Source organism: Sorex araneus, chromosome 5 (genome assembly GCF_027595985.1).
Source record: "Sorex araneus isolate mSorAra2 chromosome 5, mSorAra2.pri, whole genome shotgun sequence".
Taxonomy (NCBI): Eukaryota; Metazoa; Chordata; class Mammalia; order Eulipotyphla; family Soricidae; genus Sorex; species Sorex araneus.
The window spans coordinates 197,999,812-198,071,900 of record NC_073306.1 but is presented as its reverse complement, the minus strand read 5'-3'; the positions used below and the strand labels follow the sequence as shown (position 1 = coordinate 198,071,900).

General features: G+C 38.9%; 1 protein-coding gene across 1 annotated transcript; it reads left to right on the top strand.

Annotated features, from left to right (window-relative positions):
• The first annotated feature begins 17,468 nt into the window (after window positions 1–17,468).
• On the top strand, window positions 17,469–71,384 carry BTC (betacellulin). The gene is made up of 6 exons (XM_055140443.1): window positions 17,469–17,708; window positions 44,106–44,204; window positions 59,293–59,413; window positions 67,018–67,164; window positions 69,876–69,986; window positions 71,260–71,384. Exons 1-5 carry the CDS (start codon window positions 17,645–17,647, stop codon window positions 69,982–69,984), a joined length of 540 nt encoding a protein of 179 aa, XP_054996418.1. The 5' UTR covers window positions 17,469–17,644; the 3' UTR covers window positions 69,985–69,986; window positions 71,260–71,384.
• The last annotated feature ends 705 nt before the right edge of the window (window positions 71,385–72,089 follow it).

Here is a 72,089-nt window from a genome sequence, read left to right as displayed (position 1 = left end):
AATATTTTACAGGTATCTAGGGTAGCATTTAGGAACAGGTAACTCTTCTATGAATGCTTTAGGGCATATGTCTGAGCTCAAATCTGGGCTCAGCCCCTTTTTAAAAAAATCGTTTTATTTATCAATTTTTTAGTTTGGGGGCCACACCAAAAGCACTCAGGGATTACTCCTGGCTCTGTGCTCTGGGATCGTATTGCTGTGGCTCAGAGGACCATATGTGGTACTAGGGACTGAGCTCAGGTCAGCTGCTTGCAAAGGCAGGTGCTCTACCTGCTGTACTATTGCTCCAGCCACCGGTGCTTTATAAAATAATTAAACAAATCAGTTATTCTTTCTGTACTTCACTTATATCACTGAAAAATAGAGAGTAATTATAGGGTCTTTGAGTTATTACATAATGAATTAAAGTCCTCAATTAACATGTGGAAAATAATGTGTGTGGCATGTTGTAAAAATTTAATATTTTTATTGCTATTAATTTTAACAATTATTTTGTGATTATTGTTCTATTTACAAAATATCCTTTACAAAAGTCAGTCATTTCCTCCTCTGCTCTTTAATTATATTGTACTGTATAGTCTCAGGGCAGAGATGAGTTTTAGTTGCTATGACAGACTTACAATGTTCCTGTCATATCATGTGTACTTTCCCCCTAATTATTAAACAAATTATTAGAATGGTTATGTGAAGGAAACATCCTAGGTAGAACAGGCAAAAGATTCTTTATTCCTTATGCTGAAGAGTTTGCTGGAAATTTATGGTAAAAGAAACAGTTGAGCCCAAAGTGTGCTAAAATTATGCCAACAGATGCTGGAGCAAGAGTATAGTGGGTAGGACAGTTACCTCAAAATTCTCCATCAAGCTTGGAGAATCAAGGCCTACCAGGAGTGATCCCTATGTGCAGAGATAGGAGTATGCCTTGAGCACCACCAAGTGTGGCCCCCCAAACAAAACAAAATTAAGATAAAATTATGCCAACAGACAAACTGAAGACACAAATAGATCACATTGTGGAGAAAAAAAATGCTGCAATAACACTCATTTTTTTTCTAGTCTCTTTGCCCACAATTTTAAGTTTAATTGACTTTCTTGCAGAAAATCCTAGTCATGAATTAAACTCATCTTTGAATAGAAGGTGATAAAAGTAATACTATGTATCAAAAAAGTGAGGGAATTAATAAAGTAATTAACCTTAGCATGTTATGTGACCCTAGTCCTTAAGACCGGATGAAAAAAATAGCAAAAACTGTCCAAACCAAGTAGAGAAGGGGTTTATGATTGAGGAGGAAAGAAAAGCTACTTTAAAACCATACTAAAAGTACAGCAATAAAGAAAGGCTTATAGGACTAGTACTAAGGGACTGTCTCCATAGAAAAGATGCAGGCAAATGATGACCAGGACATTGAAAACATGATCCAAGGACAGAGGGCGGAAAATGACAGAAGACAAACACAAAGACAGGAGAGAGAGGGTGAGTGTGGGAGGGAGGGAGAGAGAGAGAGAGAGATAGAGATAGAGAGAGAGAGAGAGAGAAGGAAGAAGAAGAAAAGGAGAAGGAGGAATAGGAATGCCATAACTGAACTTAAAATTCAAATGCTGGGGGAGAAGGTATTTGGAATAAAGAAAGCACCGCTAAGTCAATTATGGTTGGAGGATTCACTTGGGATGGAAGATGTGTGTTATAAGTTGACAAAGGACCAAACATGATGGCCTCTCAGTATCTGTATTGTAAACCGTAATGCTCCAATGTAGAGAGAGAAAGAAACTGTCTGCTAGAGTTAGGGATGGGGTGGAGTAAGGGTGACAGGATCGATACTAGGGACATTGGTGGTAGGAAAGCTACACTTGTGGAGGAATGGGTATTCAATCATTGTATGAAAGCATAGTGACTGTACCTCATGGTAATTCAATTAGGAGAAAATAATAGTTTTTGGAAACAACAACAACAAAACTCAGTGGGATCATATTAAACTACAGAACTGAACTACGTTGTGGGATCAAGAACAGAAGCTATTGCATTAATTAGTTAATAGATGATGTTGACTTGAACCAGAATGGTAACAGCAGAATAGAAGAGAAATACTGAATTCTGGATATACAGATTCTCACTGTAGAACCATCAGTCTGCAGTGTAGAGGATAAAATTTTACATATATTGGACACTTAGTGAGCTCTTACTATTCAGATACCAGTCTAAATTTTTTGTGTTCATTCACTCATTTATTTCTCCCAATAATCATTATTATTCTATACTTTACATATAAAGAAATGAAGTCAGATAAGTTATATTGGGGTCAGGGAAATCAATTTGAAGACGTTCCAGGCATGAGATGATAAAGACTCAAATTAATGTAGTAACCGTGGAAATGAAGCAGGAGATCAGGCTGTGAAGTGGTAGGGGATAGAAAATAGTGCTTTCCATCCTGAGTTATTTTATTTCCTTCTTTCAGAGAAGGACAATACATAAATGCCCATTAAGATGGCGCAGGCAGATTGAATCTCTTCTACAGGCAGAATTGCTTAGTAATATTTTATCTGTAAATTCAGGAGAAACATGCATTTCTTTCAGAACTATCACTATGATTCATAAGGGGATTTTAGATGATAATAAAAGATATAGTTGGAAATAAATGCAATGTAAATATATCTCCAAACGAAGAGAAATTGTGAGACCATAAAAAAACTGAGAGTATTGAGGAAGTGATCTCATAATAAATGTTTTAGTTTATTTAACATACTATCTTCTGCTCAATAAATTTCTAAAGGAGAAACATAACTTCTTTTCATCCCTGGGGTAGTAGTCAATGATAATGTGCAAGTCTGAATTGACGTGAGGTTTATTAATGAAATTGTCAGCACTATAGTGTGTTAGACTGTGTATTGGACTCAGTATTAAAAGAACTTGATTCAGGGCTGGAGCTATAGCACAGTGGGTAGGGTGTTTGCCTTGCACTCGGCCGAATTGGGTTTGATTCCTAGCAACCCATATGGTCCCCTGAGCACCGCCAGGGGTAATTCCTGAGTGCATGAGCCAGGAGCTACCCCTGTGCATCACCGGGTGTGCTCTAAAAAGGAAAAAAAAAGAACATGATTCTATAGAGCACCAAGAGGAGTAATATCTGAACACGGCCAAGTGTAGCCTAAACTACACCCTCCCAAAATATATTTAAAACCTGGTTCCAGTTTTCATTCTGAGATGGATCATAAAAACTGTTTTGTATATTATTTATAAATTAAGACAATATGAGACTCAAACATCAGTGGGAATGAATTCTTCTAGTTCTTTTCAAGGATGAAGAAAGTACTGAATAAATAAAAACCATATAATGAGAAACTAATTATGAACATATAAAAAGAGAGAGTTAAGGTTATTTACTCACTCTAGGGAATTTTTTATTGGATTTATCATTTTGACAGTTTGCATAATGAAAGGGGTACAGCATTTAGAAGTTATTCAGATTTACAAACATCATTTTTCACCACAGTTGGGAGTCTCAATAATGACTTTTCAGTCTAGACTAATTTTTAATTCTCACCCCTTGTATTTTTAGGGCATTTACTCTAGTTAAAAAGAGTTCTTCCTTTAGATTGCTTTGTTTATGGCAATCTTTTACTATGGTTAATGCTAATTTTGCAAAGCCCAGAATAGAGTGTAGGAAGGAAAGTCTTTTCAACAAACAGTTTTAAGAAAACTGATTAGCTACATGCAAATGAATAACTCTAGGCCACTACCTCACACCAGACCTAGAAGTTAATTTAAAATGATTAAAGACCTTTACCATGAGGTATCAGCACATCATTGCAAGTGTGATAGCTAGAAATCTCAGAAAAGCTAGAAATAAAGTGTTGCTAGGGAGGTTGTGGTGAGCAGGGAGTAATCCTGATTTATCATTAGTGGAGATGTAACCTAGCCTTTTGGAAAACTTTCTGAAGATTTCTTAAAAAGTTAGAAATGGAACTACCATATGCTCTAGTAATTCCATTCAGTATATCTAGCCCCACCCTTCATCCAGACACAAAAATGTTACTTCAAAAAGACATGTGTGTACCTATGTTCATTGCATTAACCTTTCACCATAGCCAATGGGCAAAGATGTGAGCCAGTGGTAGAGCAATTGCCTTATGTGTGAGAGGCCATGGATTGAAACACTGGTATTGCAATAAATTAAATAAAATGAAACACAGTAGCTTAGATGTGGAAGCAAATCAGATATCTAACAGCTGAATAATGCCTAAAGAAAATGCAGTATATCTGTAATATGGAATACAATTCAACCTCATAAAAGAAGGAAATTCTTCATTTACCCTGGGTTTGGATATCTCTTCAGATCTAGTTTCCCCTCACTCTCATTCTCCTTTGTAGAAGAAGTTAAATCGTAATAAAAGTTAAAAATTTAATGTATATGTTTATATGTATTTGAGAGATATATATGTATTTGAGAAGTCTACTGTATTACTGACACAATACAATCTGCCATGCCCTTTGAACATAATTAGGGCAAGTAACTTTCACATACTTGTAACCTACCATTTTGATAGATTTGTGATAGTTATTTTTATTGTACTTACATATATTACTACTCATTCAGTTGACTAGGAATTGGTTGACACCATTTTTCCCTGGGTATCACTTATATCACTTGTCATCCCATTGATCTTTGATTTCCTCGAGTGGGTGCCAATAACGTCTCCATTTGTTCCTATCTTGTGCTAATGTAGCTCAATGATATCTGCTCACTCCAGGAACAGGAAGAGCCTCAAACCATTCATTCAGGGTTTTGACGAAGAAGTCTGACCATCTCATAGGTGGGCGGCCATGTGGTCTTTTGATGTCTCTTGGAATCCAGTCGGTAACAGCTCTAGTCCAGCAGTTGTCTCTAAGTCACATTATATGTCCGGCCCATCTGATTTTTGATGTCTTGGCAAAGGAGACAGCATCCCTGATTCTTGACCATCAATGGAGGTTGGAACTCCAGATTCCTTCTCTCACTTGAGTGAAACATGATACTCCAAGCATAGCTCTTTCAATTACTCTTTGGGATACCTGAATAGCGTTCTCATCCTGTTTTCATAGGGCCTCGGTCTCTGAGGCATATGTTAGTGCAGGAGGAATGGTGGAGTCAAAAAGATGTGCCCATAGACGGAGGTTCTTCATCCTCTTAATCGCTTCCTCAATGATCTTGAAGGTGTTCCACACTACTCTCTTCCTCCTGTGCAGTTCTGACTCCAAGTCATTCCTTGGTATGATATTAAATTTTTAATTGAAGAAACATCATTTATAACACTGTCACTGTCATCCCCTTGCTCATTGATTTGCTCGAGCGGGCACCAGTAACGTCTCCATTGTGAGACTTATTGTTAGTATTTTTGGCATATCGAATATGCCATGGGTAGCTTGCCAGACTCTGCTGTGTGGGCAAGATACTCTCAGTAGCTTGCCGGGCTCTCCAAGAGAGGCGTAGGAACTGAACCCAGGTCAGCTGCATGCAAGGTGAATGCCCTTGAGCTATCACTCCAGCCATTTATAACAGGATTATAACTGATGCTCCAAGCATACAGCACCGTAACTTAAAGTATATTTCTTCTTCTTGTAGAGAAATAATGTGGAATTTGAAAGGAATGGAATAATGTAATTACTAGATTTCTTGCAAATTTCTCAGAAATTTTGATCCATGAAAGAATTAGTCATTGGAATTATTCCTGAATTATCCTCTGGATTTCAGTTACTCAGAATTAGAGCATCTCAAACGCAGACTACCCAGCTATACAGAGTCCTGTCTTACTTGCTTTGGTGTAAAAATTGGTCTTAGATTCCTAAGGAGGTTAAATACCTTCCTACTATGGGTTAGTGGTAAGTTGTCACCCATGTTAAGGATCAGAGGAGGAGAGAAGTGTACTGGAGGCGTAGAGGATTCCATTGTCAGGACATGTCTCATCACCCTCAGTGCAGAGGGGTAATTGCATGTCTGAAATTACCTGTATTATAACCTCTATTGTTTATTTTACTTCTGTAACTTGACAATTCAAAAGAAATGACTAGTCTTATGTTAGAAAAATCTGAAATTATAAATTTAGACTCTGAGTCCTATAGATTGGCATCTATCAATTCCTATGCTCCCTGTGTGTACTCATTCAAATAGCTATTTACATGTACATAGAGGGAGCTTTATAAATTACTACTTCTACTAAACTATTCGCTATTATTATTATTACTATTAGTGCTTTTAAAATACTCATTTACATAACTTAAATTTACTAGCATGAGTATGAGGCAAAGGAAAAAGGCCTGCTTTGTCTTAGTTTAGCTCCCAGGAAGAGCATCCAGTGGCCTACCTTTGCATTTTCAATGAAATTCTCTGTTACTATTTCTGGGGTGTGGGGGGGTGGGGGTGGAGGGAGCGCAGAAAACATACTGCAGGTCAAAGTGGGCCATAAGCAAGATGGAAGAGAAGCAAGGCTTTTCCTCTGTTGTTCTTGGATAGAACCCTTCTACTCCTGTCTTGGCAAGTAGGCACACCTAGTCTGAGCCTGACATCCCAGCGTCTTTCGTGACGCTTTATGTAGCAATCAGACCACTGACACAGGGAACAATGTGACTGCCTACCTTTGACCTCAATTTTTTTTTTTTATCTCTACTAAGATGTCAAAGGCGATTACTAGCTTAACATGTTCATTCTCTCAGATAACAACTTGGCATTCTCTATAAGTACCTAAGGAAATTTACTCAAAGGAGAAAAGAATTTCAGTGAATGAAAAGTTTAACAAAACACAGAAGTGAATTTCTGATTATGTTTGGGGCTGCTGAAAGCACACAGCTGAAGCACTAAAGCTGGCCCCTGATGAGAGAATATTGAGGAATTAATAATTTGAAGCTTAAAATATAGTATAATATTGAATAAAAAATGTCATTTAAAAGGTTTTCTCATTATTTAATGAAAACTAAGAAAGATCTTAAATTTTTAAAAAACTAACCAAAGTTTTTTATTACCTAGAAATTTCATTTTAGCTCCATTGCAAAGAAATAGCTTAGAGTTATTTGGAATACACATGTTGGGCATATGCTGTATATAAATTATGCATTTTTTATTTGCATATTTTATTTGTTCTGATATACATGCCTGTATGCATAAATGAATAATAGGCAAAATAAATTGGATAATATATTTCTAAAAGTTTTAGACATTTCACACGTCAGCTTTGAAGCACTTGTATTCTTGTACTTATGATACTTGCTATCATAGCTTAAAAAGTACTGTGATATTGCATGACTTGAAGAGTTCTACTTTGGTGTCATCCTACACTTTGGGATCAGTGTGATAGCACAGAGGGTCAGACACTTGTCTTGCATGCGGCTGACCTGGATTCAATCCCCGACATCCTATATGTTCACCAGAACTCTGCCAGGGGTGATTCCTGAGTGCAGAACCAAGAATAAGTCATGAACACAACCCAAGTGTGCCACAAAACAAAACAATAAAGAGCTCACTTTGTCTACTGGGCTTTATTCTGAGCACTTGAAATATGCAAAAGCAATGGCAACTTCATTAGAACTGCAAACTGACAAGAATAGAAAGGTGGGTCCTGATGTAAAAGATGCCAAAATATCAAAAATACATTTGGCAATAGATATATTGAGAATTTGTGATGACATTTTTTATTAAATATCTGCATACTAAAATACCTATCTTTAAATTTAAATGTCCGGGATGAAGTGGTAGCACAGCTGGTAGAGCAATAGCCTTGCATGTGGCCAACTGGATTCTATTCTTTGCACTATATATGGACCCAAAGCACCATCAGGAGTAATTCTTGAGTGCAGAATCAGGAATTACTCTTGAGCACTGTAGGACAAGATTCCCAAACCATAGAATAAATAAATAAAGTTAAATATCTATCTAAATAAATATCTACACATCTTCAACTTGTGTTTTCTCAAGGCATGACATTAAACTGAGGAATAATCATAGCATTTCACACTTGTATAGAATATTGTTGTTATCAGAACATTTTTATGTATATTGCCTCGTTAAAATGTCAGTTTAGAACCATGATTAGGAAGAGCATTTTTTCCCTCAGGTATGGAATATTTCTTAAATAAGTATATGGATATTATTTCTCTATAAATATATTCACATCACTGTATCACTGTCACCTCGTTGATCATCAAATTGCTTGAGCGGGTGCCAGTAACATCTCCATTTGTCCTAGCCCTGAGATTTTAGCAGCCACTCTTTACTCATCTTCCCAGTGATGCCACAGTGGAGGCTCTTTCAGGGTAAGGGGAATGAGACCCACCATTGTTACAGTATTTGGCATATCAAATATGCCACGGAGAGCTTGCCAGGCTTTGCCGTGAGGGCATATTCACATATTTTTAAAATATTTATTTAACAGCCATGACAGAGACTCTATGACCACCCAATTCCATTGTTTTTTTTTTTTTGTTCCCCTATTGGGATTACAGGTGATGGGGTTGTCAGCATCTCTTTGTCACCTGTGGCAGAAGATCTGAGCTTCATTCTTGTCCTGGGCACTTTAAGCCACATATCTTTGTTTCCTTCCCTTCCTCCACCCCTTCTCTTTTTCTTGAGCAAAAAATTCTCAAGACAAAATTTAGACAAAGATGTTTGCTTTATTTTTAATTTTTAATGGCTTGAACTCCTTCACATTTCTGGGTCACATATCCTTGAATTTCAAACAGAATGATTTATATAGCTAATCATTCCATAAGGACTGGAGTGATAGTACAGCGGTAGGGCATTCGCCTTTCACATGGCTGACCCATGTTTGATTCCTCCGCCACTCTCAGAGAGCCTGGCAAGATACCGAGAGTATCGTGCCCGCACAGCAGAACCTGACAAGCTACCTGTGGCATATTGGATATGCCAAAACCAGTAACAAATAAGTCTCATAATGAGAGACATTACTGGTGCCCGCTCAAACAAATCGATGAGCAATGGGATGACAGTGAGAGTGACAATCTTTAGTGGTAAACTCAGTTTCTCACTCTTTTCTTTCCATTCTAGGCCGTGGATCCCAATGTAGAGTTATTCGGGCAACCTTCTCGATCCTATCTTGGCATTAAAATCACTGACAATGACCTTGTAAAAGGTGTGGCCTTCTTTATAGAACTTCTCCAGCTCCAAGTAGATCTTCTCAATTTCTTCTTCGTTGTAGTTGGATGTTGGCGCATAGACGACAAAGATAGAAACTGCCAGCAATAAGCCACATCTATTCAAATGTAAGCCTCCGATTTGGGTTGTTAGGCATTTGAACGAATCAATGCTCATGGCCAAGTTTGTGTTGAAGAGGACACCGACACCACTGATGCCTCTATTGTTGCATGTTCTGAGGAACAGTTCTTCTCCAGTGTCAGAAATGGCATGATGTAATCGATGCCTTCTCGTCACGGTCAGTCCAACGACATCGTACTTGATCTTCTGCCTTGTACGATCAGGTCCTCAATGGATGCTTCTGATGCCAGCACGCGTGTGTTAAAAGTGCAGACAGTCATTTTAGTCCTTCTTCATTTTGGCAGCCTAGTTCAGCCCTGAGATTTTATCAGCCTCTCCTTGCTTGTCCTTCCCAACACTGCCATATTGGGGGCTCTTTCAGGGTCAGGGGAATGAGGTCCATTACTGTTACTGTTTTGGGCATATGGAATATGACATGGGTAGCTTGCCAGGCTCTTCATGCAGGCAGGATACCCTCAGTAGCTTGCCAGGCTCTCAGAGAGGGTCAGAGGCTTAGTCTACCGAATGCAAGCTTTGGGTCGACTGGCATGTCTGCACACTGACAAACATGCAGCTGCCTATGTCTCTGGTCAGCAACACAGTTCCAGAAGGCCGAATCTGAACGTTGGACATGGGAGTCTCCTGGTGGACAGTTCCACAATAAAATTGACCACATCATATTCAATCAACGGTTTTGCCTGACTATTGTTGCTGTTGTCACAAAATTCCAAACGGGATCATACTGCTGTCTCCTTCATGCTAAATTCTACATGAAGGAGTGAGGAGAAAGGTCTGAAAAGTTTAAGAAGAGAACTCCCAGAATTCCTACCAACTGGGAGCTCTTTGGCACTACTGTGGCAATATGGGAAGATACCATCATTGACAACATCGACGAGAAATAGGATGGACTGGTTCAGCACCTCCATGACAGTGTGAGGAATGCCGAGAGTGGGATAGTCACAAAAAGACACTTATCTTTGGAAACTCTCGAGCTCATTCACCAACGTGGTCTGGCATGAGCCTCAGGCAATCATAAGCTTATGTTCAAGCTCGAAAAGCTGTACAGAGAAGCAATAAAGGAAAACCTCAAAGAGAGAAGAGCAGCAGTGATGGCTGATGCGGCAGAAGTTGGGAAAAGTATTTGCAACACCCGCCTGTCTTTTGCCAACTACAAGACCAAGATGACTACCCTCCGACATCCTGATGGATCTATCACATCTCCCAGAGGGGCAATGGAGAGTATTACCCATGACTTCTACTCGGATCTCTTTGATAGCCATATCCACCTGCCCACATACCAAATTCTGCAGGATGGATATGTCGTTCCCAGTGTTCTCCTTTCTGAAATCCGACATGCCATTTCGTCGATAAAAATAATCGTAAAGCACCCAGTCCAGACAAGGTCAGACCCGAACACCTGAAGAATCTGCCACCAATACTCATCACTACACTGACTTGGCTCTTCACACACTACCTGTCTGAATGCAAGGTTCCATCCCAATGAAAAAACAGCAGGACCGTCCTGTTGTACAATAAGGGAGACATCCACGGCATTGGCAACTATCACCTGATCTGTCTGTTGCCTGTCGTCTATAAGTTATTCACTCATCCTGAACAGGGTTGGCAGAACACTAGGCAAAGGACAACCATTCGAGCAAGCCAGGTTCCGAAAAGGATTCAGCATGGTTGACCACATCCACAGGGTGACAAAACCCATTAAGGTTTTGCTAGAGTTCAAGATGCTGCTCTGTCTAATGTTCATCGATTTAAAGAAGGCCTTTGATTCTGTTGAGACTGAAGCGGTCATCAAAGCCCTAGCCAAACAGGGCATTCAAACTCAGTACTTTAAGATTCTCCATGAGCTGTATTACAGATTCATCACCAGGATCTCACTATTCTACAAAGAAGTGATCATCAATGTAAAGAGAGAGGTACGGCAGGGCAACACCATTTCACCAAAGCTCTTCAGTGCCACCCTTGAGAACATCATGCGATGACTGGGATGGGAAGGAATGGGAGTGAAGATAGACAGTCGGCAACTACACCATCTCTGCTTTGCTAATGACATTGTTCTAATAACACTAAATATTAGTCAAGTGGCATGAATGCTGGCCAACTTAGACCATGAGTGTGGAAAGGTCATACTGCAGCTGAATCTCACGAAGACAATGTTCATGAGAAATGGACTAGTTCCTGATGTTCTATTTGCCTTCAATGGAATGAACACCTTCGAATGCAGCAGCATGTGTACATAGTTTGAGAACTCAACATGATGAATGACCTGGCACCTGAGCTGCACAGGAGGAAGAGAGCAGCGTGGAACACTTACAAGAGCATCAAAGAAGTGGTTAAGAGGACGAAGAAACTCTGGCTCCGGACACATCTTTTTGACACCACCATTCTTCCTGCCCTAACATATGCCTCAGAGACCTGGGCCCAAATGAAAATAGGATGAAAATGCTATTCGGGTATCCCAAAGAGGAATTGAAAGAGCTATGCTTGGAATATCATGTTTCACTCAAGTAAGAGAAGGAATCTGGAGTTCGACCGCCATCGAGGATCAAGAATCAGGGATGCTGTCTTGTTTGCCAAGGTGTCTAAAATCATATGCGCCGGACACGTAATGCGATTTAGAGATGACTGTTGGACTAGAGCTGTTACCGTCTGGATTCCACGGGATGTCAAAGGACTGCATTTCCGCCCACGTATGAGTTGATCAGACTTCTTCGTCAAGACCCTAAATGTACGGTTTGAGGCTCTTCATGTTTCTGGAGCGAGCAGACGCCACTGGGCTACACTAGCAAGAGACAGGGACAAATGGAGACGTTACTGGTGCCCACTAGAGCAGATCGATAAACTATGGGATGACAAGTGATACAAGTGATACTTGGCCATATGCATGATCAAATACATATTTTTCTTATAAATCCCAATATTACAGGTAATTAGTGAAAGAAGCCAATTCCTGCTATTTCTCTCTACTATGCACCCTACAAATAGATTTAATGACTAATATAACAACTAATATACATTGAATAATTTCTGAGGTCACATTTTTGCCTTAGGTATATTCTTTTGAATCATAAAATCTGTACATGTCATTACCATCATTTAGTTCATGATGAAATGGGTATAGAGAGAAAAGTAATTTGTTTTCTTTTTTTGGGGGGGGTGGGTTATACCTGGAGATGCTCAGGGTTTATTCCCTGCTCTGTACTCAGGGGACCATATGAAATACTGGGGACCTGAACTGGCAGTGTTCAGGGGACCATATGAAATACTGGGGATCAAACCTAGGTTAGCTGCTTGCAAGCAGGTACCCTATCAGCTCTGCAATCTCTCTGGCCCCTTGGTGAGTAATTTGTTATACAATACAGGCCTTAAATGACACAGTCCAATTTGAATTAACTGACTCTACTTCAAAGCCAGTTGCATATAATATTCCAACACTTTGGGCACACCCAGTGGGTCTACACTGCAGGAATTGAGGGACTGAGGCAAAGGGGATGAAGTAATTGTGGTAGGCATGTTAGGAAGGATGTTTAGGGTCTGGTCAAATCATCTACTTCAAATTATGTCACCTAGATGCTCATCTACTGAGTCTATAGCTAGGACCACTAAAAAAGCTCAGTTTTTTTATCTTTTCAATCGGAAGTTTCTTTTGGAGTGTTCATGAATTTGGTTCAAATTCATAATAATAGTGAGCTGAAAGTAATAGGTAAAACACTACAGAGAAGCATTTGGGATTCATTCTGGGACTTACTGAATTTATAGTCACTTTACATTTTTAAAAGACATCTTGAGAGAAGTCAAACAGATTGAGGCATACGTATAAATATATGGATCCCTGGCAAGGAGTGTACAATAAAATATATTTTAAAAATAATAAAACCTTTATGTCAAAAAACTTGTGTGTAAAACAAAATGACCCGAATATAGCATTTGAACAGTTCTTTTTTTTCCCCATTGATGATCCATAAAGACAAATACAATAGGGTCTAATAGAATTTCTTTTCGTTCATTAGTGATCCAGATTGTGGGACTGTCAGGATCACCTGGGCTCATGGGTGGCCTGGAGGATTAAGCTCAGGTTCTCACCCTTGTAGTGGGCACTAAACCACCGTGCCATCCTCCAGACGCATTCTCACTGGGGACTGTAAGAGCAGGGTTGCTGCATAGCCTCAATGCTGGAGGGCACGGGCAGCAACAGGGCTGAGAGCTTGTACTTAGCGTGTGCTGTGGACATTCATCCATCTCCTGGGCCTCAAATAGTATGAAGTCTATCTGAATATTCAAGTATTTGATTTTTAAATATTTGAAAGCACTCTGGAGCGATAGCACAGAGGGTAGGGCGTTTGCCTTGTACATGGCCAACCGGGGTTCGATTCCTCCACCCCTCTCGGAGAGCCCAGCAAGCTAACGAGAGTATCCTGCTCGCACAGAAGAGCCTGGTAAGTTCCCGTGGTGTATTGGATACGCCAAAAACAGAAACAACAAGTCTCACAATGGAGACGTTATTGGTGCCTGCTCGAGAAAACCGATGAACAATGGGACGACAGTGCTACAGTGCTAGACACAATGTGCTTCTAACTTGTCATAACCTGAAATATAGGACATAATAGTTATCAATATTATAAACATATTAATTATTTCTAAAAGTTATTATTCACCATATTTCTTTTCATTCGCCATGTTTTAATTTGGTTAAATCATGTAATGACCACTAGGACATATGCTATGATTCTAAATGCTTTAAAGCAATACGTTGTAAAATTATAATAAATACATTATAAAATCTCCCTTCATCTCACCACCTACCTTTGTGTTTACATGTGGTAACCCCAGCTTACTTTGTCCTTTCCAGAAGCAGGGCTGGAGTGAGACCACTAGGATTGCTCTGAATGAGAAGATGAAGATTGATGTTTAAAGATCTCAAATGAATCCATTTCAATCTCACACCATGTTTGATGGGGCTGCTGATAGCCACCAAAGGCTGGCACAGAAAAGATACCATTTGCAATCCTTTCCATAGGGAGACTGGGAATACAAGTTCTGCCTTGCAGCTCTGATGTAGATGGAACCCATACTTCTCTTAGCAATAGTTCAGCTTACTGTTTAAAGTACCAGGTTACAATTCATTTATAATGGGATACCAGCGAGATAAAGTTTTTCTTACCTCTTACTCTTACCAACTTAGTGGGTGCAGAGTTGGTGTGGCAGAGGAGAGAGGAGAGAGAGAGAGAGAGAGAGAGAGAGACAGAGAGAGAGAGAGAGAGAGAGAGGAGGGGAAAGAGGAAGGAAGGAAGGAAGGAAGGAAGGAAGGAAGGAAGGAAGGAAGGAAGGAAGGAAGGAAGGAAGGAAGGAAGGAAGGAAGGAAGGAAGGGAGGGAGGAAGGGAGGGAGGGAGGGAGGGAGGACAAGGAAAGATGCTTAAGATGCTTGGCCTTGAAACTGAATCTCTGGTACAAGAAATATTGAAGGCATATTCTCTGGAATACTTATTTTATTTCTGACAGCAAAGAAAGCCTTTAGGTAAAATTATTAATTTATCTCACCTATTTAGTATATTAAATTACACTATTTCATACTCTAGTGGCTTGAAGAAGTTAATTTGTCATTTGAATGGCATGAATGATGAATATTTACACCAAGTCCTGGCACTTTAAAGTACTCAGCACGTATTTAGTAGTTCTTGCTGGGGTATGCTTTATTTTTTTATTAACATCTATGGCAAAGAAAACTACAACAGCAGAGTTGTGTTGGGGATTTGGGGAGAGCAGGGCAGCTGCAGGTGAGGGTGTTATCTGTGAGGGAAAGACACTTCCACACAGGGCTCTGAGAATGAGTGGAGTTAAAATCAGAAAGAAGGGGAGGGTAGAGGTGCCAAAATGAGGAAGAGGAAGCCAAATCCCCTTATGAGGGGTGCCGGGGAGGGGAGGGGCCACTAGAAATCTTAGCACCTTGGATTTCATTTGTTTTCTTCTTTTTAAAATTTTATTTTTGATTTTTATTTATTTATTTTAAATGAAACATTGTGAGATATAGTTACAGACTTACAAACTTTCATGATTATATTTCAGACATACAAAGATCCAGTCCCCATAGCACCTTGGATTTCTCTGACCCCACACCTGCCCTCTCTGTCCATGCCTTGTGAGTGGTTGAGTGAGATTCTGAATATTAACAGCATGTGTGTGTGTGTGTGTGTGTGTGTCTAGATCACTGTCACTGTCACTGTCATCCCATTGCTCATCAATTTGCTCGAGCGGGCACCAGTAATGTCTCCATTCTGAGACTTGTTTGTTACTTTTTTTTTAGCATGTTGAATACGCCACGGGTAGCTTGCCAGGCTCTGCCATGCGGGCAAGATACTCTCGGTAGCTTGCCGGGCTCTCCGAGAGGGGCGGAGGAATCAAACTTGAGTCAGCCTCGTGCAAGGCAAACGTCCTACCGCTGTGCTATTGCTCCAGCCCATGTCTCTAGATATAGATGAATATATATATAGGTTCTATCTATATTCATCTATATATAAAGACAATGAATATATATTTGTTTATATGTTCATATATTCATATATATTTGTCCATACATATATATATACATAGTCATTTGTCTACATATATATATTCATTGTCTGGGACAGTAAAATAATGTGTACTGACTGAAATGAAATATCACTTGTGAAAGATAAGTGCATAATTGATTTAATTTCAGCAACGGGGAGAAGGGCTCTGACATCTGGATTGTACTTCATATCCACATTTATATACATATATATACATATACATACACATATATGTATATTTGACTAAAATGCTATTGAGAGCAGCTTTGGTCCTGAAGGTCATTAGTTACATTGACCTTACAAAAGGAATATCTTCTTCATTAAAATAGCTTTAATTACTTTGGAGGCGAATAAGTCCCTCTCTGAGAGCCCGGCAAGCTACCGACAGTATCCCGCCTGCACAGCAGAGCCTGGCAAGCTACCCATGGGGTATTTGATATGCCAAAAACAGTAACAACAATGGAGACATTACTGGTGCCTGCTTGCTCTAGCAAATCAGTGAACAATGGGACAATAGTGCTACAGTGCTACAGGTGAAGTTAGGCTATTCTTTATCTTTGAAGTTGTGAGAATGCATCTGTGTCCAGAAAACGTTTGGTGCAGAACCAATAGATTCAACCGCTCCATCTAGAGAGAGTAGGTGTCATGAACTGGAGATAATTCTCGGCAAGTCACAGGCAAATAACAAAATCAAAGGGAAGAACCACACAATTCTCCTTATAGTTGCAATATTTAAAATAAAGAGAATAATAGAGGAAATGCACCAACAAGTAAACAAAAGCATGATGAATAAAGGAGTGGGTGAATAAAACTACACGTGAAATTTCTTAAGCAGAAATTTCTAACGTAGTAGTCCACACTTCCAAATACTCGCAAATACCACCATCAACCCCGCCTTCCCCCCCTCCCCCCCCCCCACGCTCTGCCACCCCAGGACAGCCAGAAAGATACAGCAGCGGGTATGGCACTTGCCTTGCGCGCACGCACCCATCTGGGTTTGACCCGGACATTCGGTTCCCTGAGCCCCGCCAGGAGTGATTGATTCCTGAATGCAGCAGAGCGAGGAATAAACCAGAGCATCACCGGGTGTGCCCCCCACGCCCACCCCCAAACAAACAAACACACACAAACCAACAACAGGCACTGAAAAGGAACACAGTACTTCTAAGATTATTTAAATGAATGGCTCTTGATACTGCCTGGAAACAGGACTTGTAAATTGCCACGTCCTGGGGTTAACCGGCGTGAAAGACCCCAGCTGTTGGCTGAACTCAGGGAAATAAGAATTCCCAAGCACTTGAAAACTCTGACCCTGTTGCCTTGGGTTCTAGAGGCTTAGCTTGGGGCCCGCTCTGCACCCCTGATCTCCTCCCAGGCCCCGCAGCCTTACACCTTGCGCTGGACCTTGTTTACTCCCCTGGGGAGGGGGGTAGTGGAGGGGGTGGAGGGGTGGGGGTGGCAGGGAACTGAAGCGCCAGGTGCGACCCAGCAGGGGGAGTGCTGAGCTGGCCCGTGGACAGGCGGGGTCCGTCCCGGGGTGTGGGTGTGGGTGTGGGGTAATTGGGGTGGGAGCAGCGTGGAGGCTCGCACGACGGCGTCCTGGTGGGGTGTGTGCTCCCCGCCGGGATAAATAGGCTCCCTCCTCCCGAGCCGCACTCCGGAGCCCGCCCCGGCCCTCTGCCAGCCCCGGAGCCAAAGGGTGCCAGCCTGAAAAGTAGTTTCGCTTCCTCCTGGCTCGGGGATCAGTTTCCTGGCACCCCAGCCGAGTCCCGAGCGCTCGGGAAGGAGGCGGCAGGAGGAGGCGGGGGACTCGTCGAGGGGCTTCCCGGCCCTGCAGCGCGGGGTGGATGGACCGGGTCGCCCCAGGCTGCGGCGCCAACTCCCTGCCACAGCTCCTGGCCTTCGCCCTGGGTAAGTGGCCGCTCGGGGCACCCGGAGACCCAGCGAGAGAAGGCTGGGCAGGAGTCGCAGGGAGGCTGCACCCCGATATGCCCTGGCATCTAGACTCGAGGGCTGCACCGAGGCCGGCAGGGCCTGGGCCGGGGGAGACGTTAAAGCAGGGAGGGCCCGAGGTTCGGGATCCAGCAGCTGGGCACGTGAGCTGCACCTGTCGGCGGGCGGAGAAGCGGCGGCCTCGGGGGCGGAAGGGATCCCGGGATCCTGCTGCGGCCGGAGCTGCCCACGCTGGCGCTCACGGCGCTGCGACGCGCGGTCCGGGCGCAGGGGGGCGCTGTCCCTGTGAGCGAGGGTTGCGGGGCGGGAAATCCACCTGGGCAGGAGCCCCGGACACCCGACCAGGGGACCACAGACAGACCCATCCTCCCAGAGGCAGAGGTAAGGGGAGTCCCGCGCCGCAGGCTGGAACTGGTTGAGGAGCCCGGTGGAGAGCCATGTGCCAAGTTGGGTGGGAGGCTTCGGAAGGGTAAGAAATCGAGGCAGCTGAGTCCTGGAAGTTTCTGGCATGCATTAATTAATTCACCTATTTCTTGCTGGGTCAGTCGGGGGGAGCTGGGGGAGAAAAGGAGACTCAGTTCTGAGATCCAAATCTCCAGTGGCTGAGAGGGGAAAGAGCAAATGTCATATTTAATGAGGACACTACTGATGCCAGATGCTGTACATGGATGTTTTTAACTTGGAATCTTTTTTTTTGGGGGGGGGGGTTGACACCCGGGGATGAACAGGGGTTACTCCTGGCTCCGCACTCAGGAATTACTCCTGGCGGTGCTGGGTCGGGGGCGGGGGGAACCATATAAGATGCTGGGAATCGAACCCAGGTCAGCCCTGTGCAAGGCAAATGCCCTACCCGCTGTGCTATCACTCGTCTCTTTATTTGGAATCTTGCGTGACTAAATTGAAGATGTTTCAGGAGAGAAAACTTAATTTGGGTGTGTGGTTAAGGGACCCTGTGTGCGGGGTGATCCAGAGTGAGGAAAGAGTGACCAAAGGGAGGAGGGGGTTGTTGTCTGGGTCCACAGAAGACCTATAGGCTCTTGCCTCTACGGAAGTCAGGGCTGGCAGGGGGAACTTAGCTGAAACTAGGAAAAGCTTTCACAGCAAGATCAGTCTCTCTTGGAAAGAAGAAATTTAGGTGGAGAAGTTCTACTACTGCAAGAAATTCAAAATGATCAATCTGCGGGTGTGAGAGGTGTGAAGTAAAAGGAATATTGGGTCGCATTTTATTTGTGTTTGTAGCTGGGGTGATCAGCAGGAATACCAAGGCTTAATCTAGGAGGGTGGTCTATGGGGTATAAAGAAATGGGATTTACATGGAAACTTCTGTTTGTCGCTGACCCTGGAGTAAGAGAGATAGCTACAGAGCAGTTGTAATGCTGGTTGGAAGTACATCAGATTTAGGACCGTGATTAAAGAGACAAAAGAGACTGATCTAGTGAGACCAACAGAAGAACGAGTAGCAATTTAGGTAGGTGAAGTGGAAGCAGAGCTGATGTTGCTGTCAGCAATACTCGGTTGAAGCTGGGTTTCTCTTCTTCCACCTGTGTGGACTGCCCAAGAGTCCAAATATTACTGAGAATCGTCTAATGTATGGGAGTTGGGGTGGAGAGCGGGCTCAAGAAATTCCTAAGGTATGACTCCTTCCTTGAAAGATGTTATTTACATTTACATTTGGGGATGCAAGACTAACCTGGCCTATTATTGCTTCAAGATTATTGTATTTGGAAGCAAGAAAAGGAAATTTACAAAACTAGATAGGCCCATGTTTAACAGTGAGAGATGGGGCTGTGAGGAGAAGCTCATTGGAGCACATGAGCAGAAGTTTACGCAGGATTTGAAATAGTAGAAGTAGATAGGCATGATGGAAGGAGGAAAACATTTAATAAAAGGTTGATGATGGGAATGAGGATGTTTTTCTGGAGACATGGATAACCAACCTGCCAGAGAGTAGAATTTATGATGAGGTAGCGAGATAGATTCTGAAAAGCCAAAACCCACTTTAAAATATTTGAATGTAAGTCAATACACATCATCATAGGTCTCTGCGATATGTGAGTGATATATTGCAAACAATGACTTAAGGAGATAAATGTGGCAGTAGGGTGTAGTGTGGGAGCGCGGAAGGGGCCAAGACTCAAAGAACTGGATCATCTCATAGGTAAAATCCAGGCATTAGCTAATTCAGGCCTAGATTAGGGTGATGTGCCAGGGAAAATGTTGTCAAAATGCTCATTCCAGACTGATGGTTATTCATCCTGTTTCTATCATACATAGATTTTTCCCCCCTCAAAACTTGTCAAAGTAAAAATGAAAAAAGTAAACGCACAAAAAACTCCAGTCTAAAGCCAGTGAGCACTCTGGGTTAAACAAGTGTAGAACTGTCTTGTTGAGTGTTTAGTTTAGGATGTGAACAATCTCTGATCCCCTGAAGATTTACTTACTCCTTGCAGATTGCTAATGATTGCAGTTTATAGCATCATTGTTTCCATAACGTGATCATCTTTCATATACACTTTGCTTCAATGACTTAGTCCTAATTTACACCACATGTAATGTTATTTACTTTTTGAAAAGATTATGAGCAATGAGCTGTATGAATTGCTTGTGTGTGTGTGTGTGTGTGTGTGTGTGTGCGCGCGCGCGCGCGCGCGTGCGTGCGTTTGGACATGCCTATGAGTCTCATTGGAAAGTTTTCTTGGAAGTGGTTTTAGAAGACCTGAAATCTGGTTCCAAATCTGCAGTGCTAGGGATTTGAGGTATATATACATTACAGCTTTTAAGGCATGAGGTTTCTCATTTGTGAGATGAAGGGGTTGCTTTAGATGAGGCTAAGTTCCTTAACAACTTGCCATTCCACTGATCTTCAACCAGTCTTCTTACTGGGAAATTTAAGAGGGAATAGTACTAAACTTGCATTTACTTTCTTTTTCTTTTTGCATTTTGGGCCACATCTGGCAGCCTGGGTGTAACTCCCGGCTCTGCGCACAGGGATCACTCCTGACATGCTTGGGGGGCCATGTAGGGTTCTGGGAACGGAACCCCAGTCAACCCCATGCAAGGCAAATGCCCTACGTGCTGTACTATCACTCTGGTCCATCCATTTATTTTCTACTGGAATCTTTCATGCTAACTTGATCATAACAGAGATGCTTATTTCTTTGGGAACTATGGTAAAAGGGCAATAATGGAATTTAAAGAGTTTTTTTTTAATTCTTAGAGAAATTGAATTATTCCATTTTAATTGTGTTTTTTGAAAGATATCTTCTGGGGCCGGGAGCAAGAGTACAGAGGGTAGGACATTTGCCTTGTATGGCGCTGACCCTGGTTCAATTCCCGGCATCCCATATGGTCCCCCAAGCACTTCCAGGAGTAATTCCTGAGTGCAGAGCCAGGAGTAACCCCTGTGCATTGTCTGGGTATGACCCAAAAAGCAAAAAAATAACTTGTCTCACTTCATCGGACATAAAAGTGAAGCCAAAATCATTATCACTGAAAAGGTAAATTTTTAATGAATGGCTTATAAGATTTAAATATTTTCCTTTCTTATTAAAATATAAAAATTTTAAGGTTAGCTTAACTTCTCCTTGAGAATCCAAATGTATCCATGATGCGATATTAATATAAAATAGCAACAAATAAAATGTTCATTGTATAAATGGAATAAGCCTGCAACTCTCTATGATTCTAGAACATTTTTCTAGAAGTTTCTTAATTTTTTAGGGTGCTCTTTATATGCATTATTTTTAAGTTAGAGAGGCATGACTTTTTTCTTTCTAAAGATCCTAAGTGTTGTGGCAACACTTGTATGTTAACAACTGTAACTTTTTCTATCACTGCATTGTGTGGGGATTCCGAAATAACTTGGAAGACTCCAGTATTTCATGCATGTTTTGTTGTGCTTATGCATTTGTGCCTTCCAATGTCTGTGCTGAACTCAAAAGTACGCAGAGGAGAGAACTGTCTGTCTCAGAGACCAGTCTGCTGTCACCTTGTCTACTACTGATATTGCTCAGGCCAGGACCGGAGAGACCAGTGGGAAAAGCCCATTTTATTTTCTCATTGATGGTGTTAGCTCCTGCCAGAACACAGGTATAATTCTACTGAAAGATTAAGTCAGGTCATAATCAGAGACAAACACCAAATAGTCCCTGAAATTTCTTCTCTGTCCAGGAACTATGATCATGAATGTCTCCATTACAGTTTATCTTTCCAGGAGAGTATAGGTAAGCAATTATGGGATCTGTACTATTCAGTCTTAGCTAGGATTCTTATAAATTTCCAAAATTGCAATGACAAACCCCTCTGTCCACCAAGAATACATAGACCAGTTGAGCAAAGATGGTCTAAAGTAACTTTTAAAAGGAAATAAATCTGGCAAAAATGGTTCAGACATATCTGTGTCTTAAGAAAGGAAACTTAGTAACTCAAATGAATTTTTAATTGCCAGAATGTGAAGCAGCAATGAGATGCTTTTCTTAAGATAGTTGGAGAAAGATGGGATTTTTAATCTTAATTTACATCAATTGGGCTATACTACCTTGTGTATAAACAAAGTCAAGTTAAATAACTATGACATTCTTTCATTCACTCTTGACTTTTTAAAAGATATTAGCCTATTATTGACCTAATCTGTAGACTAGACACATTGATTTTTAAAACAGTAAAAAAGTACAATATTTGTGTTCATCATCTGATTTCAAAATTCCTTCATTGGTTGTATAACAAGATGAGTTACTAATACACTATTTCCCATATGCAGAAAATCTTGAATTTGTTTACTCATTCACCGTTATTATTTTTAAGGTATACTAAAAGTGCCTGCCATATAGTCATCATCACCATCATCATCCCGTTGATAGTTGATTTTCTCAAGTGGTCTCAGTGACATCTCCACTCATCCTAGACCTGAGATTTTAGAAACCTCTCTTTACTCGTCCTTCCCAACGGTGCCACATTGGAGGCTCTTTCAGGGTCAGGAGAATGAGACCCATCATTGTTACTGGTTTTGGCATTTGAATATGCCATGGGGAGTTTGCCAGGCTCTCCCATGACCTGCCATATAGTAATAACTCAAAATATAAATTAATGAATGAATATAAGCTACTTTTAGTGACAATAATCATTTAAAGAAAAACACTAGATTTGGTATAGAAAACAATGCTATTATTGGCAAATACCTAGAATCCAGAGAGGTGGAGGGGTGTTTCTTCATCATGTACATGATACTTGATTCTGCAGTGTTAGGACTGTTGCAAATGGTAAATCTATTTTTTCCTGTTTTGTTTCTCTTAATGTCCTGCATTTGGAATTCAGAACTACTTCATATTATTCAGCTAATTGCTAGCAGCGCACAGCATAGGGTTTTAAAATACATAATTTGAAGGGATTAGAAACGGGTATTGGACTGTCCAGTGCTTCATTAAAAATATGATCTTGGATTCTGTGACATGCCGGTGATTTACTCCCTTATTTGAATAGAACTTTTTAAACACAAATATATTTAATTGGTTTGGAGAGACCAAATTATTGTGTGCCTGGATATCAGTTTAGTATTAAATGGAGCCAAATGTCTGGTGGTGCCTTTAGAGGCTGAGTTAGATTTGCTGCGGAAGCATCATATAATCTTGTGCTCTGGCAGGGTGTAAATTCCTAACTGATGTATTAGTACTTCATAGCCATTGGAGGGTTAGATTTCCAGTTGTTTAGATTTAAGCACTTGCCTCTTGACCTGTATCTGCCATGCTTTGTGGTACACCACATGGTTTAAACCTTCCAGAGAAGATGTTTCTTTAGTACACTGGCATGGACAGTATACTTTACTTGGATCCCAAGCTCAGGACATCTTAGTTTGCCTGAGCACTTGGTATTTGTCAGACTGGGAGTTGAACTTGGTCTGTATCTGCAGTCACTTAGTTGACTTATACTGTCTCCGTCCGTAATAAAGTTGCATTTGTTCGATGTTCTTGCACTTTCCTGGTCTCTTGACTACATTCTGATACTTGGCAACATGCTTTGGGGTAGATGGAGGGGAACATCATTGTTTCATATTTCCCTAGATTGTACCTTGAGGTCTATTACTGACAGGATTAAGAAGAGTTTATCCTGAGGCGTTGTGATGTTATGATCCAGTGAGTCTGAGCCAGAGCAATTAGGCATGAGTCTCCTGGCGCTGTGACTTCCAACTCCTTCATGTTGGGGAACTCTTAAACGCATTGGACCTCAGTTTCTTCAATATGTAAAAGCTGATAATGTGAATTAAATCACTTACTGCATAAAGCACTTAAACTATTCCTGAGACATAGTTCTGGGAAGACATGAATTATTATAACAGTTGGAAAGTACAGAGATCATTGTGATAGTAACATTAAAAATCTATAGTTTAATTCTGGGTACTTCTGAGTTTCAGCAATGCCTGCTAATTGATTTTGCCCTTATTTCTTGAATTCCTGCGTCTGCTAGTTCTATAATGCTCTATTTTAAAGGTTTTATTGGCCTTGTTAAATGTCTATGTAAAAAAAAAAGATTCTGTAAAAGCAAAATTTATATTTTCTAAAACAAAATTCCCTCCAGAGATTCTTCTGCTTCTATTTGGATCCTATGTATGTAATGAAAAGTTTTATAGCATTTGTCTGGATGGATCCCAAGACTCAGAATATTAAGTTAAATCAGATAAATGTCAGACTGCATTAGCAGAGAAAAAGAAAATATTTAGAAGAAAATTTTGCTGTTTTAGTTAAGCTCATTTAAATATGCAGCCTCATTTATTTTGCTTATATAGTTTCCTTAAAATGAAGAGAATCTCTTGTTCAAAGAATGAAAAAATACTAAGTCAAAATTCATGTCTAAATTTCAGAAAAAAAATATTTCAGGGAAGCTTTCTTATGCAAAATGTTTTTCAAAATCTTAAGAGCACATAGTCATGCATAAACATTAAATCATTCCATAAAAACTGCTTAGGACACTGAGAAAGTTAAATAGATGCATAGTACTTTATTCTGTCATCTATGAAATAAGACCACCTTTCATCAAGGGACACAGGATTGATTTAAGGTCATAATAAAATAATGCCAGAAAAATTTGACAGAATTATTAGATAATAGTATTCAATATATCACTAAAATGTTCAACTTTATGAATATGCAGATAATTTTGGGAATATTTTGTGAATATTGTCATAAAAGAAGAAATAACATCACTGTGTTCATTGAACTAATTGGAGTGTTAGTATTTGTTCTCTGATCAAAGAGAATTGCTGCAACATTCACTACTAGAAGCAAGAAAAGAAAAAAACAAACAAGACTGTAATGTGTTTTGAATAGTTTGCCTGTAAGTTCCATGATAAAGACATGCTATCTTTTTATTCGCAGCTATGTTCTCAGTGTCTCTCACATTGACTGCACTTAATTGGTGCTCAGAAAATATTTGTTCAGTGGACTAAGTGCACATAGACCAGGATTAAGTGGGCTAAATGCTCTTAGATCGTTGCTTCTCTCAGTGTATCAAAAGGTATTGATGAAAACTATTTAGTTTAAGTGCATAGACTTGTACATACACGTGCAAATACATACTGCACACATACATAGATAAATGAAAGCGCACACTTTCCTAGCTTATATTATAAAAACAAGAGCACCTTACTTTCTCCAGAAGCTTTTTGGGGGTATTCTATTTGCAGTATCCTGAGGTTTACAAAAAGTGAAATATTAAGTATAGTTCCTCTTGGAGAGCCCGGCAAACTACCGAGAGTATCCTGCCCCCAATGCAGAGCCTGGCAAGCTACCTATGGTGTATTCAATATGCCCAAAACAGTAACAACAAGTCTCACAATGGACACGTTACTGGTGCCCGCTCTGGCAAATCGATGAACAATGGGGACGACAGTGCTACAGTGCTACAGTTCCTGGTTGAAATGGCAGCCATGACCAGTTTTGCTGAATAGATTGACCAGATAGAACAAGATTTGCTCATAAAATTACTATGCTGTTCACTATCAGTAAAATATAAACTTATCCAAAAGTATAACTCTCTTTCCCATGGCACAGTACTATACATAGTTCTTTGGAAAGTTCTTTGTTTCTGAAATACATAAAAACCAAGAAAACACTTAAGTATTTAGCTGTTTCATTTTCTTAAGTGATTTGTGGCCCTCCCAAGCCACAAATGAGTGATGCTTGACTGATTCATTGGCCAGGTTCATTATTCAGATCTGGTAATGCAGTGCTGCTCAGGCCCAGCAATGCTTGGGGACACCAGGGTTGTCCCAGGGTTGCTCTGTTTAGGGACCACCAGAGCTCCACCAGCAGTGGTGCTTGGGACCCCCGTGCTATCAGGGATCAAACGTGGGTGTTTGTCTGCTCCAACTCCTTTTTTTTTCTGGAACACATTATTCTTTATTCTCTTTTTCTTTTTCTGTCTTTCTTCTTCTTCTTTTTTTTTTAATAATATAGGAGTACTGCTATTTATTCAGCCATTAATTAAGCTAATTGAATTTGCTCCAACTCTTTGAAACTATCTCCCTGACTCCTTTTTGCAGTCTTAAATTGTGACTAGCAGCCTAAGAGACAGTCCAGAGGTTAAAGTGCAGGTCTTGAATGTGGCCAATCAGGTTTCAATTCCTGGCATGGAAGCATAGCTGGGTGCAACCCTCGAGACCCTTGAGCACTAACAGGGTGGGTCCAGGTAATCCCCAGACCTACAGAATCCGAGTGAAACTACATGCTCAGGTTTACACAGATGACTGGGAATTATTGGGGTCCCTCAACAAGGAAATAACCCCCCAAAATAAAAACAAGTATGACTAATTGACTAATAACAAAGTGTGTAAGGGAGTTGTGTTTTGCATTCAGGACAGTTGTCTACACACATGTCTATTGTCTTTCCAGGAAGAGTATATTGACAAAAAGTCTGTATCACAAATGAAACAGTATATAGATAGTTTAATATTCAAAGAGGTTTAAATTACACACTATAGGCCAGATAGAATCTCTGGGAAGATTGTGAAAAAATCTCCAAAGCAGTAATCACAGAATTTATTTGTCTATGACCATAGTGAAGAAAAATGACAGGATGATTAGTAGGTGTACATATTAATAATTTACATTTTTGTGTACAGAGAGTAAAAAAGACCTAATTTTTTTTTTTTTTTGCTTTTTGGGTCACACCCAGCGATGCTCAGAGGTTACTCCTGGTTCTGCACTCAGGAATTACTCCTGACAGTGCTTGGGGGACCATATGGGATGCCGGGGATTGAACCCAGGTCGGCCGCGTGCAAGGCAAATGCCCTACCCGCTGTGCTATCGCTCCGGCCCCTAAAAGACCTAATTTTTGTCTGTTTTTTGAGCTACTCTCTGCAGTGCTCAAGTCTGACTCCTGGCTCTGGACTCAGGGATGACTCCTGGCAGCATTCAGGGGACCATTTGGGGTATCAGGGATCCAACTCGGGTTGACTGAGTGGCCAGGCAAGTACCCTCCCTGGTGTATTATTGCTCCAACACCTAAATTCTTATAATGAGGTTATTCTGTGTAGCCCTGTGGAAAACACTGACTGGTAGAGAGACTCATTTTCTGTATGAGAACATATTTCAGAATTCTGAATTTTTGGTGCAATGTCATCTTGCAGAATTTCCTAGGAATGGGAGTGGGGGTATGAGTAGAGGAGGCTGGGGGTGTAATTTTAAAAAATGATGCTTTTAATTATATGTTGAATTCTAGTTTAAAACCTGCATAGTTTTGCACTAGGAGAACTTATCTAAACAGTGTGGAAATAGCTGTGGTCCACGAGCCATACGGATGACAAAAAAGTGCTTCATCTCTCTGAAACATTTTTGCTGCCTTGGTGATCAAATATTCTAACAAGGAAGCAGCAATCTCTCACCAACATTCTTCGAATTAAATAATACCTTCTCAAAATATCAGGCTGTTCTATTATTAGGATTTTTGATTGCTACTTGGTTCCTGGTTATTTTAAATTTAAATAACTATTTAGACTTTTCATTTTATAGTATTACACTTGACAACTAATACACAGAATACTGTTAATAAATAATGTTTTTGTTAAAGTTCTACTATAATGATCCCAAAATAATTCTCCTGTTTTCATTTATTACTTCAAATAAATGAAAACCACTGCTTTATAGTTGGATGAAGAGCTGGTCTTATTCTTGCTAAAGTTCAGATTAGTGAGTGGTTTACCTGAAAAGTTTGCTTTATACTTGTTTTTCTGTGACTCCTAATCATGTACTTCTAGGTGTATAGGGCTTTGGTTGGATCATAGTCTAGAGATAGTTTCCACCCATCAGGGATAACAATGGCATCTGGAGAAAAAGACTCTCCCAAGAACACAAACTCAAGAGTACTGACTCATCATCATACAAAACTTAGGACAAATTTTCAAAAGATGACTTGTTACTCTCATTGAAAACATTACTTTGGTGCATGACATTTCTATTTTTAATATTAAGAACACCATTTTGTTCCTAACTAATGTCAGAGGGAGTGATTTGTGAAAGAAATTGTTGTGGAAAATGGGTAGCTCTTGTGGTGTGTGCTGTAGGAACTGCGATGATTTTAACTTTATTTTTGATGTGTGAAACCAACTGTAAGAAGAGAGAATAAGGAAAGAGGCAAGTAAGGAGAAAGTTGCTGTGACTATCCCAGAAAGTCTGGACTAGGCAAAGTAGAGAAAGGAATAAATCCATTAATGTTTCTCAGTGAAAGCTATAGAATAAAATGGCAAATAATGGGCAGAGAGGGAAAAGAAATAAAGTTGCCCCACCCCCCAGATTTCTTGCTAGAGAAAAATATTCAGTTCCATATTTGAATTGCAGATGCTTTTAATAGAGATACTTGAACTATTTTATAGTTACTCAGATGTCTCTGACTATTTGGCAATATGGAATTGTACTTAAAATTAGAGTAGAGGAATTCGAATTTGACTGTTCTTCCAAGGACTATAAAAATTAATGATTAGCAGGCCTCTCTCCCTACCAAATAAATTCTGGTTGATATATTCTTAAGAATTAAATTTTATGACTTGCCAAGAGAAGAAATAATTATTTTCCAACAGAATAATTGCAAATTACATATGTTAATGGTTCTTTCTTCAGTAGGTGGAGTTATCCACTTTTAGTTAGCGTAGACACAGGTGACTTACTTGCAAAGAATTGAGTATAGTAGGAAAAAAAGTCACTGTACAGTGCATCTGACAAACACTAACTTGGCCAGGTGGTCCGGGTTAATATCACAATGATGTCATTTGTGTATATATCATGTAATCATAAGATGTAATGAGAATATTTCTTTGTGGTGTCATTTTCAAAAATTTGTAACCTTTGTCAAATCATTATAGAAACTAATTAAACTCAAAATTGAAGAGCCTGCTACAAACTAGCTGATCAGAACTTACCAGTTTGTCAACAAAATCATTAAAATATGAGACATGAAGAACTGTCACCGATTAGAAGAAGCTAGAATAATGACACAGAAAAAGAAGACTGATTGAAATTGTTGAAATCAGAATTAAGTCTTCAGTTCAGTCAATCATCGGATGCCCATATTGGTTTATAGTTTGATCAGTGATATTATAGTAATATGAGGAAAGAGGAAGTGAATGAGAGGTTTATAGGAATGCTCTCTGCTTTGCAACTTTTCTTTAAATCCCAAATTATCATAAAACTAAAAGTTTATTTCAAAAAATCTTACAGAAGATCAAAATAGTTAGTTTTCTAACTTTAGATTAAAAATTAAGTAAAAATTTAATTTATTGATTTACTGTAAGATTCACTGTTACAAAGTTGTTCATGATTGGGTTTCAGTCTTAAAATGTTCCAACTCCTATGTCTTCACTGATGTATGTCCTCAGTTCTCCCCTGCCTCCCCCACCCCTACTCCCAGCCTGTCTCTATTGCAGACATTTTTCTTTAGATAATAGTGTTTCTAAAGAGTACAGCTGAAAGCATAAATGAGTAGCTGATTATAACTTTCAGATCTAGCACAGTGAGTGCCTGACTCAATGGGAATTATTTGAGTCCATGGGTATTTTGTGATTGACTTATATAAAATAGAAGAATAAGACAAAATTCAACCAATGCAGAAAATTAGGATGGCAGTTGCCATGGGCAGGAGAGGAGGTAATAGGATTATTATTTCTGGCACAGAGTTTTCATTTTGCAAGATACAAATAATTTGGGGGAAAGATGCTAGCTATGATTGAAAAATAATATGAGTATACTTAATACCACCCCACTGAACATTTTTAAATAATTATGGTATTAAATATCATGTGTACTTTATTGAAATACAAAATTGGAAAAAGAGGACTGAGTATAGAGTGTTGGTGACACACATATTCATGGTTGGGAGTCAGTGCAATAACTGGAAATTCTAAAAAAAATTAAAAAAGGAAAAATAATAACTGGGAATCCTTCCTTCCTTCCTTCCTTCCTTCCTTCCTTCCTTCCTTCCTTCCTTCCTTCCTTCCTTCCTTCCTTCCTTCCTTCCTTCCCTTCTTTCCCTATATGATTCTTTCCTTTTCTTTCTTTACTTTCTTTCTTTCCCTATATGATACCTTGAGTGCTACCAGGAATGATCCCTGAGTACAGTAAGCCCTGAACATCTCTGGGTGTAGTCTAAAAACAAACAAACAAAATAGATCAATCATATAAAAAACTTATGAGTTGGTGTATTCTAAGACTGTTGAGTGAGCCATTCATAAATCACTGGTCTCTTAAAAAAATCCCATATTGATCATAAGTGAGGAGGCCAGATGTGCACATGCAAAGACTGATAAGATAGAAGTTGGGTTGGCAGGTGGGTAGTTAAAAGGGCACAACTTAGATAAATTACTAAAATTCTGGAAAGATAAACCTCACCTTAATTTTCTTACATGTAAATAACTAAAAAAATGGAATCCATTACGTTGTGGTGAGCCTCCCAAACCTAAATTTGCTTTCAGGGAGTTGCAGAAGGTAATTACTAGACAGGAAGTAAGCCAAGTGTTCACCCAAGTTATGTCCCAAGTTATGTGTGTCTCAGTGAACAAAAGACAATCTGAACTCACTTTGGTAATGTTTTGGAGATTAGAAGGTAGAGTTTGAAACTAAGAAAATGTTAAAACACTTTTCGAGGAAGAGTATTCTGGAAAGAAACCAATGACAAGAAGTTTGAAAAACAAAATTGCTTGAGTTTCTAGTCCCCAATCCCACCCCAAACTATATTCAGTAACCATGACTTCTCAAGATCCTTAAAGTCCTAGCACTCTTTGTGGTTCATCTTCTCTGAGCATAGTCGTGATCGACTTGGATCTCATTGTGAAGAAGAAAGCAATGGCATAAATGTAATGATTAAATTATACTGATGAGGGGCTGGAGCGATAGCACAGTGGGTAGGTAGGGCGTTTGCCTTGCATGTGGCCGACCCGGGTTCGATTTCCAGCATCCCATATGGTCCCCTGAGCACCGCCAGGAGTAACTCCTGAGTACAGGGGCCAGGAGTAACCCCTGTGTATTACCGGGTGTGACCCAAAAAAAGAAAGAAAAAATATATTGATGATTGTTTCAAATATTGTTATAGGAAGCACATTGCTATCCTATGTTAGAATACTCAATTCAAATTCTACCTTATAATCTCTAAAACATTACCACGTGAGTCCAGATCTTTTGTTCATTGACACACAGATAACTTGAGTGAATTTTGGTTTACTTTATGTCTAGTAATCACCTCTCTGCAACACCCTTTAAGTGCCATTGAGACCACAAGCAAATTTGAGTATGGGATAATGTCAGATAAATGACAATTATTGGATAATGTCAGTAAGAAGAGTGATTGGTAGGTACCACATTTAAATGCATATTAAGGCACTTTCTAGACAGATTCTTTCCTGGAAATCTGTCTTTCAGGATGTGGTGAGCAAGCTTTGCAGTGATTCAACTGGTAATATGTAGTGTGACTATTTTTCAGTGAGTCTTATTTTTATAGGTCACTCAAAAGAAATCAATTGAATTGTTTCATAGTTTTATCACACCCCACTCACATAAAGAAGGCCCTTGTTCCATAATGCTTCTCTGTCTAATTCTTCACTCCCACTGGACAGCTTTACTCACTGTCTCCCATGCAAACCAACGACACTCATTTCAGTGTCATTGCTTTTGGTCAAGTTCAGTTTCCATTGTCACTGAAGTGTTTTCCAATGATTTACTCAGCCTCTTTTTTTGCCTCCTTTTTTGTAATTTCAGCATAAGTTATGTTCTATATACATCTTACTTAATATTTATTGCTTGATATTCATTTATTTACTTCTATTTCTGATTTCTGTAAGTAGTTTTATCAATAAAGATAATAGGGACTAATCTTAACCGGGTTGGCTTACCCTAACTTATTTTATTTTATTTTTATAAAGTTGTTCCAACACCAATCCCATCACCGTTACACCTTCCCACCACCATATTTCAAATGCTTCTGTTCTGACGCCCAAGCCCTGCCTCAAAAGCAGGACCTAAATAATTTATTTTGTATTGTATTTTACAAGCTCAAATCCTGGGACTTTTCCAGGTTGAGTAACCATTGATGACTCTGAAATGCTTACATTGCTTTTCTTGTTTTTGTTTGTTTGAAGACTGCTTTCTTATGGGTCAGAGTCTGGACTGTATCTGGATCCACAGGCCAGTTCTACTATTTCTACTTCCTCTGCACTCAGATAATCCTCCCTGAGAACAAGATTTCTTTCACTTGTGTTAGCTTCTTATTTGGAGCTGTTAAGAAAATTCAGTGAGCCCATAGGCTTGCAGTTAAAGTATAATGTCCGACTGTCTGATCTCATCTTATCACTTAGGAATGAGAATCAAAAGTCAAATTTTGACAATGGATGAGTTCTAAGAAAATAACTCTAGGCTATGATAGAATTTCCGTTCTCGTCACAGATTTAATTATGGTTGTGGTGAATTTTTAAAGGTCGCTTTACTGGCAAAGGCATTATTTTGGTGTTAATAGCTTTTAGATCATGAGTTGGTTTATGTATGGCACTTCAATTATGCCCCTCTCTAGACTTTAAAAATCCAAGATTGTGGAATGCTTTTATGAGTGTTTTTAAAAAGTGTTGTCCATCATAATAAAACTTCTTTTAAATACAATATATTCTATTATTTGGAATAGAATTTTGCATTGGAGGAAGAAAGCATTCATATTTTCTTTCCTGACTTTGAATGAACACAAACTGTCCCCTGGCACTGCAACCCCCCCACCTCCCCCCCCCACACACGTGCACACACATTCACATACACACACTCAAGAGAACAATAGAGTCAAATTTCTCTAAGTGCTGTGATTTAAGAGACCTTGAAATAATCCCTCCTTTTTTCTGGAATAATGCTCCTCCATCCCTATGATATGTTCTAAATTCTCACTATCTTGAGGTCAAGTATGAAACTCGTCTTAAGATTCCTCCAAGTACTTCCTTTGTCTTTTATACAGCCACGGACTATAGCAGATTGTCCTTCTGTTTTGGGCTCAGAACCAGCACCATGTCCCAGGGCATGAGCTCTGATCTCTCACTTAATGCAAAGTGATAAATTGGTACAGTTAGAACCCAGGGAGGAGAATTTTGTCTAATGTGAATTGATGATGCAAGTAATTTGACAGAATTCCTCTTCACTTTTCCCTCCATCAACTACAACTTCAAGACAGAGCTCATTTTTGCATACTTTATGATCCCATGTGTTAGTGGACATATGCTCTGGACAAATTTCTGTATTTTTGTGGATCTCTCTGAAACTCTGCTGCACAGATGGCTTTTTTTTTGTTTTTTTTCGTTTTCAAAAATATTTCTCATAGAACAAAATTTGTCTCTCACATAGAACCTGCTAACCTTTGAATCTCTCTCAGAATTTGCTCTCTAGAAGACACAGATTGAAATACTTCATTCTAGACTCTTTATGTGAAGCTAAACAATATCCCTACTCATCTTCCACAAAAGCAAATAAATTGAGATAGGGGAGTATGTAAGAACTATGCTTTGTTTGGGGCTTATGAAGGAACTTATTGATAGGAGAGCAAAAAACCAGCAATAAAACTAAAGCATTACCGAAAAAGAGAGAAGACAAATGTCAGACTTTCCCTATTTTATAATTTTTATGTTTGTAAACCAAAAGCTCATTATTATTAGTTAGGTTTTTTTTTGGCCAGACCTGGCAATGCTCAGGGGTTACTCCTGGTTCTGTATTCAGAAATCACTCCTGGGAGTACTGAGGGAACCACATGATATGCTGGGTCAACTGCACACAAGGCAGGTGCCTTACCCACTGTAGTATCTCTTCCCCCAAAGCCCATTATTAAGTATCCTTTTCTCAATTTTTTCAACTCCATGCTAGTCATGTCCTTCTTTAAAACTTTACAAGCTCTCTGTATAGAACATGCATGCAATTAATATTCTGTCTTTCTTCTTGGCAGGGAAGATACAGTGGGAAAACTCCCTTTATGCTTAGAGGTGTTACTTCTAATGTTGCTTTAGGGGCTGAAGCGATAGCACAGCGGGTAGGGCGTTTGCCTTGCATGCGGCCAACCTGGGATTCCCAGCATCCCATATGGTCCCCTGAACACCGCCAGGAGTAATTCCTGAGTGCAGAGCCAGGAGTAATCCTTGTGCATTGTCGGGTATGACCCCAAAAGCCAAAAAACCTCCAGCTTTAGTGCCAGAGAGAAAGTCTGGAGTTTACGACAGTCCTTAGTATAAAGTCAGCTCCAGTTCAATCCCAGGTACCAAACTTTCCCCCAACTGTTATCAGGCATGGTATTCTCAGCTTCTCAGATTGAACCACAAAATCACTGAGAGTCAGTCCCTCTACTTCCTGGGAAAGAACCCGAAACCTCTTGCTTTATTCTCCAGAAATTTGAGATATGATTTATAACACTCTGAGTTGTTGGTGTCTGTTAAACGCTGACTTTCTTTGCTATTTTTGTATCACTGAATCACTTAACCATCCAATTGAATCATTAATCCCATCTGACATAAATAGTATGCTCAGTCACTGGCAGAACTCTGCTGAGAATACAAAGAACCAAACATGTAGAAGATGTCATGTTTCTATTAATTATTTGAGGCCTATCTTCATATTTTTCTGAAAACACTGAAAAAAGCAGCATGTAGAAAGACCACCTTACAGTCCCAACTCACTAAATATATACATATAAGAATACTCAAGAAAAATAGTATGCATATATATGAGTATTTCCTTTGTGCTCTATTTTGCATATTTTATGCACAAGTCAAAACATGACCCACCAAAACACATTTTTCAAGATCCATCTATGTGCATGAGAATAAATTTTTTAACCAAAATAATTAATTTTTTCCTTTAGTCTCTCTTAGCTATTACTTTATTGAATTACACTGTTAATAATTCATAATTTATTTTTCTTCTTTCTCTAAGAGCACACCTAAATATTTGCTCTGTAAATTGTGTATTATGGTTCTAGTTTATAGGTGATCAACTGTAAAGCTCAAGAATTGAGCAACTTAATCATAATCACCAAACTGGTTTATTATAATTTGAACATTCATCATTCGAATCTAGCTCCATGTGATTCCAAACCTGTTATTTACTCATTGATCTATATCACTTTTAATATATATTAAATTTCTACTCATATTCATAGATTGATAAAGTTTTTTATGGTTTACAATTGGAATGCTGCTGGAAAATTATGATTTAGATCCTAAATTGAGATGATAACTTCAGAAATGAGTGGAATTAGTAGACAGAGACAGAGGTTCGGATCACTAAGGTGTCCTAAATCATTAAATTAGAGTTGAATGGACATTTTGTGATAATACTCTACTTATCCTTAAAATATGAAAGGCAGTTGGCTCAACAAATGGAAAGTTGAGCTCAGAAATGAGGCACGTGCAGTGTACATCACTGTTTAAGTTGGTCACATTAGATATTTTTAAATAGTTGATCCAGCTGGTGTGTGACTTACCTCAGCGTTAGCCTGACTCTAAGACAGTGGTTTGTAGGATAACATTGGTTCACCCTTCTTGTTAGGCTGCTCCCCGTTGAATGCTTGTATTGTTCCCAGTGACTTCATAGCCTGTGCTGACTGACAGGAATCATACTTTGCGTGTATTCTGTAATCTTTAATTCCAGAATCTCTGAGCGTGTAAAAGTAACTGGAGATTTTACTCATCGAAGTAATCAGAAAAACTCAGTGAATTTCTTTTGATTTTTGTGTTTAAAAACTAACTCCAGAAACTGTTCAATTTTTTGTTTCTCAGCAAATGAGACCAATCTAACATTATTTTGTGTTCCTCTTATTATAACACATCAGAGAAGTTCTGTAGGACATGTGAGGTGGGGAGGAATTTTGAGTAAGTGGTTGAATAAGAGAAGAAACGGTGAAATTATTGAATCATTTTACAAATGTAGATCATGTGATTTGGTGAAAAGTTAAATTATACAAAACAGAATCTTAACAAGAGGACACCTATGAACACACTGCTTCTCAAACAGGTGCTTTACTTCATGGTTAGTAGAATAAAATGCTGGTAATATATAAGATAACCCCCGAAAGGCTGATATTCTATGGGGTTGTATTCCAGAAATATGAATACATGGAGTCTGAGAATCCAAATCTATTTTGTCAGACCACAAGAAACAGCACTATGTGTGGTCTGAATTTGGGGCATCATGACAAAGCTTGGAGGAATCTTGATGAAACCTCGATGTTTAACCTGGAAAAGAGGAATTATTTTAGGAAGACTTGATAGCTGGCATCAAGTCTGTGAAGATCTATCAGGGAAAAGGAAGATTGGGCTTAATTTAGGTGGTTCCAGTGAGCAGAGTAAAATCACAAAATGTCAAATGCCAGTATAATATAATGTAGCATTTATAGTTTTAGAAACCAGTTCTTAACAATCTTTTAAAAGAATGAATGTCTATGATTCCAAGGGAAGACGGGGAGATGGGCGTTCAGTGAGTGTGTCACATTGCTGATTGGTTTACAATGCACAGCTTTCCACAACAGTTTTTCAGTCTGGATTGTCAGTAATGCAAAAGTGGAGAAACCTTTTAGATGTTTCCATTCATTTTAATTCAGATCATGGATATCCTGGAACTGTGAAGTAAAATGCAAGGACTATAAACTATCCATAAGCATTGGTTTCTAAAAATGTTGCATTCATTCAGAATAAAATTATATTCTCAAGATGTGTTACATTCTGCCTTTCATTTTTTTGCCCTATTGTAGTCCTTCCTGTGCTTCTTTCCCCTATAACTTTTGCTTCTTCCAATTACTTCTCACATTTAAAACAAAACGGCCATTTTCCTATGTACAATGCTAATCTTATTCCTTTCTTTCAAAGTTTAGTATCTTTGAAGAGTAACATACAATGATTTGCACACATTTTATGTCATGAATATAATATTCTCAAGGAAGATCTTACTGGTGTTTTCTAAAATCCAATGTTTATGTTTCTTATCTTTAATTTTCCAATAATTTAATTTTTACTATTGATCAGTTTTTTTAAATTTTCCTAAAATATTATTTCCTTTTGGTCGTAGAAATAATAGAGTGATTAAGATGCTCATTAGGTTTGATCCCAGGCACCTCATATGGTCCCCCAAGCTCCACCAAGAATGATCCCTAGGCACAGAGTTAAGAGTAAGCCCTGAGCACTACAGGATGTGACTCCAAAACAAAAACCTAAAAAACTCTTAACTCAATGTGGCTTCTCCTTCCCAGATCCCCAAAGAATCTTCTTTTTCTATCCTTTTATCATGTTAATACTTTTCAGAATTCTGTCTCTATCTTGTTTCTTTTTTATCAGTATGCTTACTAAGAAATTCATTTGCATTCATGAAATGCCATTTTACTTTTCCTGGGTTCCAAATTTAGAACCTCTTTATTATTTCCCTACAGGATTCCAGACCTAAGATCCATCTATGATCTCCTAAACATGTCACAGTCATTTTGGATTCAGAGTGTCCATTTCTGTCTTTCTTGTTCAGACAGCTATAACAAAATACCAGACTGGGTAACTACAACAAACGTTTATTTCTCTTAGTACCACAGGATGGGAAGCCCAAGATGATGGCTCCAGCAGATTCCATGTCTGGTGAAAATCCACATTCTGGTTCTTAGATGCTCATTCCCGTTAAGCTCTAACATGGTGGAATGTATAAAAGAGTTTTGAGATGTCTCTTTCATAAGATCACTGCACACCTTCAAAGGACCCACCTCCAAATATTATCATATTGGGGATAGATTCTATCTTAGAATTTGATCTCTAACACTCCTCAGTCTAGTTGTCTTCTTGTATATGTTATGTCTATGATTGGTCTCATGGTATATATAGCTTGTCACCAGTCACAAACTGGTCACTAGCTCTGAGGTTATTCTAGGATACCTTTGTTTCTCAGTTCCCACCCTATACCATTAGTTGTATAGTCTCTTATAGTTTACTTTGACATATATCTCTCAAATTCTTTCTTTATATCTAGAGCCACAACTTTAGTTAATTTGTGTCTGAATCACCTGTGGTGATAGAGTTGACCTTTCAAACTTAAAAAAGAAAGGACTATGTTACTTTTTATGTAACATTATCAAAGCCCTTGTTTTTGCTGTAAAACAGAAAATAAAGCAACTAAATATCTTCAGTCATGTGTTTCATACCTGTTCTCTATTACTACCTGGGTTATCTGCCTTCCAAGAAACTAGATAATCTGTAGTATTCCTGCTATGCATTTTTGCAACTTGTCCCTTTTGTTCAGAAATCCTGATTAACTTTAACTTTATCTTTATTAAAAAAGCACTTTTATTTTAATAGAATAATATATGTATGTATGTATTTTAAAAGTCAAATAGTACTAAGAAGCTTATAGCAACAAAACTTATTTGCAGTCCTTTTCATCTTTCTACCTCTTAAGAACAACTTTATCTCTCTTAGGTGTTTATTTCTGCATTCATCTTTATGTTGCTAAGCAATTTATTTGTAATGCTATTTCTTTCCATGTCAAGTTTAGTTGACTAAACTAAACGTATTTGGTTTCTCTTTTTAGTCGGGAATTATTACCAGGGAGGTAATTCTCAAAATATTTAAGATATGATGCAATGCAGACCGACCAGTGAAGACTTTCAGTTTCTCTGCACTGTGTATGTTGGCAAATTAGGCAGTTCCTTATTTGAAAATAATTTTTGCTAAATTATTGACATTTACATTTGTATAGTCATGTAAATATATTTCACTACTTAAATAATGTACCATGATTGCATTATCTGGTTTATGATTGTTTTCTCGAGTTACTGACATTTAAACTTTTAAAATTTCTTATTAAAAGTTTATCATAAGCTTCTCATCTCCATTCTGTGTTGTGTTTGCTACACATATTTTAAAGATTTTTGTATCTACCTTTCTATCATAACTACTTGAAGTTAATGATAGCTAATATCTTTAAATCTTCAGTAACTTGCACAAGTGCCAATCACACAATGCCTAACAAATATTGAATTATAGATAGAACAGGAACATATTTTCTCTTTGAAATAGCCGTTAGTATTTAGCCAATGATTTCTGAGTCTCTCTGATTTCCTTTTTTTTTTTTTTTATTGTGGGCCACACCCGTCTGTGATCAGGGCTTATGCCTGGCTCCTCCCTCGGATCGCTGCTGGCAGGCTCGGAAAACCATATGGAATGCCGGGCGCTGAAATCAGGTCGGCTGCATGCACGGCAAATGCCCTGCCCACTGTACTATCGCTCTGTCCCCCTTTCTCTGATTTTTTACTTGCCAGAGTTTCCACCTTTTCAGTGGAAGCAAGAAAATCTAGTTGAAATGTGTCATCTTGATTCAAATTTTAAAACTATGCAGATGAAGGAAATGCTTTTTTTCTGGGCAAATGTTATTCATGGCCACCAGCTCACAGCTTGAAGATAGTTGGGTGCGAACAGGAGGAGGAACAGTGCCCTCGACTTACCCTGTGCTTGGTATTTGCTTGCCTTCAGGAGGTCTCCTTCAAAGGCTCGGTGTATTCCTGAAGGTCTCCCTAGGGCTCTGGTTTCAACAACTGATGTCACATGTGCAGAGTCTAAGCAGAAGAGAGCCCGGATATAGGCCCCAGCCTGCCAGAATACTTAAGAGTGTGAGCATGAACAGTGTTTCAGAGAAACCAGGGTTACCTCTATATTTGAAAGTAGAGGATAACATGCTAAACTGAAAGTGAGAATGGGAAGGGGTGTGACTGGATCAAAGTTTGTATACTATATGCCAAACAAGGTGACTTTTTATTGTTACTTAAGATAAATTTTCTTACTACCATTTCAGTTTGCAGATGCTGGATTTTGATAAGATTTATATCTTGTTTATTTTTTTTCCATTTTAACGTTATAACAGATTAGCTTTAGAATCAAGTCCTGATTCTTCCCATGATGAAAATTCATATGTGGGGTTTTAGAAATAAATTAGATTTGTTTTACGATAATAAATTGATTGCAATTTGCCACTGAAAATTGGTATTCTTTTTAAAAATCTGATGTTTTTCTTTTAACTGTTGTTGCTTATTTTACAAATTGACATTCATTCTTTCAGCATTAGTTGAATATCCATGAATCTGTGTCATAGACTGGTCTTGCAATACACAATTCCTGTGCTTGAGAAGTTCTCAAGGATTGCTTGCTTCTGGTTGATTCTAAGAATGAAAACAGGAGAATAAGAATCAGAGGGATGTTTAAAACATCCTAGAAACTTGGTGGCAAGTTTGTTTTAAAAATTATCACTTTGTTTTTCTTTGCAGCAAATTTCTTTCTAGTTGGAAATAAGAAAGGGAAGCTAAGGGAAAAAAATTCTAACTAAGATTCAGAGTGAGTGACTCCACTTACACACTTTTGTGGTCATCTCTATCAGCAGGGATATTTTGTTTCATCTGTCACATTGACATGTAAGCAATTGCACACATAAATCATATTCTGGGGACTATGCTGGGGTCTACTTCTCTAAGGAACTCACTGAAACATTCTATTTATGTTGAAAATAATTGAGGGGAGGGCACTGATTCATGCCTGACTGTGCTCAAGGCTTATTACTGTCTCTGTGCTCAGGAATCATTCCTGGTGGTGCTTGGAGACCCTGTAGTGCCAGAGATCAACCCCAGTCTGACTCTGTGCACAGCCTTTCTCTGCTCTGTCTCTCTGGCTCTGAAAGCTACTTTTATGACTAAATAGTATTTCTAATCAATTATCTAGTGTTATTTAGACGATCTCTGTTGGTATTTAGATTACTTCTAGTTTCTGTTGTTAAATAAACTACTTTATTTAGAAGTTTTGTTATCTAAAAAAAATCACTAGAAATGTTCTAGATATAAGCATTTGCATATTTAAAAATTTGCTTTTATCATAAAGTGCTAAAGAATCCTCCTAATTGTGATAATGGTGGATTTGTGTTTCTTTTCTCTTCACCCTTTCTAGTGGTAATAACTTTTTTTTCCTCCTCCAAAAAATTCTTTCCAATTTGATGATAGGCAGAGATGGTCTCTCTTTCCATAGGCAGTTTTCTTTTTAAACAGTGCTCGGGGAATAGTCCTGACTCTACTCAGGGTTTACTTCTGGCTGTGCTCTGAGGACCATAAGGATTGACAGAGACAACCTCAGTCAGCCTCATTCAAGGCAAGTGCCTTAACCTCAGTATGGTCCGTCCAGCCAGGAAATTGGTTCATACCCTCTGAATTTTCTAGGCTCTATTTTTCTCTGTCACTTGCTGTTACTTTGGATTGTGGATGAGTGGTTGTCTTACTAATGCCTAAGTAACCAGTCAACTTGACTCTCAAATGTAACCATTGTATCCACTTCTCTGTTCTGGGGTGCAAATGAATGTCTGTGGAACGGAAGTGAATTGGAGGAGACAATTTAGAAACCCCAGGCTAGATGTATAAAGGTCAGTGTACCAGTGGAAAGGTAGTCTATACTTGTAGATGCGTCATCATGGGGATTTTGTTGTTGTTGAGCATTGATTATGCATCAAAACTTTGATACATGCTTTGCATGATAACCTGGTTATTAAATCTGGTTAAATCCTCATAATTTCCTGAAAATAGATTAGAATTATTTCCACTTTGCTAAAGAGAAATGAAGTCCTTATGAAATTTCTCCATGGAACTTGGCTGTAAAATATTCAAAACAGTCACAAACACATACAGAGCCAGCTAATCTCAAATCATCTTATCATTCCTCCTCTGCCTTTTCTACCCATATACAACTACTTATTATAAACACTGTCCAATATAAATAAAATAGAACAGCATAGTGAAACCTGGTATACCAACCACAGCAACTTCAACAGGTTTTCATTTCTATGTTTCCCTCACTATCTTGTAATTCTCTTCCTTCATTTATTGTTTTTCAGCAAATGTCTGATACATAAACTTTATTAGTGATTATTTAAATATATGTATCTAAGAGATATGGTATCTGTTTTTAAAACTAAACTACAAATTATTACCAGACCATAAAAAAACTAGGACAATTCCTTAATGTTATCTAATGCCCAGTCAGTGTCAAATAGCCCTAGTTATATCACCAATGATTGTGTATATATATATATATATATATATATATGTATACAGTAACTCAAAATGGGCCTCATTCTCACATGTATATATATATATATTTAATCTTATTTTTACAAAGTTGTCCACAATAGTTCATTACAGATAATATCCAAACATCAATCCCACCACTGTGCACCTTCCCACCACCATAAGATAAAAAAGTGTGAAGATTGTTGTATTTCATCCTAGAGCCATTTAAGCCTTTGTATAAGAGATTCACTGTCACTGTCATCCCATTGCTCATTGATTTGTTCGAGTGGGCACCAGTAACGTCTCTCATTGAGAGACTTATTGTTACTGTTTTTGGCATATCCAATATCCAATACGCACTGGTAGCTTGCCAGGCTCTGCCGCGCGGGCTCCATACTCTCAGTATCTTGCTGGGCTCTCCGATAGGGGCGGAGGAATCGAACTTGGGTCGGCCGTGTGCGAAGTGAATGCCCAACCACTGTGCTATTGCTCCAGCCCGTATCTGTTAAACCCAAACAAATGTGTGTTACTTTTGGTATATCAGTGGGCTAGAGTGCAAGAGGTTATTTGTCACTCTCTTTATTTCATAGTTTCTGGATCTTGATGTTGGTGAGATTATATGGTGCCGGGGGCAGTTCGTGGGTGTGACTGCCAAGTTACTGGAAAATTAGGGAGCTGGGGGAAGAAAGCCCAGTCCCTTTCCAAGCAAGCTTGGAGATCTCAGTCACGGGTCCCGCATACCTGGATTTTTCCTCAGGTTCCCTTATAGATGAGGCTCATTTGAGCCTGTGGAGAGTGGTTTTGAGCATGGCTGTGCGGATTGGTTCTGGAGGTTTTGGGCTGGCAGGATTCTGTTCGGGCAGGGAGGGAAACTCAACCCTCCCCCCTCCGAGTTGCCCTGGGGGAGACAGCCTGGCGTGGGGACAGGATTTTCTGTCACCAGTGATTATATAAAGTTGGTTTGTTGAATCATAATTCAGGCAAGCACTACATATTGTACCCCAAATGGTTCTGACCCCAACACATGGTCCTCCCACCTCCATACCTAAGCCCACTCAATATTTATTTATTTTCAGTTCCATATCCAACCCAAAACTTCACACATGCAAGGAAAGTGAAGCTAACTCTGAGTTACGTGTCTGACCCTCAATAGTCAATTTTGAGAAACAAGTCTGCCTGTATGTAAGGATGTAGCAGTGTACTGTTTTCCCATTGTTCATCGATTTGCTCAGGCAGGCACCAGTAATATCTCCATTGTGAGACTTGTTACTGTTTTTGGCATATCAAATACACCACAGGTAGCTTGCCAGGCTCTGCTGTGCAGGCAGGATACTCTTGGTAGCTTGCTGGCTCTCCAAGAGGGATGGAAAAATCGAACACAGGTTCCAAATGCAAGGCAACTGTCTGAACTGCTGTGCTATTGCTCCAGTCCATGTAATGATAATACACACAAAAAAATCTTTTCTCACTGGAAGCTAATCACTATAGCCATCAAGAGGGTGAAATATCCTCTATTCTCTGCTTATATGGTACAGCTCCTTCACAAGCCAGGGACAAGTCTCCCACTTAAGATGTATACTTAGAAATAAATATTAACCTTAAAATTCTGTCTTTCGTACTAAGCTTAAAAGATAAGATCACCAGAGCCTTGTACCATTCCCTTGCTTTTGGAGAATGATTTGGAAATCATAGAATCCACATGCTTGTTATTTTCATAAACAGGTTATGATATTGGACAGGTATTTCAACTGAGAAAATATTGAGATTTTCGTATTTATTTCACTTGTTTTGAACTTGAAGGTCTATTGATCCTCCGCTGTGTTGTGGCAGATGGGAATTCCACCAGAAGTCCTGACAGCGATGTCCTTCTCTGTGGAGATTCTGGAGAAAACTGCACAGGTAATGCTTAACAAGTGATGTGCTTGTATTTTATTGGCTTCATATTCAATCTCAGAGCATTGATTTTGGGTAGTGTAGTCATAAAACTTGACAGCGCTTTGAGCACATACACAAGAACTTTACATATAGTAATTTGTCTGTTTATCACTAGAACCCTATGAATTGGATATTTGGTATTTTTTACTGTTTTTCACTTTGGAAACCAAAGAGATTACATAATCTAGTGAAGACGAACAGCTGGTAAAGAGAAAACCTGGAATTCAGGTTCAGATTTTTTAGATTTTTGAGTTTCCATCACAATCACTATCATTTTGTGCCTGTGTTCTCCAGACTTGAGGATGTGATATTTGAGTTTGGATTTATTAAAAATTAGCATGTTCTATTTGGATTTAAAGTATTTTTTAATTCTAGTTCAAAGAATTTTAGAATAGCAAAGACTATTTAAAATAGCAAAGACATAGGTCACTCTGGAGATGCTTGAATTAAAATTTTCAGAATTATTACCATGGGGTAGGGTCAGTCTTAGTAAAACTTAAGTCTGTAAATTAATGACCTTGTACATAAGTGTTCAGGAACACAGATTTCCAACATGCATAGAGGGGAAGGTAACCAACTCTGCCACTCCCCAGCCCATGTCATTAAGTAATTCTCCAGATACAAGCTGGGTGTCCTATACTTGAATCCAGTATGACACTATCTACCTGGTAATAGATTCAGATTCCAAAAACTAAGGACCCCCAACAGTCCTTCTGGTCCCTGCACAGGTGCCCATTGCTGTCCTAAGTTGGAACTGTGCCTCTGATCAACTGGTTATATGAGATTCAGAAGTTCCAAGGACCCACTCCTCATGTTAATTTAGTTTGTTGTAGCTCTTCACAGAACTGAGAAAAATATTTGACTTGTAATCTATTTATTATAAAGAAAATAATCAGGAAGTGGCGAGGTGGAAGAGGTGCATAAAGGACATGGAACTTCTATGGTCCATCTCAGAGTCCTTTCAACTCAATTTCTCCATGTTCACCAACCCAGAAATACTATGGACCCTGTACTTTTGGATTCCCATAGATACATTCATATTGGTTATTAGCGGTTGATTTAATAACTAGGCCTTCTCTTCCCCCAAGGGGCCTGGAGTGGGACTAAACCTTCCGAACCTCTAATGATGTGTTGGGTGCTCTTGACTACTCACCCCACATTTTTAGGTCATCACATAAATGTGCCAAGACCCATTAAAAAATAATAGCACTTAATCTTTACTTAATTTATTTATCTTTGGAATTTGGGGCCACACTTGCCTGTGATCAGAGTTTACTTTCTGCTCTGCTCTCAGAGACCACTGGGGCAGAACTCAGGGGATCATATGGGGTGCTGGGGATTGAAGGCAGGTCAATTGCATGCAAGACAAGTGCCCTATCTGCTGTGCTATTTGTCTAACCCCCCGCCCAATCATATTTTCCTCTCTTGTCATTTAGGAAATTCCAAAGTATTTAGGAGCTGTATTCCATGTACAAGAACGAAGCCCAAATATTTATTTCTTGTCATAAATGACAATATCACACATTGGATGTGTTTCCACAAAACACTGTTTTGAGGAACAGACTGTGAGCAACATTTGTCCTTTTGTCTCGTAGCTTGCTGGCATCTGGTCTAAGCGCCTGTGTTTCTATTATGAATAATAGAATCTGGTTTTTTAAAGGGGCTGCTTCTGATTTTAAAGAAAAAGATGTGGCAATTTTAAGAAGTAAGATGAAGAGAAGAGCCTTCTCCACATTCTCCTTGAAAACTTCTCTAATAAGGGAGTGCAGAAACCTGGTGTTAACTGTTCCTGGATTTTTTTTTTTCTCTGTGGAAATTGTAACTGAGGTAGTAACATGCTACACAGGTGGTTCTGAGTCATCCATTTCAGCCCAATTCCTCTTTCTTTCCTCATTCTAGTGGGTGGTCTGGAGGGTCCCTAGAAGCCTGTAGAATTCATTGGTGACTTAAGTCATGCTAGTATGAGTCAATCCATGTAGGGAAAAGAATAATATCAAGTATACGCATTTGTGTGATTTTTTCCAATTTGATTTGAAGAATTCCGAAGGATAGAAATTTTCACATTGCCCTTGGGAGATCCTTCCATAATCTGACAATTGAGAACATTAAAATCTTCCTCATTACCCCCATAAATATGCTTTCTGATTTTTTTTAAGGTAAGAACATGAGATCCACCATTTGAGTTTTTAAGTATACGAAAGTTTTTAAGTATGCACAGTTTCAGAGTTAATAACTATAGGCTTAATGTGCACCAAATTTCTAGAAATTATTCAACTGCAATTTTATAGCCATTGAACAACACATACATTATTTCCGACCCCAGCCCCTCGCTCTTGGAATCCTACATTCTACTCACTTCTTGTGTGGATAGGCTATTGTCATACCTTTATTTAAGTGTTGTCAGAGAGTATATGTCCTCCTGTAATTGCCACTTAACTTAGTATAATGTTCACCAGGTTCATCTACATTATAGCATTTTATAAGATTTTCTCACCTTTGAAATTGAATAATATTTGATTGTACATCATATATAAAACAATCTTCTATCCCTCTCCTTTATTCATCTTCTTGATGGCTATCTAAGCTGTTTTTTATCTTGGCAATTGTGAATAATGATGCGTTGAGTATTATGTAATGATCTATTTGAAATATTGCTTTTATTATTTTGGATAAGTATCTAGAAGTGGCATGATGCTATCTTAATTTTATTTATTCATTTTTTGAGAAATCTACATACTGTTTTCCATAACAGCAACACCATTTTACATTTCTATGCAAGATTCTACAAGCTCATGGAAACTTTTATTTTTTATTTTGGAGTTTTTTTAAATAATGAAACATATCTCACTGTGCTTTGGATTTTTCATTTTTTATTAGTGATTTTTAACATCTTTCTTTGTATCTGTTGGTCTTTTATATATCTTCTTTGTAGAAATGTTTATTCATGTCCTTTGCCCATTTTAATTTATATTTTAAAAACTGTTTAGCTCTAAGAGTTTTCATACATCTTGGTTAATACTCCTTACCTAATACATAATTTCTAAATATTTTTCTCATTCTGAGATATCCATTTTTTTTCCTGAACATTTTTTTGGTTATATGTAATCCACATTGTTTTTGTTGTTGCACATTCTTTTGCTACTACATCCAAATAGTAATCATGAGGAGTATCTAATTTTCTAAATATAATACATTTTCAGGTCTTATTTAAAAATCCATTTTGGGTTGGTATTGATGTAATTGATTAAAAAAAATGGGATACAATGTCATTCTCCTGAGGCACTTGGATTTTTACAGCACCATTTGTGGAAGAGTGCCCTTTCTTCATTGTGTATTCTCAGTACGCTAGGGTGACCGTATATGTGTGGGTTTATTTTTGGCATCTTCTATTTTTTCCTTTGATCCTTTACTCCAGTATCATACAATTTTAACTACTGTAGCCTTGATATGTATATATATGTATATGTGATATATATGGATATGGATATATGTAGTTTTTTGGGGGGGAGGGGGTCGCATCCAGTGACACTCAAAGCTTACTTCTGACTCAGCACTCAAAGATCGGTCCTGGTGGGAGCCAGGGGGCTATATAGGGTTCCAGGGATTGGACTTGGTCAGCCACATACAAGGACCTTACTCATCATACTGTCTCTCCTAACACTGCAATACAATTTGAAAATAGGAAGTGTGTTTTTTTTCAGCTATATTTTTCTGTTATTTTTTCTTTTTATAGTACTTTGTGGTTCTAATATAAATTTTAGAATTTTTTTTTCTTCAAAAATTTTAGAGATCTGGCACTAGGACATGAAAAAACACCAAGCAACACAGAAGTAATCCAACAATGAAGGGACAGGGCAGTGAGCCAGTGCTACTGTTATTTAGAAAAATTGATTATGGTAGGATGGATGTAGTCCATGAACCATAATTTGCTGACCTCTGTTCACAATTCCTCTTTTTTCCTTACTTTCACTATGGTAGATGATAATTTATATCATAAATTTATGTTTTAAAAGTCCCCTTACATACATGCATGCATACAATACATGATATAAGATAATAAATGTTATATTATATGATATATAACATGAAACATGTTATATATTCAATAATGATATAACATAACAAATTTCAACATTAAGTAATTTAAGAAAAATTAAATATTTAAATAGAAAATTAAGTCTATTTTGGTTTTTTGTTTTTTTTTTGCTTTTTGGGTCACACCTGGCTATGCACAGGGGTTACTCCTGGCTCTGCACTCAGAAATTACCCCTGGCCGTGCTCAGGGGACCATATGGGATGCTGGGATTTGAACCCGGGTCGGACGCGTGCAAGGCAAACGCCCTACCCGCTGTGCTATCTCTCCAGCCCCAAAATTAAGTCTATTTTGTCCTAAAGAATTATATTTGAATAAGATCCAGTGCTAGCATGTTGTTTTTACCCTAAAATAATGTATTTAGTTTAATTTGCCTTTTTTATCAACCTACCCTAAATTTATTAAAAATTAGAGAAATTTTCATAGAAATTGCTTTGATATGACCTTTCACTTTATTTTTCCTCACCTTCTTTATTCTCTTTCCATTCTTGCCATCTCATTTTAGTATACTTTTAAGCATTGGAAATATAGTATCATCATCTTTTAATCAAAATAAGCACAACCATCATCTAAAATCTATACTATAAACAAATATTCTTATACATAATAATGTTTTGCATATAATAATTGATCTGAAACTTAGAGTACCTTCATTATCCTGTTTATTGAGATGGAGATAGTGCATAGAGAAGTTTAGTAATTTGTTTAAGGTTGCACAGTCATCAGTAAAACCTGTCATGAATCCCGAGAGACTGGTTTGTTGTGTGTTGTTAATCACTATGTTAAACTCTTCAGGTAGTGTGGGAAAATCAGAATGCTGACTACATGGGGCTAAATTTGAAAAGCAGTTGCTTAGAAGTGTAAACTAAGTATGACAATAGGCTCTTGGAAGAGGAATTAATCTGGAACAGGTGCAAATTGTCTTTATTTACAGACTGTAACCTTGAATTTAAGAGAATTGAATTTCAAAGACTCAATTTGTAGCTTATGAAATGAAAAAGTTAATAAAATGATCTTCGAGAGTCTTTTCTATTTCTATGTAATACTGGTTTCAGATAGCTCTGATATCTAAATGTTCTATTTTTTTTACCTTGTCATTTTCTATTTTGTCTGAAGTAATTATTCATTTTACCAATATTTAGGAGCCACCCACTAAGCAGAAGGCCCTGCTTTAGGTACAGAGGGTTAAAAATGAACAAAATGGCTAGACAGGAACTCAGAAGGGAGCCCCCCCTTTTGGGAAAGGGTATGGAACAAATGCTATCATAAAAAGTCTTGTCAAAATTACAAGGGTTTTAGATTTAGTTTGAATGTTATAGTTTTGTTTTCTCTTGCTTTGGGGCCACACCTACTGTTAGGAGTTACTCAGAATTACTCCTAGCGGGGCTCAAGGAACCATATGAGATATTAGGGATCAAACCTGGGTCGGCTGCATGCAAGACAGGTACCTTACCTGCTGTACTACTGCTCAGGCCCCTTATTTTGAAGGTTTTAATTGTGTGTTATAGTACCCTATGCTAGGAGACTTGTTAAGAGTCGTTGCCATGAAGACCTATTTCTAGCCTGTAGATGATGTCAGGCTTAATGTAGGGTAGTGGCGACTGTGGAATGATTCTGCACAGACTTTGTTTTTTTTTTAATTTATTTATTAGTTTATTTTTAATTAGTGAGTCAACGTGAGGGTACAGTTACAGATTTATACATTTTTGTGCTCATGTTTCCCCCATACAAAGTTCGATAACCCATCCCTTCACCAGTGCCCATTCTCCACCACCAGTAAACCCAACATCCCTCCCACCCTCCCCAGTCCCGTCTCCCCCCACCCCACACTGCCACTATGGCAGGGTCTTCCCTTTCGTTCTCTCTCTGATTAGGTGTTGTGGTTTGCAATAAAGGTGTTGAGTGGCCATTGTGTTCAGTCTCTAGTCTGTATTCGGCCCACATCACCCTTCCCCCACATGACCTCCGACCACATTTTACTTGGTGGTCCCTTCCCTGAGTTACCCAGAATGAGAGACCAGCCTCCAAGCCATGGAGACAATCTCCTGGTACTTATTTCTACTATTCTTGGGCGTTAGTCTTATAGTCTATTATTCTATATTCCACAGATGAGCGCAATCTTTCTATGTCTGTCTCTCTCTTTCTGACTCATTTCACTTAGCATGATACTTTCCATGCTGATCCACTTATATGCAAACGTCATGACCTCATTTTTTCTAACAGCTTCATAGTATTCCATTGTATAGATGTACCAGAGTTTCTACAACCAGTCATCTGTACTAGGGCACTCGGGTTTTTTCCAGATTCTGGCTATTGTAAACAGTGCTGCGATGAACTTATAAGTGCAGATGTCCTTTCAACTATACTTTTTGGCTTTTCTGGAATATATTCCCAGCAGTGGTATTGCTGGGTCAAATGGGAGCTCAACCTCTAGTTTTTTGAGAATCGTCCATATTGTTTTCCAAAAGGGCTGAACTAGCCGGCATTCCCACCAGCAGTGTAGAAGGGTCCCTTTCTCCCCACATCCTCTGCAACAGCGGTTGCTTTTGTTCTTTTGGATGTGTGCTAGTCTCTGTGGTGTGAGGTGGTATCTCGTGGTTGTTTTGATCTGCATCTCTCTGATGATTAGTGATGTAGAGCACTTTTTCATGTGCCTTTTGGCCATTCGTATCTCTTCCTTGGTAAAGTTTCTGTTCATTTCTTCGCCCCATTTTTTGATGGGGTTGGATGTTTTCTTCTTATAGAGTTCAACCAGTCTGCACAGACTTTGAATACAACCAACATTATTAATTAAATGTAGAGTAAAAGAAAAGGATTACTCTGGGGTCTTTTTTTGGCCTTACTAACAAAAAGAACAAAGATACCATTTGCTGAGATGATGAAAAATCATGTTCGAGAAGGAAATCAGGTATTTGTTTTTGGAAGTCCGAAGTTGAAAGGATAATTAGGCATCCAGTTCTTTCCAGGTGGCATTGAAGAGAGAAATAATCTAGGGAAAATATATATATAATATAAATTTGGAGCTGTTACTATTAAGGCATTGAGAGTCAGGAAACATCTAGCAAAGAAATAGAGGCAAGGAACTGGAAAAGAAAGCATTGAGTCCCACTGCTTTGTAAACTAGGGGCTAGGAAAAATAAGGAAAAACTAGGAAAGGATAATGAACAAAGGAGCAACATACATATGATTTTTATATCATTCACCATGAAAAAACCAAAAATACAGGTGTTTTATTCATTGTTCTTTGCTTGTCTCCCAGCTATAAATAAATTTACATACAAGCAAAGACACTCAGATTTAAATATTGTATTTCTTTTAAAAATATATATAAGATGAAATATTGCAATTCTTAGTAAAGATACACTTCTGTATGCTTAGAAATAGTGGATATTAACCTCATAGTTAAACGACATACTGATCTGGTCTTATTAGCTTTTCTAAAGATATGGAATGGTTAATAAGTACATCTGTGGTCTATTTTTCTTTTCACAGAGTAATTGATTCCCATTTCTCTTGGAAATGGTGGTGCATTTAAAACAAATGGGAATTCTTCATTATAATAGAATTTCAAATTTTGTACTTCTTCAAGGAGATTCTGAATTTGGACTTCCCAGCTTCAGGGAGATAGTTAGCAAGACAAGAAGAAAAATTAAACTAAAAAAAAACATTATAAAACTTTTTTTCTTCACCTATGACATAAGAAAGTTGTGAAATGAAGAAATCCCAACTGGGAAGATCCCTGAATGTCAGAAATTAGAATATTAAAGTCCTAAGCTCTGCTTTTTAGACTAGGAAGAAACTTTTCTTTGAACTCTGCAGAGTCACTTAGAGTCCTCTGTGCAATAGGTCCTTTATTTTAGGCTAGTATCTGTTCTTGAAAATTAACTTATATAGACTCATTTTATTGTTCATTTTATTTTAGCATTTATTGGACTTCCGTTTTAAAATTTCCTTCTAAATCTGTTCCATAGAAGTTTCAGTGTGTTTCTAACTAAAGGGGCAAGGACATTGATGCAGGAGCGGTAACTGCAGGTTTGTCCACAGTTCCCAGGTTCAATATTTTCAAGAATGAAAATACTAGGTAATAGAAATGCTTAGAATCAGAAAGTAGAAAGGAACTCCCATGTGAGGAGGAAGTTAGTTTAGGACTAAGTTAACTATAACTCAATTTGTGGGGGGGGAGGGTTATAGGAGAAGTGAGTCTTTGTGTTACAGAGAATACAGGAAAAGTAAAGGTTTTTTGTGTAGCCCCACTGGAAATTGGGCTCTTTGCATTTCTGGTGGGGGTCACACCCCAGCAGTGCTCAGGAGTTATTCCTGGCTCTTCACTCAGGAATTACACCTGGCAGTGTTTGGGGTACCATATGGGATGCCGGGGGATCGAACCTGGGTCAGCCACGGGCAAGGCAAATGCCCTACCCACTATTCTATCATTCCGGCCCCTCTTTACGTTTCTTTTCATTTTTTTTTGCTTTTTGGATCACACCCGACGATGCACAGGAGTTACTCCTGGCTCTGCACTCAGGAATTACTCCTGGTGATGCTCAGGGGACCATATGGGATGCTGGGAATTGAACTTGGGTCGGCCACATGCAAGGCAAATGCCTTACCCGCTGTGCTATCGCTCCAACCTCACCACCCTGAACGCGCCCGATCTCGTCTTTGCATTTCTTATGTCTGACCATTGGCCTTGGGTTTTGTATTGCAAGTAAAGTTAGATGTATCACCTGTGGGTATCCAACACTTGTGAGCTTGTGGGTGTTGTTCTTTTCCAGGACTGTTTCATGGGACAAAGTCACTCCAGAGAAATCTTTTAGTTTGGAAATGTGGGTTGGAAAAAAGACAATAGGGAGAAAGAGAGAGAGAGAGAGAGAGAGAGAGAGAGAGAGAGAGAGAGAGAGAAGTGTTAGCAGAACCTTTGTGGCTGTTAAATTTTCAAGACCATGCCTATTCTTTATTTCTCAACAGATAAATGCAATGCATGGAAATAAGAATTCTGTTGCCATAGGATTAACTTTTTCTGGTTCTTGATAAACATTCATGGAAGGAAAAAGAGATTTGGTTCCCTATCCCTGTCTCATCAGATCTCACTCTAGGCACAAAAGGCTGGATTTCACAGTTGTTTGACCTACCAATGTGACCTTGATGAATATTAGACAAAAGCATCAGAAATTTCAGGTGCATTTCCAAAGGAAGAACGCTGAAATGCTTTTCATTTGAGTGAGAGAGGCAGAGAATCCAATCTGTTCCCCACTGGGGTGGGTGTTGACTGCTCTTTGGCCCCCTACAGTAGGTGATACCTTTCTCTGCCTGCATTTTAAAGTTCCACAGAGAAATCTGACATTTTCTGCTTGGTGGCGTGGAAGGGTTTTAACATCCGAATAATGCTAGGAATATTTAAGTGAATGCTTATTTGGCAAGGGACAGAGCTCTGTGAGCAATCAGCTCAGGTCCTGGCAACCGTTTCCCTGGCATGGATTTGTGCTGCTTGGATGAACCGAGGCTAATCAAATCACAGCATCCAGCAGCCTGCTGGTAAAGGTGCTTTTGGTATCATACTCATGTGGTATTTATGTAAAGACTGGATAAACTTACAGGGGACATGACAGCTAGAGGAATTAGTAAAGTTCAGGAATTAGAGAAATGACGTATATTGAAAGCCAAATATGCTTGCAAAGTACAATAGGCCTTTCTGGAGCACAGCAGATCTATTGCTCAATTTTCTGCTTCTTGCATCCATCTCCTCGCCCTCCAATCCCCAGACCCCAGAGGTCTGCATGAGTCAAATTGATAAGCAATGCTTTTCTCCCTGCCTTCAGGATTGCACCTTCATAGTTTAATACACTCTGCACGGCACCTGTTATTTATCTAATACATTGGCAAAGTTTTTCAGGGTGCTTTTTTTTTTGCTTTTTGTTTTTTGTGGGGAGAGAGGAAAGTTGTCAGGGCAGAGCTTGGTGTTGAAGTCGGTGGGACCCCACAGGTGTCTTATGTGAGGCAGGGAGTAGAGAGAAGGTCACTTTCTCCCGACGCCTCTGCCACCCCAAGATTGGCTGAAAAGGTTAGGACTGATAAAGTATGCCATGAGCTTCTGGATGACACAGACCACAGTCCCGCTAGCCCCACCAGGTGGCTGTCAGGCCACGCCTGATGTCCTCTTGGTCTTCTCGGCATGGAAGTTGATCCCTGACAGACAGACACCCATCTCTCGGGAAGCTCTGGACTCAGGCTGGAGTGAGGAATCGCTCTTTGCAGGAAAGAAAAGTCAGTCCTAGGCCTTCCCCAGGGTTTCGAGGTACTTGTCTTTTCTCGCAGAAAGTAATTTCAATAGTAAATAAGCAGTGAAGTAAAGACAGATTTTATTCGAAGGTTTTTAGGAAGGGGAAGGAGGGAGAGAAAGTGAGAGCTAGAGTAACATGTTGAAGAGAGAATGGAAGCTTCTCCAAAGACAGAGCCCCAGTACACATTTCAAGAGGGAAGATGTGGGCGACACATGTGAACCACATGTGCTCGGCCATGTGGGCACAAGCAGCACATGGACCCAGGCAGCATACACCTGCCCTTCCTTTGTTCAAGGTCGCTTTTTTAGGGTTTTTCCCAAGCTGCCCCACATGGGGCTTCTAGCTAAGAGTTCATGGCTCGGGTGGTTGCCCAGGAGGGTACAGTTGGGAGCGTCTTCTTTGAAACTCCTTTTCTTGACCTTTGTTCCTGCTCAGTGGGTCTAGCTTTCTCTGCCCTGGGCTGGCTCCAGGTAAAGATCTTAACACGTTTTGGTGGCTGTAGGCACAGGTGGGTCTGGACAGCCTTTAGGACTAGTGGCTTTATTACTTCCCAGCAATTTCATAACCATAGGGGCCCTTCCTTGCCTAACTGCCTGCATCCACGTCCTGGGAGTATGTCCTGAGCATCCTCCGTGATGCTCAGAGATGCTCAGGTGGTTCAATGCCAGGGCCTCAGGCTGTGGAGCTGCTCTGCCCTGTAGGCACTAGGATCTTCAGCAGTGCTTAGAGCCCCATGTAGTGTTAGAGATTGAATGCCAGTAGCGGGATTCTTTTTTTTTGTCATAAAAAAAATCACCATGAATTACAAAGTTACACAAATATTTATGTTTCGGGCATATGTTGTTTCAACACTGATCCCTTCACCAGTGCCCACTACACTCCATCAATTTACCCTACCCCCCCTCCAGCCTGCCTCTGCGGTAAGCACATCCCCCTTTCCCACTGTCCTAGTGCTTCCTTTCTTAAACTTATCACCCTCACCCCTGCCCCAGTGCCAAGCTTCGAATGCTGAGTACCAGTTCTGCTCTTCATTTCTAATGCCATCGGTCATTTCATATTCCCCTACGAGGTTTCTTTATATCCTACATATAAGTCTGTTCCTCTCCCGATGGCTGATTTCACTAACATGATACTCTCCAGATTCATCCACGTTGCAGCAAATTGCATGAATTTATCTTTTCTTAAGGCTGGTTGACATTCCATTGTGCCTATGTACTATGGCTTCTTTATCTAGTCATCTGTTGATGGGCATTTGGGTTGTTTCCATATTCTGGTTACTGTGTACAGTGCTGCAATAAGCAGAGGAGTGCAGATGTCTTTTTTTTCCCTAGTTCTTTTGGGCCCTTGGAGTATGTTCCCAGGAGTGGAATTGCTGGGTCTTATGGAAGCTTAATTCTGAGTTTTTTGAGGAAAATCCATATTGTCTCCCCAAAAGATTGGACCAGTCGACATTCCCATCAGCAGTGAATAAGGGTCACTTTTTCCCCCACATCTTCGCCAACACTGGTTATTGTTTGTTTTGATGAATGGCAGTTCTGTGGTTTGAAGTGTTATCTCATTACTTTGCACTTAGATCTGCCTCTAGCACTAATGACAGGCAGAGCTGGAAAGAAAACACTAAATTTCTTCTCTTTAATCCACTGTCTCCAGTGTACCCTTCTTTTTTATAGATTTATTCTATTCTACTTGCTTTTATAAGTAGCTTAATATTGTTTTAATGTTTACCATTGTACTAGTGTTAGTAGTTAGATCTAAAACTTATTTGCATTTCCCCTAGATTAGTGATATAGAGCATTTTTTCATATGCTTTTGGCCATTTGTGTTTCTTTGAAGAAGTTCCTATTCATCCTTTCTGCCCATTTTTGGATAGGAATCTATCCTATTTTGATAGGATCAGGTGTTTTTCTCTTATAGGTTTCCACCAGTGCTTTATATATCCTGAATATTAACCCTTTGTCAGATGAGTGGTGGGCATATAATTTCCCTGTCTGTAGTAAAAAAAAATATATTTATACATAATATAAATATATACTATATACTACATAATGTATTGTATACTACATAATATAAAAATATATAGCATCTAGTATGTTATATATAATATGTTGTCATATTATATGCTATATAGAATATATTAATATAACAATTTAATCCAAGAAAGCCTTCCTTGACTCTTTCCTGCATTACATTTTCCAGTGTAAGTACTTTAATTTACTGACTTTTGACGTTTCTAATTTCAGTCCACAACAATCCCTGACAGCTTCCTTTTCGTTTCCCAAACCTGCTTTGGGCTCTTGCCTTGGGCTGGAATAGTCTGAGCTGAACTTTTCTCCTGATACTCTATAGTTCAGTTGCTTGCTCAGCTACAACTTAGAAAATAGATTTTCTGGAAATGTTTTTCAATTAGATAAGCATTCTCTCTAATGATCCAAGATTTATCTGAGAATTACCAAGGTTTTCCCAATTCTAGAATAAAATCCTCTACTTTAGACATAACTGCCCAAGGCAGTTATTTTCTTGTCTTTTTAATTTGAGCCACTCAAGTGACTTGTAAATAGATAGCGTCTTTCGTTTACAGAGAAGAAGCTTTTCAGGCAGCTTCCGTAGCTTATTCTGTCCCTAGCGCTAATGACAGGCAGAGCTGAAAATTAAACACTAATTTTCTTCTTTCTAATTTACTGTCTCCAGTGTACCCTCCTTTTTATAGATTTATTCTAGTTGTTTTTTACAAGTAGCTTAATATTGTCTTGATGTTTACCATTGTACTAACGTAGATAGTTAGATCTAAATAGCTACCTTTTATGCCTTGGATAGTTTCCAATGCCTGATAAGGCTTCTGGAAAGAGAAAGCATTTGTTGAACTAAGTTGGCTGATCAATTTATTAGCCAAAATGTACTGATTTTTGCCTTTGAGACATGCTGAAGTTATTTCTGGAAGAAATTTCAATTAATCCATTGACTGCCATGCAAGGGAACAAATATTTGGCACGTACACGCAGTGGGCATGGTGGGTAATCAAGTCACTGAACAAAACCAGGTCAGCCAGTTCTTCGGCAACATTCTTTCACCCTTTGAAATTCTGTACTGTGACCTAGTATCGCAGGAATTCGCTGTGTATAGATCATTGAGAACCTTTGTAATTCCCTCTGGTGCCCCTGGGCAATATATATATTCATATATATTTCATAATAATAATTAAGAAATTTCATAGCCATTGCTATTAGAAAATGGTTGTTTACTATCATTGGGATCCAGGGTGCCATAATAAGCCTAGTGTGAAATGTCTCCTGGAAATGACACCATAAACTGTTCAGCTCCATCGGTATCTGAGTCCTTCAGGCTGTTGGTCAGACCATGAATATGAGGCTGGACTTGGATAATTAGCTTTTCCTAGATAGGGCACATGTTTTCTTTGAACCAATATATGAACTGTCTTTTCTTACAGTTTTCGTTTTTATTCCTTATTTTATCAAAACTTTCTATATTTAATCAGTAAAGATAACTTACATATTGCTGTTACACGTTGAAAAATTAAGAAATCGGGGCTGGAGTGATAGCACAGCAGGTAGGGCGTTTGCCTTGCACGTGGCCTACCTGGGTTCGATTAGATTCCCAGCATCCCATATGGTCCCCCGAGCACTGCCAGGAGTAATTCCTGAGTGTATGAGCCAGGAGTAACCCCTGTGCAATGCCGGGTGTGACCCCCAAAAAATAAAAAGAAAAATTAAGAAATCGAAAATCTCAGTGGTATGATGAAAAAATCAGTTCCAGACTGAAATTTTAGGCACAAAATTTCTAATACTTTCTTGTTATGTCAGGGCAAGAGAAACTGTAGAGGGATCCAATGAGAGGCATAATCTCCCATTCGGGCAAGCATAACATGAGGCAGACAGGTGTCAGCTGCCTGCTCACTAGCAGACACGACAGAGTCTGGGCATGAACTTTGACACGAGATTCTTGACTAGACTTGGCTAGACTCTGTATGTTGTGCTTTCCTCATTCGTAAATCGTAGACAGAAATCTGCTTACCAGGAAATGAGTTGAGATATGCATATATTTTATATAACTAACATTTGGCATTCAACGGAAGGAAAAATTAAAATCTAGGAAAAGAGAAATAATTGAAAGAGGAGAGGATAGGGAAAAGAATAATTTCTTCTCTATTTTTGATGTTCTCGGTCCTTTCCGCTTTCATTATGGGGGAAAAAAAGGACTTTCTCCTATATCACAACTGCGTGTTCCCATCTAAGCAAAACCAAGACTTTTAGACACAGATCTTTATTCTCAAACATTAATTATGAAGCATTCCTACAACTATTCCTGTTACCCAATCCTCAGAGCTATTGGGTGGGGGGGGCACAAAAGTCTGACCTATTTTTTTTTTAATTTATTCTTTTATTGAATCACCATGTGGAAAGTTACAAAGCTTTCAGGTTTAAGTCTCAGTTATACAATGCTCGAACACCCATCCCTTCACCAGTGCACATATTCCACCACCAAGAATCACAGAATACCTCCCCCCAGTCCCCAAAAAGTCTGACCTATCTGTGTGACGAGGAGAAGAATGAGAGACTAAGGAATATTCTAGGGGAAAAACTGGGCAGAAAGACAGAAACATTCTGTTAACAAGTGTGTATTTCAAGTGAGTGGATTTACTGAACTTTTTCTCATTTTTCAGCTACTACCACCACACAATCAAAGTGGAGAGGCCACTTCTCTCGGTGCCCCAAGCAATACAAGCATTATTGCCTCAAAGGGAGATGTCGGTTCCTGGTGGCAGAGCAGACGCCCTCTTGTGTGTAAGTGGAGCGCCTTGAGCCCATAAGCAATAGTGAGCAGGACAACGGTGCCACCTCAGACCTGCGGTAACCAGGCCGGCTGTCAGGACACAGGTGCTGGGCCCGCCACGGCCACTTTTTCAAGGCCAGTTCTGAAACCACTGATGGAGAAACCACACGCTTTCCCCCCGAAACCTGAGCTTGCGAGAGTCCAGATCCTCTTGCAGGTGGGGCTGTGAACTCTCATATAGTTTTTGCTTTATAGAAGCAAAACTGTTTCTGCCGGTGGTGATACTTTCAGTGTCGACAATGTTCTAGGTGGTTCAAATGCCAACAAATCCTGCTGGCCTCAGTGAGGTGGTTCGTGTGTTTTGTGACTAGGAAGGAACTTCTGTCAAATTAAAAGCTGCTTTTGCAGGTGTTGATTAAATGCCAGGAAATGAATCTTAGTTATAAAAAGAAATCTGCAATGTTTTATTTAATGCCGCAAGGAACTAGGATGTAAATTCTTTCCAGATTATAGTAGATTGGGCCCAAGTATTTTTAGTGCAGTTTTTGTTTGTTTATCTGTTTGTTTGGGGGCTGAATTTGGCAGTGCTCAGGGATTACTACTGGCTCTGCACTCAGAGATCATGGCAGGTGGAGCTTGGGGGACATATATGGTGCTGGGGATCAAATCCAATAGGTCGTGTGCAAGGCAAGTGCCCTAACCTCTGTACTATCACTCTGGCTCTTGCAGGTCGCGGGGGATGGGCAATTTTTAAGTAATCATTTTCTTTTAAACAGATATCCTTCTAAAGTGCCATCTGAGACTTTTCTTTATTTAAAAAAAAAGCAAGGTGATTTTTAAAATATAATTTTGACCTAAAGTTTATAGAATATTTAAATTGTGGTATGTAGTTAGTTCCTCCAGCAGATTTTCATTCCAGTATCTCAAAACTGTGTTTCTGAACTTTAATCCAGTGGAATGTTTTAAGGGTTATGGGCCTCTTCAGTCTGTTAATGTGCATTTAAGTTAATTCTGTGTTTTGCCTCTTGCGAATAATGTTGCTCTGAACATAGTGGTACAAATAGCCCTTTAAGCTTGTGTTTTTATATTCTTTGAATAAATGCTTATGAGTGGTATTGCTGGGGCATATGTGATTTCCATTTTTCTCTTTTTAAGAGATGTAACTCAACAGCATTTTAAGCTGCGACTCAAAAATCAACTCCTTCTGGAGCCCTGTTTTTTCCTTAGCATTTAATGAACACCAACTAAGTTCTTGCAGCTTTGGCCTCTTTCTGTTTCATATCAGAGATGTGCACACTGACTAAAAATGACCATCACCTGATTTATTATCGGTTTGATGAAAGGTGAAATAACATGAGAGCTGTTATAGCTAGCAATGTTATGGTTGGATCTTCTAGCAGAGTTTCATTGGTTTGTATCTTGCAGAAATATTACTTCCTAAGAAATTCAGTTAAAGCATAGTGAAGCCATGGAACCATGTAACCTTCTTCTGAGGTATAGACTCAGGTGTGAATTAGATGCCCTTTCTGCCAACTAGTCACATTCTAGGACAGCTCTTTCACCTGAGAACAACTGTTGGTTTCTCTGAATGTTCTTTAGAGAAATAGGTGCTTCGGAGAGAAAGGCCTTCTTTTATGTCGTCATCTTTTTTATGTGTGATGGTGGCAAGCACAGTATCTGAAAGTTACTGTAATCAAGGAATGCCTGAGGGAAAACATGAATAAATGAATTAATATATGCCTTTTTCAGAGCTCGACAAAAACAAAGGCCTTCATGTGAATCAGGAGCATTTGAGTGGTGGAATAATGCTGAATCAATAGGAGGATCGTTGAAGGGTATAGGAGTCACAACAAAAATTTTGGAGTCAGGTAGACACATGTATTTTTCAACAGTGTTAGCAATGGGTCAATTATCTTCCCGAACCTAAATTTTAACTTTATAAAAGGGTTGATAATGTCTTTCTCTCAAGTGTTGAAAATAAAACAAAATACCGTGTTGAGAAAAAATACCTATTATGGTACTGGACACAAATCAGTTCTTCCTGAAATTTTAAAAGATGAATAATGTATCAAGTTGAATGTATATGTTCAATGTTCAAGGAGTACAGATAAAAGCTCTCTTGCTGCTGGTAACTATTCTACCCTGGAAAACCAGAGAAAATACTTTCATTTAAAATCACAGGAGTATATATATTCCTCGTTTTATATAAAAAATCAAAATGTGCTTTACATAACTCAGATTACCTATGAATGTTCTCAGCATTCTCTTCGAAGGGGAGTGGTTTGTTCTCAGATAAATGACCTTCATTTATTTGTGCAGCACAACTCATTAAGCAGTGTTACATGTAATTAAGAGCATGAACATGGTAGCTAGAATTTATGGCTTTGAATCTCACTTCACTTTTCTATAAACCTCAATTGTTTCATTTATAAAAGTAGGGTGAAATAATTGCATCTATCTCAAAATTTGTTATAAGGATCAATTGAATTTATACTTATAAATATCTTAAAACATTTTCTGATGATTATTTTGGACTTGCTATTCCCAACCCTAACGTGGCAGAGTCTGCAAGGAATATAAATGTTCTTAAATTTTATACTGTAGCACTGTCTGTAGCACTGTCATCTTGTTGTTCATCGATTTACTCAAGTGGGCACCAGTAATGTCTCTATTGTGAGACTTGTTACTGTTTTTGACATGTCTAATACACCACGGTTATTATATACAAGTGTTATTTTATCAGATTCTTGTTAAAGAAAAAATAATTTATTCAGCATTTAATAAACACCAACTAAATTCTTGCAGTTTTGGCCTCTGTCTGTTTCGTATCAAAGATGTACACACTGACTAAAAATGACCATCACCTGATTTTATTATTGGTTTGGTGAAAAGCGAAATAACATGAGAGCCGTTATAGTTAGCAATGTTATGGTTTGATCTTCTTGCATAGTTTCATTGGTTTGTATCTTGCAGAAATGCTCCTTACTAAGAAATTCAGTTAAAGCATATTTAAGACTTGGAAATGAGCTTTATAGTTTGAAAGACATTCTAAAAGAGAAGGAAGCAATTATTGTGTTTTTTATGGAAAAAAACCCTATTGTTTAAAAATTCCATATTTTGTAAATTTGATAGAGAACCTTTAAGATAATTAGAATACTATACTTGTAAGATTTTTATTAAGACTTTAAAAATTACTCCAACACACTGCACTGTGGCACTGTCATCCCGTTGGTCATCAATTTGCTTGAGCAAGCACCAGTAACGTCTCCATTGTGAGACTTGTTACTGTTTTGGGCATATCAAATACGCCATGAATAGCTGTCTTGCGGGTGGGATACTCTCAATTGCTTGCCGGGCTCTCCAACACATATAATTAGAAATGAATCCCCCTTCCCCCAATTCCTCTCCTACATGCCACAGATCCTTGCTACTTCTGCCCATTATTTTGATCTTACAATCTTGAAGGAAGCAGTATTCTGTCAAGCTTCTCAGAGTCCTTTTACATTACATGCCATTAAGCACTTTTTCTCCTTTGCTTGCATTGAGCCGCACCTTTGAGTTTTGATTTTTATGTCATTTCTAGCAGCGCTGAGAGGCTACTGTGGGTCAGAGACTAGGCGCTTGCTCCTCCTGATTCTAGGGAGAAACCCAGGTCTCCTCCATGCAAAGCATGAGCTCGGTCCTTTGAGCTTTAGTCCTGCTTCACTCTTCAACTCATAGTTGCGATTGAACTTTTATCTTTTGAAGTGTGTTATCAGCTACAATTATGTCATTACAAGGTCTCCTTACTTGAGAGATACAAGCTCTGTTGGAATTAACTGGCTTAGCTTTATGGAACATAAACTATAGAATAGCCTGACAATGGATTCTTTCTTTTAAAAACTGGATACACACAACAAAACAAATCACTGTCACCAGCAACCACACAATGTGATTGTACACAATTCTTTCGAAGATGTGTTATTTTATCTTTTTTGAGATTTGTATTATCGGTATGAACAATGTCTCCTTGTGTTTTGAATGAGTGTGAGGAGGAAAAAGGAGAAGTATTGGTTAATTCAAAAGTGTTGATATCATACATATATTTCAAATTTTGAAGTGTCCTCAGATCAACTTTCTTTGTACTGTTGAGGATGTGAAAAAATAACATGAGATGCTATAAATAGTTCCCATAACACTAAGCCTTTAGCTCATTAATTATATTAAGGCAAGACTCGGTGAGGTGAAATGGATCTATAACCAACTTGGGCTATCAGCTGGGTTGAGGTTAATCCTCAAATGGTATTGAAAGAGAATTAAGAGAATGAGGGAAGCAAAGTGATGTGATGGTCTCACTGAGAGAACTTGCTGAGTTCTGCTCACTGGTTTCATGAGGCCTGTGGAGAAAGGGGAGAAGAGCCACGTGGAGGAGGTAGACAGAATGCTCTATCAATCTGAGACTGAAGCCTGAGATGATCAAAGAAACAGAAAATGTCAAATACGGAGTGTGGGAGTGGAGTTGCCAGATAAATTAGTGTACATGGATGTTTGTAGAGCACTATCACTATCACTGTCACTGTCATCCCATTGCTCATCGATTTACTTGAGCAGGCACCAGTAACATCTCCATTGCGAGACTTGTGTGCCACAGGTATCTTGCCAGGCTCTACCATGTGGGCTGGATACTCTCGGTAGCTTGCCGGGCTCTCTGAGAGGGGCAGAGGAATTGAACCCGGGTACCCTCTGTGCTATCACTCCAGCTGTTTGTAGAGCACAGTTCTGATAAATATTCTCACTTAATTTAGTTAGCTGAAAATTGCTGCAGATATGACAAGTCAATAAGCTTTCTATAGCACAAATGTTCAGGGAACTAACAAGTGATTTTTCTATCCCAAACCCAAGAATCATCATGTTGTTCATATCTCAAACTGTGGTAATTTAATTCCCCCTTTTGAAAACTGCATCTCACACTAGGCAGATTTTACTTGAAAGTCTTTTCCTGAGAAGAAGATTTCTGTTCCATTGTTGCTTTGAGCCCATTGATCATCCTCAGCATTTCATCTCTGAATTCTTTATTGGAGAGATCGTATTTGTGGGTCATCCCTGTTAAGGTTTCTGGACTCTTCTTCCTCTACTCCTCATGAGGGGGATTTCCACTGTTTTTTTTCATGTTGTTGTGTAAGAATGGAGGTGGGATTCTCCAGTTCACTGTCAGTGTACCCCTCTCACTTCAGGAAAGGATTCTGGATGAGCTTGGTCGATGGTGGTCACCTTTAACCCACTAGAATACAACCTTCCTCTTTGGTGCTCCTCTGTGATTTGAGTAAGACCTATACTGAAGCATCAGAGGGTGCGTTCTTTTATATTAGGCTTGTTCAATTTCTTGTGTTCACCCTTATTTTGGTGAGACTGGAATTGGCTACTGGACTATTGACCTAGTGTGATTGAGATAGCCAGGATGTTCTCCTCAGGATTAGGCAATGGAAATTGAGATGAGTCCAGGGTGCTGGAAAGGGGAAAAATAACCTCACCCCAAGGCCACGCCCTCCGTCTCCTCGAGGTAACTGTGTGGGAATTGGTCTCCGCCTCAGTACCGAGCCCAGTTAAAGTTCCAGTTCTCATTCTGTCCTAAGGCTTGCCGGGCCCCCCCTGGCTGGGGTTCTGGGGGCACCTGGCTGAGAGAGGGAGGGAGCAATCTCGAAGTTCCCTGGGGCTCTTTTCTGGGCATGCCCCTGTTGTTGGCTCCTCGGAGACCATGCTCCCTTTTACTGAGAAGAAGAAATAAAGCATTTTATTAAAAACAAATCCAATGCCGGAGTATTGCCAGAAATGCATTGGGCCCTAGGATCTTGAAGTTTCTACTCTTAATTATAGGGCAGTTCAGTTATATACCTCCAGAAATTAGGTTCATTGTGGCTAAAGTCTCAGATCTTAACTTGAATATCATTCCCTCCAGAATGTGTCCTGTGACCTCTGCGTTCACGTATTCTCAAGGCTCCCACACTTCTGTGCTCATATTTCTAACACAATTAGAGTTATATGTCATTTTTCTATTTCTATAACTTCACTGAAAAAACAAATCCTATATAGTTTCCATATGCACCCACCCCAATCTACTAATAACTCTACTGTAAACAGGAGTTTAATTTTTGTAGTCTAAGTATTTTTAGGTATAATGGGAATATAAATCCCCATCTCTCTATTTTGCCAGTGTACATTTTGTTGTTGTTGTTGTTTGGTTGTTTGTTTTGGAGGATACAACCAGTGGTGTTCAAGGGTCCCTTCTGGCTCTACACTCAGGAATTATTCCTGGCTGTCTCAGGAGACCAGATGGAATACTGGGGATCAAACCTGGGCCAGCCGCATGCGACACAAACACCCTACCTGCTGTGCTATCTCTCTGGCATGAGCGGTGTACTTTTTTATTCAGATTGTTTGATCTGTCCTTGATAAATATTATGCTGGTATTGCACACAAGCCTTTTGCCCAAGAAGTATTCATGGGTTATGCACTAATTTTGTTTATTTATTTCTTCATTGGGCTAAAGATTAAAATGAATAAAATAGTCCAAACAATGGGAAAAAATACTGGAGAGGCTCTGACTTACTGTGTTTTTGAGGAACATGGTTGGGAATAAATAGAGAACAGAAGATCTTTATTATAATCTTGTCTGTGATTTCTCCAGAAGTAGAACTGGAACTACTAGGTCTAAGGTGAAAGACAGAGGCAGAGAGAGATACTATAGAATAGCATTTATGAAGTTTACTGGATATTATGTGTTGAACTCTAATCTATGAACTTTCATTGATTACCATTTGATCATAATAAAGCAACATGTATTTTTCTTTCTTGCACGACAGAGCCTCGCAAACTACCCGTGGCGTATTCGATATGCCGAAAACAGTAACAACAAGTCTCACAATGGAGACGTTACTGGTGCCTGCTTGAGCACATCAATGAACAATGGGACAACAGTGCTACAGAGCTATATTTTTCTTTTTGGTTTTCTTAGAGGGACACATACTCCATAGTGCTTGGTCTTGCTCCTGGTTCTTCATTCCACTGAATTCCCCCGAGCATCACTCCTGGTGGGTCTCAGCAGACCCTCTGTGGTGTCCTGGATTGCATCCTCACCGGCTGCCTTCAAGACAAGCACCTTACCCATTGCCTTATCTCCCCAGCCCCAGCAAAGATTTTTTCAAATATACAATAAAGGATCTGGGGCATGTTGAGGCTGTTGGCATTGCCTTACAAATAAATGGAATGCCTGGGGGTCGTTTAGTTCCTTGTCTTGGAGGTATTTAAGAGTGGAGAAGTGCTAGGAAGGGAATTTTATCATTCCTTCCCTTACAAGCTTGGAACCTAAACTATTAAACTGATCTTTAGAATACTATCTCCATTGTTGTTTATTTATATTAGGCGTATTGTTAATAATATCTAAGTGATGACAGGTCTCAAAGTGAATCAAGTGAAATTACTCATGAACACAGTGGTGTGCAGTTTATAAGTTTTAGAAAGAGTTGTGTCCTTTATTAGTGCTAAGAAATGAAAGTCTTAATATTTAGGAAAACAAATATCAGATATTCTTAAGAGGCTTTTTTTTTTAACTCGTTGCCTTCTTGTTTTATTTTTGTAGCTGTGAAGAAGGCTATGCTGGGGCAAGATGTGAGAGAGTTGACTTGTTTTACCTGAGAGAAGATAGAGGGCAAGTTGTGGTGATTTGCTTGATCGCAGTTATGGTGGTTTTTATCATTCTGGTGGTTGGTGTCTGCATATGCTGCCAGTAAGTATTTAAAATCTAATGTTAAGTAGATCAGACAAATTATATCTTCATTTTATTTTATTTTTATTTTTACTTCCCTGTTCCCTCTTCTCTTTTCGGCTTTGATTTTAATAAATCTCTTTCAAGAATTTCCATCTTTTGGGCCAAAGCAATAGTACAGCGGGCCGGGTTCTTGTCTTACACTGATCGGCACAGGTTCAATTCCCAGTGCTACAGAGGGTCCCCCAAGCACTTCCTAGAGTGATTCCTGAGTACAGTGCTCAGACCAAGCCCTAGTATCACTGGGTATGGACCCCAAACAAACAAAAGCAAAGGCATTATTTATGTGAAAATATTTGTTTATAATAAACAAATTCTTTTTGTCGGTTATGAAATATCATTATACTTTTGGGCTGGAGCAATAGCACAGCGGGTAGGGCGTTTGCCTTGCATTCGGCCCACCTGGGTTCGATTCCTACACCCCTCTCAGAAAGCCCAGAAAGCAACCGAGAGTATCCAGCCTCCATGGCAGAGCCTGGCAAGCTCCCTGTGGCGTATTCGATATGCCAAAAACAGTAACGACAAGTCACATAATGGAGACGTTACCGGTGCCCGCTCAAGCAAATCGATGAACAATGGGACAACAGTGCTACAGTGCTACATTATACTTTTAAAATAAAATTTGTATGAATATCCTGCTTTTTTAAAAAGGAAGGTGAACATAGTGAATGAAAATGGTCAAAGGGGACTCATTTCTGCTAATCAGTAAATAGTGTCTGGGAATGTAATATACTACCTCGTGCCCATAGTTAATTTCCTGGTGACCTGGTGACCATAGCTAATTTATATTTTGAAAGTATCTAATAAAGTAGATTTTGGGGGGAGAGAAGATTGGGTCATACCTGGCAGTGCTTAGAGATCACTGCTAGTGGTTTTGGGGGACTATAGGCAGTGCTAGGATTCAAACAGGGGTTGAACGTGTTCAAGCCATCAGCTTAGCCCCTATACTATCTCACTAGCCCCCCAAAAGTTGGATTTTGAGATTATTATTACAAGAAAATGTTTCATATAGCTTATTGTGGTAACAATATTTACTAAACTTATTATGATAATTATTTCACTATATATTGTGTGTATGTATACATATATACATCAGATCATTTTATACACCTGAAATAAATGCAGTATTGCGTATCATTTATATCTAAATTTAAAAACAATTATTTGATCTTAAGTTCATTGTATATTTTTTAATTAAGTTTTTTGTTTGCATTTTTGGACCACACCTGTCAGTGCTCAGGGATGACTCCTGGCTTTGCACTCAGGAGTTACTCCTGGTAGTGCTCAGGGGATACTGGGATTAAACTGGGGTTGGCTGCATGCAAGGCAAGAGCCCTACTTGCTGTCCTATTGCTCTGGCCCCACAGGCTGTGTATTTTATGTGACTTTGTTATTAGGCTAAACATATTTTACTTTCTTAAACTGTCATGATTCAGTAACTTTGAAGGAAAGAAATAAACACAAGTGGTTTTTCTTGGTCACATTAAATGAACTTTATTATAAAAGCTGATTACATTGTTTTTATTGCCTATACTTTTCATTATATACCACAGCTTTGGTAATCAAGAAAAATGAGGCAAAGTGGCTTAGAACAATTCTAGATAAATTCTGTTTTGGAGCCCATCATCTTTTTTTTATTAGCTCAGGACTTCTACAGAGTGCTGAAAAATAAGCTTTATTTATTTATTTATTTATTTATTTTGCTTTTTGGGTCACACCTGGCAATGCACAGGGGTTACTTCTGGCTCTGCACTCTGGAATTACCCTTGGCGGTGCTCAGGGAAACATATGGGATGCTGGGAATTGAACCTGGGTTGGCCGAGTGCAAGGCAAATATCCTAGCCACTGTGCTATTACGCCAGCCCCCAAAATAAGCTTTCTTAAAGTGCCAGATCCCCTTCCTGTGAAGCTGGTCTAACTTCCTGTACCGTTAAATCACTTAGGGTTGTGGCAACACCAGAAGAGGTTTTAAAGCTCCTTTATTCACAAGGTTCTTGGGAGAAAAAACTAACAGGATTCTAAATTCATGATTTTTGTTCCAATTCCACTGCTAACTCTCCTTGAGCCAATGAATAAATATCTTAACATCTGTAAACTTAAATTTCATTTTCTGCAAAGTGAGAGAATTAAACCACGAATTTTGTAGGATTCACTCCAGTTTTAAAATCAAAAGATTTTTTTAAAAAAACTTTTCTTCTTTAGTGCAAAAGTAGTTCTTATAATGCCAGGTGTGGAGCAGAAGTTAGAGAGGCCTATTTTATTACATTAATCTTTAATTTTACTTTATGAAACCTGTATTGCAGTCCAGAATATCCAGCACAGCTCTAAATTATTTTATCTATAAGTGTAATGAGCATATTCAGAGACTCACCTCATTCTCTTGGGTTTTTTTTATTGTTTGTTTTCAATTAGTACCATTTGCCTTTTTACACTCCAGCAACACATATTTGTCTGTTTTGTAAAATGAAACATTCTCTTGTGTTAAGCAAATTGCATCAATAATCTGCCTATTTCCTGTTGCCTATTAGAGTTATCATTTGAGACTAGAGAAAAGGGTGAGTTATGGGAGAATTGAATGGTCTAGAAAAAAGATCCGAAAATTTTTTGATGATTCATTTCATGTTCCTGTTAATTAGCAGTTCTGTATCATTTCTAACACTTTGTATTCTAAGTCCTCTTCAGAAACGTCGTAAAAGAAGAAAGAAAGAAGAAGAAATGGAAGCCCTGGGTAAAGATATAACTCCAACAAATGAAAATATTCAAGAGACTAGTATTGCTTAATGGTAAGAATGATAAACTTAGTAGATGTAAAACTATTCGTGTGATTCTTTTTTGGTAAAATGAAGCTTAATTATCTCTAGTAAATCATTGATTGATTATATATTTAAAAGCTCTAAAAATAAGTTGAACTTTTATTACTAGAATCTCTGGAGGCAAATCAGAGAGTTTCTCCTCTTTCTTTGCATGCATGTTCCCACAGAGACAGGCATTTAGGAGAGTGAAGTCTTCTATATGATTTATAATATTCTGAGATCAGTCTCCTTTCTAATTTCATACTGTTCATATGGTTTAATTTTTCCCCTTGTCTGAATGCACAGAAGAATATAAGTGTATGCATCTCACATAGACGGGCAATAACAGCCATGTTTTATAATGACTGCATTCCCAAAGAACTTATCAAATGAGAAACTCTTTCAATGTTATATTAAATAGGATGCCAGCAGAAATCACTTTATTGCTGATGGTCCACTAAAGAAAAAGACCTGGTAGGGCAGGGATGAGGGACCCTGAGGCACACTGAGACTCCTGGAGTCTGCCAGTGATGACAGCTGACACATCCCCTTATTTGGAAGTGCTGTGGGAATGTTATTTTGGCATATGATAAGCACTGTAGCTGGGGATGGAAGTAGCCATTGCGGAAATATAAACAAGGAAGAAGACAAGGAGTGGAGGAAGAAATACCTCTATTTTTTGCCTCTCTTGTTTAGATCTCTAGCAGGTACCTCACATCAACCAGATTCAAGCAGAAGCTGGAAGGCACCTGTAGGATGTAATCGGTCTCCTCAGGCCCCTGTCACACAATCAGCCAGGGTTCCTTTGGATGTAATAGCTTCAAATCCAACCAAACCGGTTTAAAATAAAGGAGGGGAATTGATTCACATGAACTGGCAAAGGAAAGGTAATCATCACACTTGGTTAAACCAGAAACTCCCAGACACCTGACAACATATTTTTCTCTCTTTCTGATCACTGTTGGAAGAGTTGGCTTTAGCCTTGGTTAATTCCTCTTAAGTCAAAGCAGAAACCTGTAACAACCAGAGCCAGTAACTTCCTTGTTCACATGCCTGTAGAGGCCAGTGACTTTCCATAGCTCCCAGTAGATTAGTTCAGTAAATTAGATTAGTAAGTGCTTATGGAGAAATTATAAGGTTCCCCGAACTTAATACCAAGAAGACACCAACGAATAGAAAACAACATGCTGCACTGACTTTTTAAAAAGTTCTCATAGTACATTTGTTTTCAATGGCCTGATTAATTTTTTCTTTATATTGATAGAATATGAAAATATCTCCAGACTGTTGGGAAGCTGAAAACTTCCTTGCCTTACGCTTTTCGAAATGGACAGAAGGTGTCTCAGGAAAACAACTAAAATGAACTGTAAAATATGTGTTTACTTTTTGTTTGTCATGCTAATTTGTAGCATTTACTATTGCTTTTATGAACATAATTTGTAATTTTATTATTGTTTAGTTACTGGGTAAAAGGACCCAGTTAAAAAGTGAAGGTTTCATACACTCATTTAAGTTTAATCAGTGAGTTTACTACTCAAATAAAAATGAAAAAAATTGGAAGGAATTGAAATCTTAGGAATTGAATTAATAAACCACCATTCATCCAATGCAGAACATGTGCTAAGAATGTAAAATATATTATTTCCTTTAATCATTTCTAGAATCTGTAAGACATGTTTCTCATTTTCCCTGTGTATAAGTCGCTCACAGAAGTTGCGTAGTTTAACCTAGATTTACAGAATTTGGAATTGACAGAGCCAGAATCAAAACCTGGACTTCCATTCATGCTCTTAATCATTCTTTCTGCTAATCAGAGTTGGAACAACCTGACACACCTGTGCAATCCAGCTTTTTATTGATTTTATACCGAGTTATGTTTGCTGTGACTGACATACTGGGACCATTTTTCTGCAGAAACTCAAAGGCAGAGCTCTGTTCAATGTTCTACATTCATTCTTTTTTTTTTTTCAATGTTGACTTCTATCATGTATCTTTTATCCTTTATGCATTCTTACTGGCGAGAGTGAATTCTCTTGTGATTAAAGCAAGCAGATTTGTTCCGCAGTTACAGTGACTGATAGAAATGGAATGCTG

Bases quoted from the DNA above. Each gene is read 5' to 3' on its own strand.
- BTC (XM_055140443.1), top strand. From the start codon at position 17,645: ATGGACCGGGTCGCCCCAGGCTGCGGCGCCAACTCCCTGCCACAGCTC. The intron at 44,205-59,292 runs GTAATGCTTAAC...CTCATTTTTCAG, and splicing joins TTCTGGAGAAAACTGCACAG to CTACTACCACCACACAATCA. The intron at 67,165-69,875 runs GTAAGTATTTAA...TTGTATTCTAAG, and splicing joins GGTGTCTGCATATGCTGCCA to TCCTCTTCAGAAACGTCGTA.